General features: G+C 48.1%; 2 long non-coding RNA genes across 6 annotated transcripts in view; both read left to right on the top strand.

Moving 5' to 3' along the window:
• LOC106503733 overlaps positions 1–10,582 on the top strand; it is a 15,407-nt gene extending 4,825 nt beyond the window's left edge. Inside the window, exons 3-10 of one of the 3 annotated variants that reach the window (XR_001297445.2) lie at positions 1–612; positions 1,109–1,282; positions 1,438–3,709; positions 5,932–6,054; positions 6,546–6,866; positions 7,086–7,274; positions 9,120–9,200; positions 9,439–10,582. The exon at positions 1–612 is cut by the window's left edge and continues 1,404 nt beyond it. This is a non-coding gene — a long non-coding RNA (uncharacterized LOC106503733). Of the gene's footprint in view, positions 613–1,108; positions 1,283–1,437; positions 3,710–5,931; positions 6,055–6,545; positions 6,867–7,085; positions 7,275–9,119 lie in introns of all 3 variants that reach the window. The other 2 variants (XR_001297446.2, XR_001917520.1) reach the window with 2 other exon arrangements.
• Positions 18,387–50,757, top strand: JAM3. 3 transcript variants are annotated; one of them, XR_001917508.1, is made up of 9 exons: positions 18,387–18,534; positions 43,889–43,954; positions 44,407–44,520; positions 45,402–45,554; positions 45,884–46,086; positions 46,495–46,594; positions 47,649–47,778; positions 47,862–47,916; positions 48,171–50,755. It is a non-coding gene; the product is annotated as a junctional adhesion molecule 3 (long non-coding RNA). The 3 variants fall into 3 exon arrangements; XR_001917510.1 differs by lacking the exon at positions 47,862–47,916 and having other exon boundaries at positions 47,649–47,720; positions 49,260–50,757; XR_001917509.1 differs by lacking the exon at positions 47,862–47,916 and having other exon boundaries at positions 49,318–50,757.

The raw sequence follows: 70,993 nt of genomic DNA, 5'->3' as shown, positions 1-70,993 counted from the left end.
GGAGGGCCTGGTGGAGTCAGGGGGTGCTGAAGCTTCTAGTTTGTAGGACTGGGCAGGGAAAGACTATTTAGCCTCCAGGAGTCCTAGTTGGGGCGAAAGTCCCTCCAGCAACCTGGACGTCAGCTGTGTCCCTTCCACACCAGTGTCCTGACTCCTCCCCCAGGATAGAGACCCCTTCCCCTCGACACCCCGGTGTCCGAGAAGTGGGCATCTGATTTCTTCCCCTTCTCGCTATAGCCCCTTGAATGGATGGAGACAGAGCCCCTCCGCAGACAGAAGAGGAGGACAGCTCTGGGCCCGGAGGCCACTGCCCTCTGCAGTTTCTCAGGGACCGGAGCCCATGCCTGCTAGAGACAGAGGGCGGACACAGAGCCTGGGTGGGCTTGATCAGCACGCAGACTGAGCCTCCTTTAGCCCATTTCCCTGCCCCTTTGCACAGGCTCTGAAGACAAGTTACAGGACATGAGAAGAAACCCCAGATGGCCTCCCCATCAGCAGGTGAACAGGTGAAGTCCTGACCAGATGCCAGAGCAGTTCAAGATGTCACTTCATCCGGAGGGCAGAGGACAAGCAGGAGACCAACAGAGGCCCAGTTGGTCCAAGGAGCACTGGGTAAGGACCAGACCAGAGCTCCAGCCCATGCACCTGGGGCCTGAAGCAGTTTCCTCATCCGCGCTGCAGATGAAATGACCCCTAAGTGTCCGGGTTAAGGATGTCGGTAGCACTTCTGCCTGGAACGCTGTGTTGAGAAGGATTCTGAGGCTGTAGTTAATTCGTGATGCCCGTGGGGAGAGCCAGAGGTTGCTTGTCAATGTCTTGTTACTTCTCTACCATCCTGATGAAGAACAACAGACAGGGGTCATTTGTCAGGGTTCTTCCAGCTCACAAATCCTACCAGTCTATGATTTCAAAGTTAAAATTTCCAGGCACTGGCTGGAAGCACCGGAAGTCAGAGGAAGAAGAGATGTGAGTGGGTTAGAACCTCAGGGAAGGCTTTGGGGAGGAGGCGGCATTCCACGAGGCCGTGCGGGTGCCGCATGCTTGTTGTGCAGGAGGTGGGAGGACATTTATGGGCAAGAAAATGGGGCTGAGCAGAGGCTGTTCACAGTACAGGGAGGAGGAGGCCAGCATCGCTGGAACATGCTGTCTCTGTCTTGGACAAACGGGATCAGACGTGTGAGGTCGTGGTGGTGGTGCCTGAAAACCAGAACTGACTCCGTGGGAAGCCTCAGAACCAGATGTTCCAGCACCGTTATCCCAGGGGCCTCGCCCACACCCCCAGGTGAGCCCCACCTCTGAAGAAGGGGACACACATCAGGGCCGGGGTGACAGGGAGAGCCAGGGGTTCAGCCAGGCTCAGCTTCTAACGTGCAGATGGGACCTCTGCTCTGTGCACCCTGCCCCGCTCACACCCACCTTGCCCCCCGCTCTTTGCAGGGCAGTGGAGATTCTCTGAGGTCCAGAAGGAGGGCAGGGACAGCTGCATCCCAGGAAGGAAGACTTGCTGGAGGAGACAGACCGCACAACGGCTTTCAGCCAGGGATGCCCGCATGAGCACTGAGGGCCAGGGTCCCGGCTCCTGCCTGCTTCCCCCAAACCCTATCTAGCCTGTTGGATTATGTCCCTGAGCCGCAGAGAAGGCAGGAGGGCCTGGGGACTCTGCATGATGGTGGAACAGATCCTGGCCCTGCTGTTTGGTGGGCACTTCTGTCCTTCCTCCTCCTTCTCCACCTCTCCTATCCCTGCCTCCCCTCCCGGGTCTCCCCAGCTTTTGCTCAACAGGACCCAGAAAGTTCTGTCGTGTGTCTCTCACCACTAGGCACCCAGGCAGAAGAGAGGATGGTGTCTTCTCCTCTGGGGCGTGTCCCTCTCCACCTGGGTCTGCCGGCCTGGCTCAGAGCAGCATAGGAACTCTTGTCCTTCTCACAGCCTGCCTTTCTGATCCCCACCTGGCTCTTTCTCAGCGGGTCCTGCTCATCTCAGGGCCCCTCGAGGTCCTTCCTTCTGGCTTTGCCGCCTGAGCTCAAAGCGGGCTCTGGCCCCCATGAAATTTCCTCGCATGGAGAAAGGGGCCCAAGATAGCAAGGAGGCTCCTGCAAACCCCCAACCAGCTCTCCCCCATCATACTCCCTGCCTCCCCCAGCTTTCCTCCCCAGCTCTCCCCACCCCCAAGTCTCTTGTCCACAGCAAATCCGGCCCCCGCACAGGCCACAGGGCAAGAGTAGCCACTCTCACAGTTGGAACAGTCATCCTCAGCTACCCATCCCCTGTCCCCTGTCCCTTCCTCTCCTGGGGAGTCGCCTCCAAAAAACACCCCTCCTCACTTGCCCACCTTTTCCAGAGCATCCAACCCCCGCACCTGAGGCACAAGAAAGACCACTTTCCTTCAGTAAGGAGCAAAGGACAGCAACCCTGGGCCCTCCCGGGGTCCCCAGCTGCCCCCACAGAAGCCAGGGCAAGGCACTTGACTCCCCCAGCACCCCCAGGGTCCCCGAGCACTGCTTTCTCCCAGGGCACGCGTCCCGCCCCGGGCCAAGCCACCAGCACCCAACCCTCCCCACTCTGTTTACACAATCGCTTCAGGCCTTATCTGGGCCCCTTATCACTGTGTTGTGATAACCAAATAGACTCTGGTGTCAGAGACAGGAAACTCAAATCTGTATCCCTCAGCCTGGAGACTGAGGCGATAAGACAGCAGCCAGGGACCTGGGAGCCGGCTGCGACCTCACCTGGGGCCTGGGCAGACACAGGGTCAGAGGGCACGGGCGGGAGGCCCTTCCTCCCCCCAGCCCCGCCTGATGCAGGACTAACAGGAAGGAAAGGAAGGCCTCCCCATGGGGCCTGTGAAGAGACCTAGAGCCCTTTCCAGTGGGAACAGATGTCCCAGTGCTATTTCCTCAGGGCGCCACTGCCTGGCCAGCAGGTAGGAGGGACTGGAGCCACTGGGGGGAAGGTGGGCAGCATCCATTCCGGCCCATCGGACCCCGTTGTCTGTAGAACAGAGGCCCCGTTACATAAGTGCCAGCTGACTTGGTAGAAGCTATGACTAAGAAAACTTTCCAAAGACAGTTGGTGGCCCTCCACCCCCTCCAAGGGGTGAGAACTCCCCCCACAGAGAGGGGGCAGAGATTAGGGCTCCTCACTAGCTCCCTGGCCCTGACTCATCACACACACAAACACTCCCCAACACTCTTTCCCAAAACGGTTCCCACCCACCCGTCCACCCTCCCACCGGGGCTGGTGACAAAACGAACGCCCCAGAGATCTTGCCAAGTTCTGGGCCAGGCTGAGCCCAGGGAACACGAAATTCCCCGTGGAGTAGGAGGCCAGATGCCCACGGAAGCCAACAACGTCCATTCAAGGGACGGCCACCTCCGAACGCCACCAAGTTGGCTGCGTGGTTTCTCAAGTAGCCGGGGCAACTCTCCTTCCAAGAAGTTCATATTGGCTTGTAAAGGGGTCTTCAAGACCACCCTTCCCCTTCCCCGCCCTCCTTGTTTACAGAGAGTTACCCATCCACGCTGCAGCCCATGGGGTCACAGAAGAGCCGGACACGACTTAGCGACTTAGCAACAACCACCACCCATCCCCAGCTGGATCCATCTGTTCCATCACCAGTTGTCACCAGGCTCCTGCCATGTGCCATGAACAGTCCAGGCAACGGTGACCTGAAGACCAGTCTTTGCTCAAGGAGCTCATAACCACATTGGTGAGACAGGCCAGGAGGCAGCTGCGGGCAAACACTAAGTAGGGAAGTGGGGGCGGAAGGCAGGTTCCAAGAAGCAGCAGACATGGGATGGGACGGGGGTGGGGGTGGGTTCATGGAAACTTACTGGGAGAAATGACATCTAAGCTGACATAGACAAAAGAGGGACATCCTGTTTCATTCACTAAGGGTCTGCTCAGCACATAGTGTGGCCAGAGTAGGGCCAGGCAGGCTTCATGAAGACAAGTCAGCATCATGGCCACCACTGGAGCTGGTCACCTGGCGGGGGACGTAAGCTGAAAGGAGGCATGTGTGAGGCATCACCCAAGGGAAAGGTCAGTGAGGCCCAGGGCGGGTCCAGGAGAGGACGAAAGGAGGGATGTGCAGGTGGGAAGACCAGGAAAAGCTCCAGGGAAGGAGTGGAATTTGGGTTCGTGGTGGGGGTGGATGGAATTTAGAGGTACAGATGAGGGGGGCACACTGCAAGCCAACCTAATGACACCAGCAACGTTTAAGAGCCAGTGATGTCTGGGGGACAAGAATAGACCTGTGTGACTGCCAGTACGGGAGAGGACCTGATGGTGGTGGGCGTGGCTTGAACACAAATCGAGGGGGGCCTTGTAACAGGTGGTTCAGAAATTTAAGGCGAGGCCCAGAGGGGCTAAGGAATTCTTTTGGTGTCACCGAATTAGTACAAAAGCAATTTGAGTTCAACTTCAGCACTCCTTCTGCAGGCCCTAGGCTGGGAGGTGCCCCCTCCCAGGCTTTGGGCCCCTCCCCATGGCCCACTTCCCTCTCCCCTGCCAGAGGGGGGCTCCCCGCTCCTGGCTGGTAGACCCCAGGCTGTCAATGCAGGCTGCCCTGCTCTTAGTCCTGCATTTTTAGATGGGTATGGAAATGCTCTTAAAAAGGGGACAAAAGTTATCTCGAGGCCTGGGTGAAGGACCAGCCCAGCGCAGTCCAGCCTGAAATACCTGGAATTCTCCCAGCTGGCCCAGAGCCTCTTCCTTAACCCATCCAGATTGCGGACCCATGGGTTTCAGGGTTAACCCTGTCTGGTTCTGTGCCGCGTGCACGTGGGTCCCCAGAACTCCCTCTGAACAGTGGGGCCAGAATAAACGCCTGGGTTGGAAGCCCCCACTCTGGAGTTAGGGCTGTGATGGTGAGAGCGGCCACGAGGTGGCGCCATGAGCCTGGCGCCCGGCTGGCCCGCTAGCTGCCGACACCTGCTGTCGGGGCGGCGGCGGGGCGGCTGTCCCAAGGCCGCCACGGCTGGTTGGCCGGGGAGAACCAGACCAGGGCTGCTCTCAGCCCCCTCCTCTCCTTTGTCAGCCATCTAGGACCACGCGACTGGATCTTGCTCAGTGGGAGAACAGTGTGTGGGGTGGTGCGGTGTGCTGGAGGAGGGATATGTGTGTGTCCTTGGAGTTTGAGAGTGGGGGTGGGGCAAGGTCAAAGATGCGTTTTTTTCTTGGCCTGATAAGCTTCTTGGAAACAAACGCCAAACCCTGGATATCTGCTGCTGCCCCAGAATCGGACATTTGAAGGGGCTATCCTGTGAGGGTTTGGATGCGTCTAATAAGCTTCCTTCTCTTGTTTTTTCATCCAGAACCCAGCCTTCCCAAAGTCCACGCTTCACCCACCTCAGTTTGTTTCTGTGGTTAAATATGCATTTCTATAAATGTCATTTTCCAGACCCCCTCTCAACAGCTTTCTGCAAAACACAGCTCAGACACACATCTGTGCACACAGGTCCATCCTCCTGCCAGCCCCGAGTTCCCCCCCCCCCCCCCCCCGCCACACACACACACATCACCGCCCCACGCTTCTCACACAGAGTTCGTGCACATTATCTTACAGGCATCACTCTTCGTGGGACGGCAGATGCGTGCCAGTGTGTGTGCACGTGAATACACACGTGAACACGCGCACTCACACATACACACACCCTGAGACAGCAGACACAGGGTGATGCTGACCCCCACCCAAGGTGAGCTGCACACCCTTTGACCTTGGGTGGGAGATTTGTTTCCATCTCACACAGGCTGGCTCAGAGCTCAGCACAGGGAGCTGGACCTGGACGTGGAGCAGAAACAGGAAGGGCTGTCCCCAGCCCTAAGGAGAGGGAGTCAGAGTTTGGAATCTTCTGTGAGGTCAGGGATGAGGGAGATGCGCCTGTGCCAACAGGAGCCAGGAACGGTTGCCTTTGAACTTTGCCTTCGCAGGTCAGCCAACGGTCAGGGAGTTTGTTGATGCAAGAAGAAAAGTTACACTAACGTGGAGCTGAAGCTGTGGGTGTTCAAAAAAGGGAAGGACCAGCAAGAGGAGGAAAGGACCAAACCACAGAGGTGGGAGCAGCGCCTGCGGACAAGAAGCCCGTCGGAGAACTTGGGAACAAAGACCGTGTTGAAATCTCAGATGAGGAGGGAGGGGATGGAAGCCGAGAGGGGTCGGAGGAGGACCAATCAAGGGCGGGGCGGGGCGGGGGTGGGGGAGAAGGAGGAGGGTTTTGAGAATGTGGGGGCGGGGAGCCAGAGTGCCGCTATGGCGGCTCAGCTGTTACTTACAAGCACAAGCTCTTCTCAATCCTGATTAACAGGAATTAAGTGGCATATGGCTAATCCTCCCGCTTGCTATTAGTGCTCCCAGCCCTGCAGAGGGACCGGCGGCCCTCCTCAGCCAGGCCCCGGCATTCACGCACCAGGGCTTCCAGCCAAGGGGAGGAGAAGAGGAGGCTGGAAACTTTCTCTACCTCCCTGCACAGAATACCCATCCTGTGTACCTGTGCCCTTTGTCTTTCCTTCTTCCAAAATTCATTCCTGTCTCTTGTTTTATATAGATCATCACAGAACACCTCTGAGAGACCGAAGACCCAAGTTATTCTCATGAAAGAACTAGGAAAACAAACCCAGGGAACTGAGAGGATTTAACCCAGGACTGACGACTCGGTGGATGACTCTGGGGTCCTTGTGCCCAGCCCAGTCCAGCCCAGAACAGCCCTGGAAGATAGTGGCTCATCTGCTCCTAGAGGAAGGGAAAGAGGAGGGGGATGGGAAGAGGAAGGTGGGGAGGGGACAAAAGAAAAGAGCTGGAAAGATTTGAACTTCTGACCTTGGCTGGGGCAGAGCCAGGATAACTGAGGACCCCAGCCTCGTCCCAGGTGAGTAGGAATCAGACCCTGGGGTGATGAAGATTTGTGTGGAGGAATGTGCTCCCCGGGATAGTCAGAGGGTGGTGAGCCGTCAGGGAAGGGAGGGAAAGTGTGCCTTTCAGGCAAAGCCCCACCCCTAGCCTTAGCGGCTGCAGCTTCATCCTCCTGCAACAGAAGCCCCTCCCCGCCTGGACGGGCTGACTCCCAGGCACTGGGTTCCCTGAGCAGGTGGAGAGTGGCCTGGGGGCTCCAGGCAGCCACCACTGGAGGGAGGAACCGAAGAGGAGGAGGACAGAGCCGGCACCCCCTACTACTCACAGAAAGCACCTGGCATCAGACTGAAATGTTTCTTCCCCTTCGGGGTTCACAGTCCAGAAGAAAGACAATTGCATACCATTCACACCTATGTAAATAATGGTAAGCTATGATAGACACTATTGAGAGCTTCCCGATGGCTCAGTGGGTAAAGAATCTGCCTGCAATGCAAGAGACACAGGAGACTCAGTTTCAATCCCTGGGTCAGAGAGATTACCTAGAGGAGGAAATAGCAACTCACTCCAGTATTCTTTCCTAAAGAATCCCCTGCCCAGAGATACATGCTTTGGAACACAGGAGTAAGTGGTTAATTCTGCTCAGGGTGGTGGGGAGGGTAAAGGTAGGACTCGCTCCCCTGTTAGAAAGCCTTCCTAACCTCATCTCCTTCCAGATGCGTTAGGAAGCTCTCTGCCTGGCACCCGAGGTTCTTTGCAGGGACCCCTTCACCTGCTCAACTGATCTGGAAGCCATGCACTTCTTTTCTTTTAAGGAGCACCTTGAATGTTCCAACTCCACGCTCTTAATTCCAAAAGTCTAAATTTAAACATTTGCTGTCTTCCCTATGCTCTAAGTTTCTTCTAACCATAGGTTTTAATGTTACTAGTGCCTAGTATTTTAGGTTTATTTTTAAAAACTCATGCGTAGGTTACTATTATTATCATCTGTTTTTAGAGCCAGTGCTTACCTGCAGATTGCCTACCTGCTCACCAGCGTTTTTGCTCCTCTTTGCTTCTTTCACCCCATGGCTTCCTTCCGGATCGTTTTCTCCTTTTCTTTTAGATCATGCTCGAGTATTTCTTTCAACACAGAAACAGCTGATCAGCTGTCACCTGTTTTTACCCTTATTCCTGAGCCCTCGTTTAGCGGGCGATGCAGTCCTGGACTGTTCTCTCATTTCCTCAGCTCTTTGGAACAGTTATTTTCTTTTGTTCCAGCCTCTCTTACTGCTGTTGTTCCCTTGTAGATGTCCTGTCTTTTCAGTGTAACTAACCACTGTTTCTTCTGGTTTGGGGTTCTGATACTTCACCATGTTATGTCTAGAGATGGCCTGTCAGGCTGGGCGACTAAACGGAAGGAGACATTTCTCTCTCCTGGGCACTCAGGCAGGATGCCTCCTCAAACTAAGGATCTGTGTCTTTCATCCATTCTGGGCCTTTCTGAGTCATTGTCTCCTCACTTACTGCATTTTCCTTGTTCTTATTTTATTCCTCTGCAGTTTTTATCCTCTGTTACAAGTCTTAACATCTTTTTCAAATTTTCATGTCTTTACCTCTCTGTGTCTGATCCTGCATAATCTCCTAAGATCTCTCACTTCGTTAATTTTCTTTCAGACAATTTTTTAAAATTATATTTTATTTATTTGGCTGCCCTGGGTCTTCGGTTCGGCATGTGGGATACTTAGCTATGGCGTGTGAACTCTCAGCTGTGGCAAGTGGGACCTAGTTCCCAGATCAAGGATGGAACCCAGGCCTCTTGCATTGAGAGTGCAGAGTCTTAGCCACTGGACCACCAGGGAAGTCCCCAGTCAATTCCGTGGAGTTCTTTTTTTTTTTTTTTTCCTCCTAAAGGTTTCATTCCTACTAATTCTGCAAGTGTATGCGTGCTAAGTCGCTTCAGTCGTGTCTGACTCTTTGCAACCCCATGGACAGTAGCCCCAGGCTCCTCTGTCCAGGCAAGACTACTGGAGTGGGTAGCCATTCCCTCCTTCAGGGGATCTTCCCAACCCAGGGATCGAACCCAGGTTTCTTCGTTCTCCTGCACTGCAGGTGGAGTCTTCACCACTGAGCCACCTCGGAGGCCCCTACTAACTCCCTATGCAGCTCTTTCTTGTCTCCCTCGTCTTTCCAGCGCCCCTGTGTTTCTCTGTGTTTTCTAGCCCTCTTATCTCTGTGCACTTTGTAAGGCAACTTATTTTATTGTCCCTTTTGGATTATTTCATTATCTCAGGGTTCAAGGCTGATTCCTCTGCTGGTCACATGCTGCTTCTGTATGAGGCGGGCCGTCTCCTCCCAGGACTTGGAAATTATGGTTTGCATCTTTGTGGGGTTGTTCCCTTCATGGGGGCCTTTGTGCTCTCAGGACACACCAGGAACAGTTGTGGGTTTGCTTCAACTGACTGCCCATAGGTTGCCCCAGTGTGAGAACAATTTTTACATTAATTTGGGGGCTTGGGGATTCCCACACCCTGAGAGAGAGTGAAAGTTCACACCCCACATCTGGAAATTTGAGTTTTTCACGGGAAACATTTTTTTTTTTCCTTTTCCAGAGCCTACAGCAGACAATGATGGATGGAGATTTTTCCTAGCCATCTCCCCCTGTCAGAGCCAGAATTCCAGGTCCAGGGTCCTGCTTCAGACGGTCCTAGGCCTGTCCCCGTCCTCTTGGGTCATGAGCTACTCCCCTGGCTTCGCAAACCCTCCTCCTGTTCACTGTGCTTTGGCTCCAGTTTGCAGACTTCCTATTTTGGCTTTAAACTCCTTCCTTTTTCTGTCGCTTGAGGATTTCTTTATTTCAAGCTCAATGTACATGTTAATTTTCATGTTATATTTTATTCAGAATCTCCCTGTGTGATGCAGCGGAGCAGTGGAGATCCACACTGGCTCATTCTGTGAGTTGCTAGACGCCTAAGGCACAATTATTTTTCCTTCTGTCTCTCCTATGGGACTACAGACTCCTGGAAGAAAAAAACTGTGCCTGAATTATCTCCGGTCCTTCGCTCAGTTCTGGGGACAAACACAGTATGAGAGTGACGTTTGCTGGACTGGACGGATACTTAAATGATGGAAGGTGATCATCAAAGGTTATGCAGGTCTTTTCACATCTCCAGGAAGAGTTCTTCAATCATTCCAAACACACGGGTATTATTTTATTCTGAAAAATCTTTATAGGTGATTCTGTAGCATATGTTATGATTGTGACATCGATGTGCCTCAACACTCTTAACGTGGCCATCAAGCAAGCAGCATGCCGCAGGCCTTCAGAAGACGCAACACAAGGCCAGCACTGACCCGTGGCCCTCCAGCTGGAGGCCGTGGCATGGAGGTGGTTTGCTGTGATTTCACTCACAGAGAGCACTGTGTGTGTTTGGTGGAGAACGTTCAGCAGGCCTACCTGGGAGAGCAGCTCGGGCTACAGGGACTTGAGGGGAAGAGGCTGCCAAGGCAGCCGAGGCAGGAGACAGAAACACAGAAACAAAATGATGAGAAATCCATAATCACCGCGTGATATTTAACCAAACTTTCCCAGATATGAACAGCTAAATTTAAAAAAAAGTAAAAATATTGATGTGTAAGTGGCACAATAAATAAATTGTGTGAATATTCAAAACCTTAAAAGGGATTCCCAGGCGGCTCAGTGGTCAAGAATCCACCTGCAGTGCAGGAGATGCAGGTTTGATCCCTGGGCCTGGAAGATCCCCTGGAGGAGGAAATAGCAACACACTCCAATATTCTTGCCTGGAGAATCCCATGGACAGAGGAGTGTGGTGGGCTGCAGTCTATGGGGCCACAAAGAGTCAGACACCACATAGGAACTAAACAACAACAACAATCCACAACCTTGCACCCAACTGAGGCAGGAGACAGATGGACCCCTGGAATTTGTCACCTGTGGACAGCTGCTGCTGCTGTTAAGTCACTTCAGTCATGTCCAACTCTGTGCGACCCTATGGACAGCAGCCCACCAGGCTGTTCTGTCCATAGGATTCTCTAGGCAAGAATACTGGAGTGGGTTGCCATTTCCTTCTCCCACCTGTGGACAAAGACTCCAAGATAAAGAAAATGACAGGGCAGGGGGAGCTGAGTCCCCTTTCCCAAACCTCTAAGTAGGTAGGGGTGTGCCCGGGAGGGAGTATGAGGCACAGAGGTGCCCGGCAGCAATGGCGAGGCCCTGGTCTCTCTCCAGTGCCTCCAGGAAGTGAACACTGGGAATACAACTCGAGTGAAGAGAAAACTAGCTCTCACTGGGAGGGTTGGGATAAAAATACCTCCAGTCTGTAAACACAGCAGCAGGACAGGTATCTGGGAAGGAGCGTCCAGGCAACAGGTCCCATCTGCCCTGGTCTTCTCACCCTGGCATGGCCCTAACTCAGATTACACGTCTCCAGTCTCGAAACATAGATTGGGAAAAGTTTCTTGCTTTCCCCAGGACAGTGGAAATATTCTTGAGGCTAAGGGGAGAGAAAGAGAGCTGATCTGTTTTATTTCTTGGCAGGTGTCCTTCTGGGAGGCGATGGGGAGTGTTGTTTATCAGCCCCCCTGGCCCCCGCCATCCCTCTTCTCACCCAAGCCCTGCTTCTCCACTCACCCAGAAAAGGCACTGTGGCTGACACCCTGAGCCCTGACCGGGAGCTGGCATCCATCATCCTTAAGGCCCTCATCCTGGAAGAAGCCAATCCCATGTCAGGTTTCATGTGGGCATGTCACAGTTTGTCCTTGGTGGTGGTGGTGTCAAGGCTCCCTGTGCGCCAGTGAACAAAGAGGCCCTGGGTGATGCTGACCCCAGGCAGAGGGGAGAGGCTTCCTCTCTCACCCACGGCACATGTGATTCCTTTGCTTAAACACACACCCCACGCTGACACACTCTGGCTTCTGACACTCAGGCTCCTTTGGGTGAGACATGAAAGACCTGCCAAATAGCTTGTTACAAAGTTTCTCTCTAGGAAGCCCCTTTAAGCCCAAAGTTGGATATTCATATGACCTTCTTCAAGTGAACCACTGTGGTGGAGAGGAATGTGCAAATAAATCAAGGTGTACAACTTTGCTTTCTAATCCAACACAAGCACCATGTCTGATTTTTAGCCCCCAAAACTGTGTTTGCCTCTAGGAGGGTGTGGAACCAAAAGATACAATCAAGCCAGATAGTGGGAGGAGGAAGAATGTATTACTTTCAGGAAGTAAGGAGAACATGAGGGATCCTTCCCCAAGCAGCTCCTCCCCAAAGAGCAAAATTGGGGAAGTTTTGCACTGAAGGTTACATGCATCTTCATGAAGGGGCTTGAGCAGAGGTGAACTCAGCATAGAATTGGGGCAAAAGTCAGCAGAGTCCAAGCTTGAGTTGATGGCAGCCCCGAGAGTCGGCATCATCACTCTGTCCTTCTCCCTGGTGGGTGCCTGAGTTCCTGCAAAACTCAGAGGCTGTGTGAGATGGTTACGTATTTCCCTTGAAGAGGGACTGGGACTCTGTTTTGTCGCTAAACTGTTGAGTTTTTGTTTGTTTTGCTTTTTGTAGAATTTTTTTAAGATTTTGTTTTTTATGTGGACCATTTTTAAAGTTTTTCTTGAATTTGTTACAATATTGTTTGTATTTTATGGTTTGGTGTTTGGTTGCGAGGCATGTGGGACCTAGTTCTCTAACCAGGGATTGAACCCACTCCTCATGTATTGGAGGGTGAAGTTTTAGCCACTGGACCACTGGGGAAGTCCCCTGCGCTGTTGTTTCTTGACTCCTCCTTTGTTTCTGCATTCTGTCTCTTCCCTTAAGAGCATTGATTACTGAGACCTGTTCAAGGGCACGCGCTGTGGCCAAGATTAGATCACAGAAAGGCTCAAGCCAAACATGGCTGCTTTTATGTCTAGAGGAGAAGGGGGCGACAGAGGATCAGATGGCCGGATGGCATCACCGTCTCAATGAACATGAGTTTGAGCAAACTCTGGAAGATGGTGAAGGACGGGGGAGCCCCGCGTGCTGCCGTTCACGGACTTGCAGAGTTGGACACGACAGTAACTGAACAATAACAACAACAATGCCTGGATTTCTTTCTCCAGGGACCACCTACTATCTGCTTGCATTGTTAGAGGAAATGTCTGCTACTTGCTGACAAAAAAAATGTTGCCTGTCATTTCAATAAACAGAGAGCGTTGCCCACCAGCAAGCCATCAGCCAGTGCAGCCCACCAGCAGTGAGCCCTGAGAGGAGAGAGGAAAACAGTTCTCAGGCCCTAGATATTTAAGATGCATATCAAAGGAATGATTTCAATGAGCCCAGACTCTTGGATCATCCCACAAATAGAAAAGCACCAGTCATTAATTTGAGATGTCCAGTTTGTGTGTGTATATGTGTATGTGTGAGATTAGCGCTCATCTCTTAACATTTGATTACATGTGATTTTTTCAGTAAAAACTTTTATACATCCTGACTCCCCATAGCTCTCTGAAGCAGTCCCTCAGACTATGAGAGGCTGTTTCCCTGGTTGTATCCTCAGTAAATCCAACCTTCCTGGGAAAAAAAAAAAAAACCACCACCACAATTTGCAATTTTTAGGTTGTATGCTGTTTTTTTTCAGTCTATATAGTGTTTGCTGAGATTATGGGGAGGTGTCCTCCTACTCAAATAAAACTAAGGAAAGACATTGAAGAGAAAGAGAAGATGATACTTAAGATAAAATGTGAGAAAACAGAATTGGAAATATTGCAAGAGGGTAGGGCTTGAAGAGAGGGGACCTGGAGCCAGTTACTGTTACTTTTTCAGAATTCAGTCACACTGGAACCGAGCTGGACACTGTGGGGCTCTGGGGCACAAAAGCCTTTCTGTGTCCTCCATTCTCTTGTTTGCAGAAAATAGCTTCAATCAGCTTCCAGGAAGCTTTCCTCATTTCTAGTGGGCAGGTTCAAACAGTTGCTAATAGAAAAGGGAAGAGCTGCAGAGAGGAGGGAGGAGAAGTCAAGGAACAATAGTGCAGCCTTAGGTCAGGTCCTATTTCCTTCTCAAGGGGAAGGTGTTTTACAGCTACTGGAACCCCAGCCAGGTGGGGAAGTTAACTGTATGCTGCCCGCATGCACTCAGATCCCTGACAGGTTGGATCTAGGTGGATGATGTTGACATCTGATTCAGTTTAGTTCAGTCGCTCAGTCGTGTCTGACTCTTTGTGACCCTACGGACTGTAGCATGTCAGGCTTCCCTGTCCATCACCAACTCCTGGAGTTTGCTCAGACTCACGTCCATCAAGTTGGTGATACCATCCAACCATCTCACCCTCTGTCATCCCCTTCTCCTGCCTTCAATCTTTCCAGGCTTTACGGTCTTTTCTAATGAGTCATTTCTTTGCATCAAGTGGTCAAAGAATTGGAGCTTCAGCTTCAGCATCAGTCCTTCCAATGCATATTCAGGGTTGATTTTCTTTAGGATTGACTGGTTTGATTTCCCTCCAGTCCAAAAGATTCTCAAGGGTCTTCTCCAGCACCACAATTCAAAAGCATCAATTCTTTGGCACTCAGCCTTTATGGTCCAACTCTCTTATCTGTCCATACATGAGCACCTAGTATGCTCAAAATCTTTTCTCACATGATCTTCAAAGTGACCATTTGAGGTGGATATTGTTATCCCTATTTTATAGACAAGGAATCCATGACTTAGAGAAGCAACTTTCCCAAGTTTACAAAATCCAAGGTTTTGAATCATTGTCCATCAGATGTCAGAGCCCATGTTCCTCCCTTGGACATGCTGCTTCCAGCATCTCTTCAGTCTGTTTGAAGGTGAATCTGATTTTTAACATAAGTTCACAGTGAGACCAATCCAACTGTAACATTGAAGTTTGGAACAGAGAAAGGTTTATTGCAGGGACACACAAGGAAACAAGGGGTTCATGCTCTAAAAAACCCTATGCTCCTCAATCATTTTCCAGGAAGAGTTTTTAAAGGCAAAGTTCAGAGTGAGCGCTGCAGTGTGTATGACTTCCTTCTGTTTGGTTGGTGGGGAGATAACAGGGTGATGCCCAGGAACCTTGTGCTCAGCCTGAAATTACCATCCTCTACCTGGGCAAGGACCCTGGTTCTTGCTGAAGGACTCAAAGGTATGTTGTGCACTACCCGTAAGGAGGAACCAGGACCCTGCTTTATCGAGGTACTATTGTTTCTTGACTCCTCCTCCTCTGTTTCTGCATCCTTTCTCTTTCCTAGTTAGAAACTTTGAACATGCCCTTTGGAATTCAGGGAAGGTCTAGAAGGCCTTTTTCCTGCTTTGGATGAAGAATTTCTCTGCCATATCAGTAAACAAAGGACGTTTCAGCCATCAAGCCTTTAGCCCATGCAGCCTCTCCCACTCTGAGGGGATTCAGAAGGGAGAAAAACAGGATACTGGCCCTAGATAGTTAAAAGACATATCAAAGGAATGATTTCAGTAAGTCGGGACTCTTCCCATATGTAGAAAAGCCCAAAATTCATTAACTTGAGGTATCTGGCTTTTCTTTAATTAACAGTAATCTCATGATGTTCTGACTATCTAGTCTTTGTTATAGAAATGGCCTGCCAAAAATATCTGCCCTGGCTCCTCCCTGCCCTCTTTGAAAAGATCCCTCAGAGTCATCAGAGGCTGCCTCCCAGGCTTAAGTCCTGAGCAAGTCCACCAAATGAAACCTAACTCTGAACTTTAAAGTTGTGCTTTTTTTTTTTCCGAGTCAACACGACTGACAAGAAACCGGGGACATGGAAAGGCTTTGGTACCTGAGGAAACCCCATAGCATCCTGCTTGGTCTCAAGTCTTGAAGGAAAATTCCACTCCCCATTTACTACTTGATTTGCACTTTGTGTTGGTTTGAAAAGTATTGCAAAGGCTGTTGTTCAAATTTAGCACGAGTATATTTCATTCACTGAGTTCTTTTTTTAAAAAGTTATTTATTTGTTTTTATTTTGGGCTGTGTTAGGCCTTTGCTGCAGAGAAGGCAATGGCACCCCACTCCAGCACTCTTGCCTGGAGAATCCCATGGACGGAGGAGCCTGGTGGGCTGCAGTCCATGGGGTCGCTAAGAGTCGGACACGACTGAGTGACTTCACTTTCACTTTTCACTTTCATGCATTGGAGAAGGAAATGGCAACCCACTCCAGTGTTCTTGCCTGGAGAATCCCAGGGATGGCGGAGCCTGGTGGGCTGCCGTCTATGGGATCGCAGAGTCGGACACAACTGAAGCGACACAGCAGCAGCAGCAGCAGGCCTTTGCTGCTGTGTGAAGGCTTTCTCTGGTTGCATTGCACAGGCTTCTCATTGCAGTGACTTCTCTTGTTGCAGAGCACAGGCTATAGGGTGCATAGATTCAGTAGTTGTGGTACATGGGTCTAGTTGCCTCATGGCATGTGGGGTATTCCTGGACCAGTGATCAAACCTGTGTTCAGGTATATTGTCAGGTAGATTCTTAACCACTGGACCACCAGAGAAGCCCCTCCCTGAGCTCTTTTAAGACCTGTGTCTCTCCTTAGTAAGCCACCATTAGAAACAAGCATAGTCAGTTGGATAATGTGGTGATAGAAGCATGGACTCCACAGCCCTATTCACTGAATGCTCCAGAGCTCTGACACCCTTCTGCACAGGGTCAGAACTCTCCCAAGAACAGTGAAGTCATCAGAGGAGATCATTTGACAGCCAAGAGCACCCTACCATGTCACTAGTTAGTCTCCATTTCAGGATTCTGTCTCAGCCACTGGTCCCGACATGCAGACTCCATCTGTAGAGGAAAATCAATGTTTTACAATGAGGACCTGCATTCACTCTCATAGGAATCTCTGCTCCATGTAGAATATTCATTGAGCCTTTCTCTGTGATCTTGTTCTGAGTTTCAAAAGATTTCCCTAAGACTGTTTAACAGACAGAACAATCTCACAGTGCAAACATAGGAAATTCAGCAGTAGAGAAGAAGCATTGATTCTGAAAACTGCTGTTTTCACAATCAGATATTTTGTCATAGTTCCTAGGTCACCAAAATGGCAAATATGCCTGAGTGTATAATTAGGACTAAAGAGAATGGTAGAACAGAGAAAGAGCAGAAGGAAAAAAAGTCAGGGGCCTAAGTAGAATTTTACTCTTTTAAATTTCTCTGTTGAGTTTATTTATGGGACAGAGGCTGCCACTATAAAATAATTTTTACATATTTTTACTTGTGATTTTAGAACACGGTGATCTGGAGCAGAAAGAAGATTTAGGAAAGGAAAGACAATAGAATCATAACAGGTGATTGAGTTATTTTTAAATTTTTATTCTGTCTTTATGGGATTTGAAGGAATATAATTAATTCACATTTAACAAAAGTGTGAACAAAGACTTATAAAGAAAATCACATAGTAATGGCAGTTGAAGCATATTCTTGACAACAACTTCAATCTATTTCATGTTTCTTGACATCCATAATTTAGTATATATGTAAATTATATATGTATGTGCATACTTATAGACACATTGTTCTACTTTGTAAAAACTAAAATATTAATACTTTAAAAACTAGGATGACTGTGTGAAAAGTGACGTTCCTAAGTTAAACATTTAAAAAATATTAGTTGTTGGAAACTCTGCATTATTTTACTAATAACCATACTAAGAATTTTGTTTTGAGTTTGTTGTTTCCTGGAGCACTAGAGATGTACTATGTTGGATGTAAAATAAGTTATTTCAATCATTTCCCACAGTATTAAATGACACTCAACATCTCCTACATCCTTGGGTCCAATTTCCAGTACCTGTAATCCTTCTCTTCATCTTGTGTGCTTGTCCTTATAAAATTCTTCTCTGTTTTTTCTCCCTAACCTTACCATTTCTCAGTATTCAGAAATAAGAGCAAAGAATTATCTTGCTTTTCTGCACAATAAACTGTCATGCTTATTGAACTAGCAGATCAATAAATATACTGCCATGCTTTTGATATAACAAACTTTTATTTTAGAAATACATCACTTTTATGTACTATATAATGCATGTCTTCCTTGTGTTTTATATAGATTTCAGCACTTTCCCCTCTCATCACATTTAGATTCAGGCCCCAAGGGGCTCAGATGGCAAAGAATCTGCTTGCATGAAGGAGACCAGGGTTCGATCCCTGTGTAAGAAAGATCCCCTGGAGAGGGGAATGGCTACTCACTCCAACATTTTTGCCTGGAGAAGTCCGGGGACAGAGGAGGAAAGGTCACAAAGAGTGGACACGACTGAGCGACTAACACTTTAACTTTTCTTTCCAAAAAAGGCACAGGCAAAAGTACTTCTAGGACAACTGGTCTCCAATCTTATTTGTGAAATAAGAAGAACTTCATTTCTCAAATTTTAATGGAGCATTCCTTTCCGGATCTGTAGTGACGGATTCATTTTATAAATGTGAGAATTAACCCCGCCCACTCTTGAACGCGCTCCGTCACCTCCTCGCACCAAATTCTTTGAAAGAGACCCCAGGGGCCCGGTCTAGAGCATCCCTGCCTCCATAGCAACCAGACTCGGGCTTCCCATGCACCATGGCGACGGCTCGCCGCCGTGGTCGCTATGGTGACCGGGGCGGGCGCAGGACCGCGGGCAGGGCGCGTGCGCGGGGAGCGGGCCCGCGGCCCCTCAGCTGCGCTCGACATGGCGCTGAGGCGAAGGCCCTCGTTGGTCCTGCTGCTGTTGCTTGTGCGGGGTGAGTCCGCGGCGCTCCGCCAGACGCTGCCCGAGGGAACCAGGCGCGGGGAGCGGGTCTGGTGGCGCGGGGGCCTGAGGCTCAGGGCTTCGGGGGGCGTCAGGGAGGGGTTGAGGGGTTGAGGGGGTCCGGCTCAGGTCCGGGGTCAGGGATACGGGGGTCCCGGCATTCAGGCTGAGCGGGGAGCGGTCCTGGAGATGCCGGCTCCCAGGGATGCGGGTCCCGGCCTGGGGGTGCGGGTCTGGGGTTGGGATAGGCGCTACGGGTCGGGGGAAGCGGTCGGGAGGTGTGGAGGTCGGGAGTATAGGGGAGTCCCGGGGGCCGGGGGCCCCGGAGTCGGGAGTCCAAGGGATCTGATCTGGGGGTTTGGGTGTAGGGCGTCCCGGGGTGCGGGGTCCGGGGTCCGGGTCGGGTCCCGTGGCCTCGAGCTCCGTCCCTCTGCGAACAAAGCCGACTGGTCCCCGGCCCGCTTTGTCCCGCCGACCCCGAGCCCTGCAGCCCGCCCAGGAGTGGCGCGGGGGCCGCCCGAGCCGGGCGTTGGTCTGTCTCCCGACCCCCGCCCCGGCTGGAGGCCCTGGGCAGCGCAACGGCGGGACCACACGGCTGGGGGCCGTGGGCGTGCGCTGGGCGCTCGAGACCGCGGTCCCAACGGAGTCCTCGACGCAGTGTCCGGAAAGCACACTGAGGAGCAGGGAACGGACACTCAGACCCGGTCCCGGGCGCCGCGCCGGCTTGCCTGGGGCATCCGCAGGACTTCCCAGTTCTCCGAGTCACTTTCTTGTCTGCTTACTTCATCCCGTGGTGTTTTCAGAGTGTACACAGCGAGGCCCCAAGTGATTGTTCGGGGGTGGAGTGGGCGCACCAGGAAAACAAAGGCTGCTGTGTTGAAGGCTCAGTGAGGGGAGTGGTCCTCAGGGATGGTGAGAACAGTGAGGGTCCCGGCAGAAGCCAGGGAGCAGGACTCTCTGGTGAGGGCTGAGTTCAGGGAATACGTGTCCCTATACTGCGCCTGAAAGCCGTTTCCTTAAGCGTGTATTTGGGAGAGATAAATGATCAAAGGCTAGCCAGGGGACAAGGGTGTCAGGAATGTCCCCTCCCCGCTTTGTTGGTCACACGGACACTGTCCTATTCACAGACTGGAACAACTCGCCATTGTTGAAAAGATCTGTTCACATGAAAGTTTGCAGTTTTTACTGCAGAAACGTTTGGCAGTTTAGTTCAGGAATGAGTTTCAAGTTGGTGGTTTGTTAGTAAAACTAGTGGATGCTAAGGCCTTCACATCAGCTTCGTTTTGTTTTTTTTTTTTTAATTTTAATTAAACAATGTGTTTTTTTCTGGCCAAGCCATGCCTCATGGGAGAGTCTTAGTCCCCAGACCAGGGATGGAACCTGTACCCTCTGCATTGGGAGTGAGGACTCTTTAACCACTGGACCACCAGGGAAATCCCAGTAAACTTATTTTTACTAACTTCTCATTTTGGTTTCCTGGAAATGCTACTTTTGTGATTTCCTTGATGTTAAAGATTGGAATTGACCTGTGGAGCATAGGAGGACTAATCAGATTTTGCATAGTGGGATTAATGACAAAGAGTAGAAGTGGTAGGATGTATTAATATGCTCTGAAGGGATATGGCTGTCATTTTAATAGGGAGCTCTTTTCTATTATTTTGTTTATGCTGTAACTATACAGTAATACCTTGAAAATTATTCATTCACAGGGTGTCACAACTGCATCTCTTTTATTTTTATGATTACTCTTCTTAGTTGCTATTATTTTTGAGTGATCTCATTTAAAAAAATCTGGTTCCTGATATAATACATTTTTTATTACCCTTTGCCAAGCTCTGTTATAAAAATTTAATAGATAACAACTCTAAGAGGTTGTTCGTATCATTTTGAGTACAGAGAGATTTAGTAACTTGCTCAGAGTGACACCCTTCGCGTGTCAGTTTGGAAATCGTCAACCATTTGTGTTAAACCTTTTTGTTGTTATTGTTGTTGTTACTTAAATTGTTCCATTTGACAGTGGAGTTCTTATTATGGATCATTTTAACCAAATTTTTAAATGTTCAATGCTGTGTGGTTTGTAGATAAAGTATTCTTTTGTTGAGTTGGTGACTGGTGCAATTCCTCTTTGCAAATGTTATGCCACACGTCTTTTTTGAGTGATTATGTGGTGTTTGCCGTTGGGTTTCCAAATCTTCTAATGTCTTAGAGAGATGCTTCATTAGAGGTAAGGAGTTACAGTTTGTATTCCTGGGGTAAGACAGTTTGTTAAAGTTTAGCAAAATCTGAAAAACATGATTTCAGGGAATCTTTGAAATAAGTTCTAAATTTTCCGTTTGCATTTGCTTGGACTTCTGAAACATTTGAAAATGACCTCTTCTTTCCTGTTGTCTTCAGTCTCTTGAATTAATTATATCTGGTGTAATTGTTATCAGACATGTGTGTGCATGTGTGTGTGCAGAAAAACAAGGACCACCTGCCCTGAAGCAGGCGCTGCTTCAGACCAGCTGCTCATTCCCAGAGGGCCTGTTGAAGGCATTTGTTCTGAGTGCTTCAGTCTGGGGAAACTGAGTGGGAAGCTATTAGAGATACTTAACCATAAGTAATTGCAGTGTTACCTCTAGACAGATCACACATGCCACCCCAAGCTCTGGGAAACTTTCTCTTAAGCAGCCTCACAGGGTAGGCTTAAATCATTTCTTCTGAAAGAAACCTGATGTGTCTTAACACCCACTTTTTGAGATGGCCATATAATGTGACTGTAGAGGCTGTGGATTTAGTACAATCCAGCCAGCAGCTGTTAGAGATGTAACATTAGCAAATTCCTTCCCCACAAATTCTCTGCATTTTTTTCACAAGCACAAGTGTGGTAAAACAAAGAGAAGTTTGTGTGTGGATGAAGTCAGGAGGTATGGAGTCTGCTGAATGATACCCTCGTCGTGAAGTTGGACCCTTCTCAAGACGTGTTTGTGATCAGGTGGTGAATGTGATGCTGACAGGGCCGAGTGCAGATTTCACGTCTCTCGTATCTACTTTCTGGATCCTCACAATATATACAAATAGCTTCAGTGGATTCTAAAGCATTCCTGAAAGAAAGTTTTGGTGGTAAGCACATTCTTTTACACCCAGTTTGGCAAGAACAGTATCCACTGTGATTCTCTATATGGAGTTCTGAAGCCTTAATTTACTGCATCTTTCCAATATGTCCTGATACACAGAAAGCCTTCTGAGAACTAACCCTTGTTTCTGATGTCTAGGAATACTGTTGTACTTTGTGTTGGTGTGTTTGTCTTTAAGGAGTATTACTATGTGTTGCAGGGCTTCCCTGGTGGCTCAGGGGGTAAAGAATCCCTCAATCTGGAAGATCCCCTGGAGAAGGAAATGACAACCCACTCCAGTATTCTTGCTGGGGAAATCCCATGGACAGAGGACTCCAGCAGGCTACAATCCAAGGGGTTGCAAAAGGGTTGGACACAGTTTAGGGACAAAACAAGAACTATGTGTTATGTATTATATTCCTATGAGTAGTTAATATGAACAGCTGAGGTTTCAAAGCTAGTTATGTAGAAACATAATACTTGTTAATAGATTGGTAGCAGTTTAGTCGCTAAGTCATGTCCAACTCTTGCGACCCCATGGACTGTAGCCTGCGAGGCTCCACTCTCCATGGGATTCTCCAGGCAAGAATACTGGAGTGGATTGCCATTTCCTTCTTTAGGGGATCTTCCCAACCCAGGAATTGAACCCAGGTCTCCTGCATAGCAGGCAGATTCTTTACAGACTGAGCTACGAGGAAGTCCATTCTTTTTCTTAGACCATCTTTCATTTTCCGAGTATCCCAAGGCTTCTGTGATTCAGCGTTCTTTCTGCAGAATATTGCCCACATCAGGATCTGCCATGTGCATATTGTCTGCTTTGCCCAGCTTCACTCAGCTCACAGTGATCCTTCCTGTTTCTAAACAGCATAGCTTGTAGTCTGTACTAGTACAACAGACATTGACTGTGTATCTGTAATATGTCCTTTGTGCTAGGGGTGCAGACAGGAATAAAGCTCCTCAAGCCAGGATGACTGCCCACCGAATTACACTGCACTTTTGTTGTTGGGTGTAAATGCATTTTATCTTCTCAATGTTATTAAAAATTCATTGGGAACAGAGGCTGAATTGAATTTCTTTTGTATCTTTCCAGGGATGGCTATAGTAAGTATTGTCTTTGTCACTTAAAAGTCAGTTAACATTTCTTAAACACTTCCAATGCATCCAGGCTTTTTTTAATGTATCTTATCTCCAGTGACCGCAGAGACTTTTGGAGATTCTTGATTTTTACTACTGTAGTTTTTGTGGAAGAATGAGGATGGTATTTCTCAACTTGGTTTACTTTAAACATCTTCTCTCACCCACTCTATGCGGTTATATGAGGTTAAGAAGGAAAACATGGGGAAATGCTTGTGTAGTCATTTAAGTGACACAGTCATATATCTTAGGATTCCAACAACACAAAACATCTTGGGGGGGGGGATGTTTGGAGGAACTGAAAAGATAATCAAAACTGAAAGGTAATCAAAATGTTGATGGGGGTTCTGTTTTGCAGTGGCAGGTCTTATGGCTGATTGTTTTCTACTTTTCCCTTATTTACCTGGCTGATTATTTTATAAGGAATTTTTTTATATATAATGGAAAAAATTTCATTTGGGGGGTCCTCCAATAACATAGTGGACTTTTAAGTTTGACAGTTGGTAAGGATTTTCTTTTAAAATGGGAAAACAGTTTAATGTGTTAGCCTGTGACTGTGGCTCCTTCTGGCTCTGGAGTTCATGCCAGCTGCAGAGCGAGGAGGAGGGGCAGCCTTGGAGCTTGGTTTGATCAGGCCTCCTTTGTGGTGTCCAGCTGTGGTGTCCTCAGCAACTTGGTGGGAAGACAGAGAGCGCTGATGAGAATACCTGCCTCTCCCTGCTTTTGAACAAACAAGTGAAATCATCCAAGTAGCCACTTTGGTCTGCCTGTTCGGCACAAGCCCATGTTTAAAGGATCCCCTCCTCTGTGCCAGCCGGGCAGCTCCTGGGGGGCCAGTTTTCTTTGTCTTGGGTGATAGGAATACCAGGTCAAGTTGACTTCCTTGGGAAACTGACTCCGAAAGATGTTTCCTGGAGTCAGCCGAGAGCTGAAGCTCCCTTATCACATCTTCCCGCCTGCCACGACTTCCTCCTTGGATGTCTTTCTCTAAGGGAAACTTTTGGCGTCTTTTAGAATGAAGTGCAGCTGTCTGGAGGATTACAAATAATGCCGCACAATCTAAGACAACTGCCTTTTCTTCCTTTTTTTAAGATTTGGTCCCTTGATTCTCCTCTGGAGCATCTCTACGAGGGTGCTAGAGCTTAATCAGCCAATCCATAATTATTTCACAATCTCGCATTTTCACATCAGCAAAACAGGGACATCTAACATAAGTTTTTGCCCAGACCAGGAGCAGTACATGGTTTAGATGGTTAACAAACAGAGCAGCCCTTTGGAAGTGAGAGCTCTTAACTCTGGGCTGACCTGGTAGAGGGACATTTCAAGAAGCAGCACCTTTTGGGGTAATTTGGTTGACTTAGTGCAGATTTGGGGGAGTGGAGGTGTTAGGGGCCAGGAAAGTGGAGAAAATGCCACGAGCAGAGAGGCGTTGGAAATGCATGTGTTGTATTCTGGGACCAGTGAGTTATCGTAATGATAACTAAGGACAGCTGCCAGTTATTAGAAGGCTGCGCCAGGCACTGCTGACGGCGCCACCTCACGGGAATCTTAGTCCATCTCAGCGGTCAGTCCCTATAGGCCTCACTTTGCGGTGCTGAACCTGACACTTGCGCAGGTTGGTCACCTGGCCTCGGTCACAGCTGGTAAGTCAAGGAGTCAGATCGCCAATGGAAGAGAGTGTCGCAGAGTAACTAGACTGTGAGACTGAAAAATGCTTTCAATGCCGGGCTGAAAAATGTGGACCTTGTCATGTAGGTTCTAGAAATTCATATGGCAGTTTGGAGCAGGAAGTGATCTGATCGAATATTTTTAGGTGTGTTGGCCTGATACTGCATTCAAGAAGGCTGGAGAGGGAGAGTTAGTTAGGAAGCTTCCAGAGTAGTTCATGCCCGTTCCCCTTAGGGGAAGTCTCTTGAATTCAGTCTTGTTCATATCTGAAAGTGTATTTTTACCTTTGTTCCTGAGATATAGATTTATCGGGTGCATAAATTTAGGTTGACAGCTGCTTTGACTTGGAGCCTGGGCTCCCCGATGCTGATGCTGTCTGGCTTCCTTTGCTCCTGTTGTGAAGCTGCTCCACCTGCTTTAGGGGTCTCGTCTTTTCTTTGGCATCCTGCAGTGTTACTACATGTCTCTGAGAGGCATTTCTTTTTAATTATTCTCCTTGTTAATTTGTTATAAGTTGTGTATCTCTGAGTTTATATCTTTCTGGAGCATTCTCAGGGAGGGTCAGTTCAAACACTGCCTAGCTTCTATTTTCTTAATTCCTTCCTTTTAGAACTCTGATTGGATATAGTCAGTCTTTCATCTTCCAAGTCTGTTAACCTTCCTGTCATAATTTCATGTTCTTCTTTCTTGTTGCTGTTCTGGGTTATTTATTAAATTTTGTTTTACAACTGTTTCTCTTGCCAACCACGTCTGTAATCTGTTTAACCAGTGTATGAAGTGTTGTTTTTTTTTTTTTTAAACCCATTATATTCATTTCAAAAAATTTGCCTGGTTCTTTCTATAATCTAGTTTATTTTGCTTGCTCATTTTTTCATTTCTTTTTTATTTTTAAACATTTCACACAAAGCTGTTTTATATTCTACATGTGAGACTTCAAATATCTGAAGTTCTCTGGAGTCTAAACCTAATGCTGTTGTTTCTGGTGACCGTTACTGTAGCAGCTTGTTTCTCTTTCCTTGTAAACGTAGACTGACGTCTGGTTGATCGCAATCTGTGCAGCTCTGGGATGCGTTTTGTGAGAGAATGCGCTCTTGCTGGGTGGCGGCAGTCTGGGAGGGCTTTCAGGCTCCCTGGCATTGTTTGGAAACTTCAGGTTCAGCTCTGCCTTCCTGTTGGCCCAGCTGCGCAGTCTCCATGATGACCCTCAGGGTCACGGCCCACCCATCCTATTACTTCCTGGGTTCAGCCTACAGCTATTTTACTTGTTTCCCATGAGCCCAGAGGTACAGTAAAAACTACAGTTTGTCTGCATGAGGTCTCACTGGAGTGTAGTTAAACCACTGCTGTAAACAGGAACCCTGGCCTCCTCCTGAAAAATTTAAGTCTCACACATCCTCAAACTTTTATATTATGAAACTAATGCTTCTGTTTTCATTTTTCAAGTATAAGATGAAGTTAAAATACTGGCTTTTTTAGCAGGGGGAGCACATATGCCCCCACGGAGGTCCTGATAGGTTTAGGGGAAGGGGTTGAAGGAGCCTTGCTGAGCATCAGTGCTGCCAGGATGGGGCTGTACTGTCCTGTAGACACACACGCAGCCTACTGCACAGCTGTCATCCCCCTCCACGGGTGGGTTTGTGTGAAGAGCAGTGAGCATCAATGATTCGAGACCCAGCAACTTGAAATTTAGAGAATTACTGCTGTTCCACACTGGACAAGTGTTTGGTGGAGGAGCTCTCCCCTCTCCACAGGGAAGGAGCTTCCCAGATTCTTGCTGGATGAGGCGAGAGGGGTAGCCCACCCCAGGCTATGCTGTGCACTGCCTCCCAGATCCTTTTCTGGGTGGAAGAGGGAGCCCATGTGGGAGTCAGGCATTCTGGACCCGCTTCCCAGCTTTGCATGTGATTCATTTGGGGACCTTGGGGAAATATTAATTATATTGGTTTTAATCCAAGTCACTTGAAAGTAATTTAGGCAGCATTCCTCTTCCCCTCCCACCAACACATTCACATTTCTGTTCACGGATTCGTTGAATTAGTTTAATTACAAGGGTAAGTGAAAGTTTTGAAAGCCTAATTCATAGAAATGTCTTCCTCTTCTGAAAGTTTAGAAGCTTTTAGAGCCAGGAAACTAATGCAGGATTCAAAAGACACCAGTTTGATCGCTGGGTCAGGAAGGTTCCCTGGAGGAAGGCATGGCAACCCACTCTGGTATTCTTACCTGGAGAATCCCATGGACAGAGGAGTCTGGCAGGCTACAGTCATGGTGTTGCAAAGAGTCGACATGACTGAAGTGACTTGGCACACACACACAACCTTGGTTTCAAGCCCTCTTCTACTCCAAGAGGTTAGGACAGTTCGACTCTCAGAACCTCAGGTGTTCTGTTTTTTTTTTTTAATCTGCTGTGACTGTACTTACTAGATCTAGTGTTTTGAGAGTTCCTATGTTTGTTTGCCAGGAAGGAAACAGTGGACCACTGTTTGGTTGGGCTGGTGATTACTGTTTGATATCTCGCATCAGATTGTGGAGTTTTCGCTCTGACCAAATTCGGTCTCACTTTCAAGTCCACTGCTGGTGGAATCCCTTTGCCATGAATCCCTGATGCAGCGGTTGAGTAAGAACAAGTGTTCGTGTCTTTAATTTACCGGGTGCTGTTTTAGAGTCGTTTATGTTGCAGGGTCGTGAACACTGTAGGAGGTGATGGAACTCATGGCCCTTCCCTGCACATCGTACTTTCATGTATATATATGGACATTTTATATGCTGTCTTGGAGGGTGGGTTACAACCCCCAGAAGGTCACCTCAGGTGGAGCGGCCTGCTCAAGGGCACAGGGCCTGTCTTCTGAGTTGATGCCGACTGTATGCAGGGTTTGGGACCAGCATACATCCAGGAGGGTTATTTTATTATTCTGCTGTTTCTTCTTCCCCTTAACTCTGTTCCAGCCCAAATTTTCTGTTAGGCTGTGTTACAGATGGTGACTGTTGGTGTGAAACATCTGGTCATAATCTCCGTACGTTGCCAGTTTGCCTCACTCTGTGGTTAGGTCAGAGGGAAGACTTGATTTAGATGGCTGTAATGGCAACCCACTCCAGTACTCTTGCCTAGAAAATCCCATGGGCGGAGGAGCCTGGTAGGCTGCAGTCCATGAGGTCGCGAAGAGTTGGACACGACTGAGCGACTTCACTTTCACTTTTCACTTTCATGCATTGGAGAAGAATAAGGGCAACCCACTCCAGTGTTCTTGCCTGGAGAATCCCAGGGACGGGGGAGCCTGGTGGGCTGCCGTCTATGGGGTCGCACAGAGTCGGACACGACTGAAGCAACTTAGCAGCAGCAGCAGCAGGGACATTTCAGTCTGTGGTTTCTGCAGTGCTTCATCATGTTAGCAGAGCTCCAGGAGGTGTGCAGGATGAGGCCGTAGGAAAAAGAGTAAAACCCTCGCTGTACCTGCCCTTCCATTTCCCTCAGTGTCCTTGTCTGTCTGTCTCTGCCGTAAGCAATGGGGATGAGGGAAGAGGCCTAAAGGACCTCTCATGATGTTGGGTGAGGGATCTGGCCTTCACAGAAGCCAGAACACACACCTTCCTGGCGGCCGTGTGGCTAACCCCCTACCCCTACCCTCACAGCACCCTCAGGCTGGTCGCTTTCCCCAGGAGGACTGTGTTTGTATGTGTGATGTTCTCCCTTCAGCTCATAGATTTTGCTTTCTGTGCTGTTCTCATCAGGAACACTTTCTACGTGCAGAGTAATGCAGAGTAAATAAAACCTGTTAGGATTTGGTGCTTCTGTCCTCATGAGCAGCTCAGTTTTGACACTGCTTCTCATGAACCCTTGAGGAAGATGCTTTACTGGCACTTGGAGGCTTTGTCTTGGGGTGCCCTGTCCTGATTCTCCTGCCTGCCCCACCTCTGTGGGGGCTGGGCTCTGTAGCCCTGGGCTCCAGTGGGGAACACCGCCTTTGTGGGAACTCACGGGGTTTGGGCTTGGGGTGATGAAGTCGAGGCACTTGGGTCTCCACACCTGCCCTTTCCATAGAGGAGTTGGGAGTCTAGAGAAACGTAGCATTTTCCTTTTCTTTTATAAGATTATGGTTATGTCATAAAGAGAAAAATTGATCATTACAGTGTATTGACTTAATTCAGTTTTATCAGGGAATCATACAATCTGGAACATGATCTTGGGCTCTGTAAGGCATTTCATCACCGGCTTCTGAGTCACCTTATATGCTGTGTTTCTGCTTTATCATCACGGCCCATCCACCCCAATGCAGGTCACCCTCTTCCTGTTCAGTCCTGTTCATTTCCTAGTATCCAGCTCAGCATACTTCTCCATAAAGCCTTTCTTAGCTCCCTAGCCTGAAGCAATCTCTTCCTTTCTGAATTCACGTTCAGCAGGAAGAACATAAGCTAGAATGAAGTTTGAATCTCAGCTCTACTGTACGACCTGTCCAAGTCAACATCCTTATCCATAAAAGAGTAGAAAAACATATAACTTTGTAGGATTGTTTTGCAGCCCAATGACTATGTGTACTGAAGGCAGAGGAACCAGAGATCAAATTGCCAACATCTGCTGGATTATGGAAAAAGCAAGAGAGTTCCAGAAAAACGTCTATTTCTGCTTTATTGACTATGCCAAAGCCTTTGACTGTGGATCACAATAAACTGTGGAAAATTCTTCAGGAGATGGGAATACCAGACCACCTGACCTGCCTCTTGAGAAACCTATAATGCAGGTCAGGAAGCAACAGTTAGAACTGGACATGGAACAACAGACTGGTTCCAAATAGGAAAAGGAGTACGTCAAGGCTGTATATTGTTACTCTGCTTATTTAACTTTTATGCAGAGTACATCATCAGAAACTCTGGGCTGGATGAAGCACAAGCTGGAATCAAGATTGCTGGGAGAAATATCAGTCACCTCAGATATGCAGATGACACCACCCTTATGGCAGAAAGTGAAGAGGAACTAAAAAGCCTCTTGATGAAAGTGAAAGAGGAGAGTGAAAAAGTTGGCTTAAAGCTCAACATTCAGAAAACTAAGATCATGGCATCTGGTCCCATCACTTCATGGGAAATAGATGGGGAAACAGTGGAAACAGTGTCAGACTGTTTTTTTGGGCTCCAAAATCACTGTAGATGGTGATTGTAGCTATGAAATTAAAAGACGCTTACTCCTTGGAAGGAAAATTATGACCAACCTAGATAGCCTATTAAAAAGCAGAGACATTACTTTGCCAACAAAGGTCCATCTAGTCAAGGCTATGGTTTTTCCTGTAGTCATGTATGTATGTGAAAATTGGACTGTGAAGAAAGCTGAGCGCCGAAGAATTGATGCTTTTGAACTGTGGTGTTGGAGAAGACTCTTGAGAATCCCTTGGACTGCAAGGAGATCCAACCAGTCCATCCTAAAGGAGATCAGTCCTGGGTGTTCATTGGAAGGAATGATGCTAAAGCTGAAACTCCAGTACTTTGGCCACCTCATGCGAAGAGTTGACTCATTGGAAAAGACCCTAATGCTGGGAGGGATTGGGGGCAGGAGGAGAAGGGGACGACAGAGGATGAGATGGTTGGATGGCATCATCAACTCAATGAATGTGAGTTTGAGTGAACTCCAGGAGACGGTGATGGACAGGGAGGCCTGGCGTGCTGCGAGTCATGGGGTCGCAGAGAGTCGGATACGACTGAGCGACTGAACTAAACTGAACTGACTATGTATACTGCTCCTATCAAAGTGTCTGCATAAGTGGTAACAAAAATTACACCAATTAATATAATAAAATTACAATTACTAGTGTAATTGCATAAGTGCTTAGCAGAGGTCAGGCAGATGCTAAGCTCTCAGCATTCGGTTGTAGAGATTTACTGTCAGTGCTGTTGCTGCTGCTGATGACACTATTACTATGTTGTTGTTTAGTTGCTAAGACCTGTCCTACTCTTTGTGACTCCTTGGACTATAGCCCGCCAAGTTCCTCTGTCCATGGAATTTCCCCGGCAAGAATCCTGGAGGAGGTAGCCATTCCTTTCTCCAGGGGATCTTCCCGACTGAGGGATGAACCCCCACCTTCTGCATTGGCAAGCAGGTTCTTTAACACTGAGCAACCGGGGAAGCCCATAACTGTGTTACTGCAGTGCGTTTGATCCTCAGTTATTCAGAGGCAAATTGAAAGTGAACTTCATCAGGCTTAGGCTTTTGGACTCCACTATTACAAAGAGGCCCCTTTCACACCCTGAGTTTCATCCTAGCAGTATCCTCAGATTTGCAGAGCTTAGCCGCCTTAGCAACAATCAGGTAAGAGTGTCCTCTTCTTCCCTCTGCTGTTCTCCTTACGTTGGGTGGCCTTGCACTGGCGCAGCACAGGGAGATGAGCGTCTGTCCTTAGTTTTCGTTTGGGAAAGAGGCAGGGGTTTCACTGGCCATTTTAGAAAGGGGCTGACAGAGATTTCTGTTCAAACATATAATAGCCCGGACAGATGAGAAACCATGGCCTCATTCGTGTGTTTCTTTCCTCCCTTTCTAATATTATTTATTTACATGGCTGTGCTGGGTCTTCATTCTGGCTTGGAGGATCTTTGTTACAACCTCTTTTAGCTGTGGCCTGTGAGCTCTCAGTTGTAGCATGTGGGATCTAGTTCCCTGATCAGGGATGGAACCTGGGACCCCTGCATTGGGAGTGTGGAGTTCTAGCCACTGGACCATCAGGGAAATCCTTGTGTGTTTCTTAACTGTGATTTTAAAATAATTTTGAGTCAGAAGACCTGGTTTCCACTTTGGTCTCTGATATGTTCAAGTTTTGAAGCTACACCTGTCTGCTAGTATATCTTAGTGCCTGAACAACAGCAGCAGTGTATCTGAGCCCTCTATCTGTGGGGAAGAGATAATATCCACTTTTCAGGGTTTTTACCAGAGTTCAGCCGAGACTGTGTGTGTAAGTGGTCTGTACATTATAAGATGCTGTGCAGATGTAAACAGTACCGTTCTTGGCTTTGTTCCCTGTGAGTCCTAGAGTTTCATTAATCTTCTGGTTCTTTAGCCTACAGTCCTAATTTAGAGGAACTTTCTCATATTGAAGCATCCTTGATGGCTTATTTTGATGAGACAGCAAGTTTTCACATTTACTTTTTCTATATAGGAAAGACATTTCATCTAAAGTACAGATTGGTGTCCTGATTTTTTCTTAAAAAAAAAAAAAAGCAGAAGTCTAGTTTTAAGTTTCAAGAGTAAAGAAGAAGAAATTATCTGACTTTCTTGTATTTAAAAAGTGGTTCCACGATGTTTGTAGAGATTAGACCTCTTTTGCCTGGGGACATTCATATGCCTGCGCTAGCAAACTTTGAATAATAAAAAGTTTCAGTGGAAATTCCAGCATATCTTTAAGTGAAGAAGCTGCCAATATAAATCTGTGTGTTTACATTAAAAATAAGCATCTTTTTAGATGAATAAGTATGAAGAATGGATGAGTTCAGGAGAATGTCATGTGAGTAAACAGGGCTTTGTGTCCCCAGGAATCCCACATCCTGAGACGGGGAGCTGGGGTGACCATGGGAGCGCTAGCTAGGGGCAGGTCCCGGGAAAGTAGGGAGAAAATGAAGAATAGCCCTTGGGGATTCAGCAAGTCACAAGCCTGGGCGAGAGCACATGTCCGGGGCGACGGCTGACCCTCTCCCCCAGTGGCCTCTCTGTCGGGGGAGGGAGAGTCAGCACAGTCCTGCCTCCTGGGGCGCCCAGCACTCGGCAGGTAGGAGTGCTCCTGGGGACATTGGCGTGCATGTCTGTGAGATGGCGCATAGCTTGTGTATCTGTGTGAACAGGTGTACTTCATGTCATGTATATACACCGCATTCTTGTTTAGATTGTGGTTGTAGTTTGACTTGGAACCTGCACATCATTTCTAATCCAGAGTGTACAGCTCGTTTTAAATTGCTCTCCGCTGTTAAATTTTGCCACATGAAATGGGCCCTGTCATGTACAAGCTATTCTTCTGTTTCTGGAGACCTATTGTCCTCTTGGGTTCTGAAATCACAGCCGTGTGATAAGGAGGTTTGGGAGAGGACAGGCTGGGCCCCCGTTGCCCTGTGGCTTGGCTCAAGGAGCACACTGGACCTGCGTTACAACAGAGGGAAATCGGGTGTGTGGGTGTCCAGGTGTCCGGGTAGTTTGTGGGGCTGCTGCTGCTGCTAAGTCGCTTCAGTCGTGCCTGACTCTGTGCGACCCCATAGATGGCAGCCCATCAGGCTCTTCTGTCCATGGGATTCTCCAGGCAAGAATACTGGAGTGGGTTGCCATTTCCTTCTCCAATGCATGCATGCATGCTAAGTCGATTCAGTTATGTCCGACTCTGTGTGACCCCATGGATAGCAGCTCACCAGGCCCCTCCATCCACGGGATTCTCCAGGCAAGAATACTGGAGTGGGTTGCCATTTCCTTCTCTGAATTTGTGGGTCTATAGAAGCAAAAAATGACATCCTTCTCCATTGAGATGAATTATCTCAAAAGAACACAGAGATTCCTGCTTTATTGTTTATCTAGAATGAGAACAACACTTTTTTCCCAAGCTCCAGTTTGCTTTATTTTTTCATTTTACAAATTATTTTTGACAAAAATAAAATGTATTTAAAGAGCGTGTATATATGCCATGTAATTACTTTTAAAAAATTAATATAGTTGGTTTATAATGTTAGTTTCACGTGTACAGCACAGTCATTCAGTTATATATTTCTATTCTTTTTCAGATTCTTTTCCCTTGTAGCTTATTTTAAAATATTGAATATAATTCCGTGTGCTATACAGTAGGACATCGTGGTTTATTTTGTATACAGTTTGCTTTTAATTTGTGATTTTTTTAAAAATATATTTTATTGAAGTATAATTGACTTACAATGTTTCAGATGCACAGCAGGGTGATTCAGTTATACAAATACACATATATTATTTTTGAAATTATTTTCCATCATAGGTTATTTGAAGATATTGACTGTAGTTCCCTATGCCATACAGTAAACCTTTGTTGCTTATTGAATATGTTTTTTTTAATTAGAAACCTAGCATTCTATTCATACTAAGTCAAACAAGCAGAATCAAAATATAATTTTTTTAGTTATGCAAAAATTCATAGGTTTTCTAAAATATGTATATGTATTTATATACATATATATACACAAAAGCTTTTATACTACACTTGATAAAAGTTGAGAAAGAACATCAAAAAAATGAAGAGATGGAGAAATTGGAGAACATAAACTAAATGAAATAGCACTGAATATGAAATAGAAAAAGTGAAACAAGCTAGATAAAAGTAAAAGATCGTCATATAGTCTAGTTGTTTTTAAACATGACTGCTCATTAGAAATCTGGAGCTCTGGAGAAAAAAAGCAATACCTGAGCATTTGTATTCTTCAAAAAATTTTAAGGTAATTCTCATATGCATCTGGATTTTTAAAAGTGATCACAGACCCCAGAGCTGGGTCGCCTCAGGCCAAACAACTACAAGGGATGGAGTGCAAACCCACACATCAGTGGATAATTGGATTAAAGCTTTATTGAGTAAGGCCCTGCCCACCAGAGCAAGACTCAGTTATTCCCATGCCAGTCCCTCCCATCAAGAAGGTTACACAAGCCTCTTAGCCTCATCCATCAGAGGGCAGACAGAAGAAGCACAGTCTCACAGCAGCTAAAACAACAACCATATTACAGAAAGTTAATCACAATGAAAAAGCAGAAAGTTAATGTCCCAGATGAAGGGACAAGATACAGCCCCAGAAAAACAACTAAATTAAGTGGAGATAGGCAACCTTCCAGGAAAAGAATTCAGAATAATGACAGTGAAGATGATCCAGGATCTCAGGAAAAGAATGGAGGCAAAGATTGAGAAGGTGTAAGAAATGTTTACCAAAGACCTAGAAGAACTAAAGAACAAACTGAGATGAATAATATGCTAGAAGGAATCAATAGTGGAATAACTGAGGCAGAAGAACAGATAAATGACCTGGAGGACAAAATGGTGTAAATCGCTGCTGCAGAACAGAATGTAGAAAAAAGAATGAAAAGAAATAAAAACAGCCTAAGAGACCTCTGGAACAACATTGAATATACCAACATTCACATTATAACGGTCCCAGAAGGAGAAGAGAGAATGGACCTGAGAAAATATTTGAAGAGATAATAGCTGAAAACTTCTCAAACATGGGAAAGGAAATAAATCATCAGCTAAGTCTAGGAAGCACCAAGAGTCCCAAGAAGGATAAACCCAAGGAGGAACACACTGAGACACATGGTAATCAAACTGACAAAAATTTAAAAAGATAAAATATTTAAAAAGCAAGAAAAAAATGACAACATACAAGGGAACTCCTATCAGGCTATCAGCTGATTTCTCAACAGAAACTCTACAAGCCAGAAGGGAATGGCGAGATATAGTTAAAGTGATGAAAGGGAAGAACCTACAACCAAGAATACTCTACCCAGCAAGACTCTCCTTCAGATTTGATGGAGAAGTCAGAAGCTTTCCAGACAAGCAAAAGTTAAGAGAATCCGGCACCACCAAACCAACTTTACAACAAGTGCTAAAGTAACTTCTCTAAGCAGGAAACACAAGAGAAGGAGAAGACCTACAGAAAATAAACCCCAAACAAATAAGAAAACGGTAATGGGATCATACATTTCGATTATTACCTTAAATGTAAATAGACTAAATGCACCAACCGAAAGACATAGACTGGCTGGGTAGATGAAAACATGTACATTTATACACTTCCCACTTACCAGATCACTCTGCTTGAGCCCCTTCCCCCGATTGTATGTAATTATCTTATATTGTTAATCATATTCCCATTATGGCTTGCAGTTGTAATTATCTTTTATTTTTTGTCTGGCTATTGATTGTGAAAACTGATAAACATCTTTTATTTATTGTGATTATATAACTGTTACTCACTTAATACCATTGTATCTTGATTGGTCAACAGAAAAATAATAGAACTCTATATCAACAAAAGTGAAAGTCATTCAGTTGTGTCCAGCTCTTTGCACCCCATGAATTATACAGTCCTTGGAATTCTCCAGGCCAGAATACTGGAGTGAGTAGCCTTTCCCTTCTCCAGGGGATCTTCCCAACCCAAGTATCGAACCCAGGTCTCCCACATTGCAGGCGGATCTTTACCAGCTGAGGCACAAGGGAAGCCCAAGAATACTGGAGTGGGTAGCCTATCCCTTCTCCAGAGGATCTTCCTGACCCAGGAATTAAACCGGAGTCTCCTACACTGCTGGCAGATTCTTCACCAGCTGAGCTATCAGGGAAGCCCTAAACTAGGATGTAATAGAAAAACCTGTAATCACTTTTTAAAATTAAAAGAAAAAGAGTAGCAGTTGGATATTTCGTAGACTGTTCCTCAGAGTTTTCTGATGTCTTCTAATGATTAGACTTGTGTCATAGATTTTAAGGGGGTGGCTGGGCAAATGCCACAGAGGAACAGCGCCCTTCTGATTGTATCACCCTGACATGTCATTGATAATGCTGCCTGGGTCTCTGGGTTTAGGAGATGGCTTCTGGGTTCCTACCCTGTGAAGTTACTCTTTCTCCTTAACACCATTCGAGGTTCAGTCAGCCTACCTCAAGGAGAGGGGTGTTAGACTTCCCCTCCTACAGGGCAGAATATCAAATAATCTGTGTTCATATGTAAAACCACCACAATAGCTATTAAATATTTGGGGGATCAGATATTCTGAAACTGTCCCCATGTTCTGTTTCTCCTTAAAGTTTTCCCACTAATTTTGGCACCCATCAATGGATCTTGCCTGAAGCAACTATTACTCTGTTATTCTAAAGATGGTTTTCTGTTTCCCTCATTCATTCTACATTATTAATTGGGATTCTTCCATAAATAAAGTGCTCTCTGTCCCATCCATTTGCGTATTCATTAGCATATGCATATCATATGGACTCGTGGATATTTATTTTATTCTTCGTGTTATAACACAGTCTGTCGTTTATTTTTTGTGCTCAGATCTTCCAGCTTTAGTCTTTGGAAGCTCTTTCAATTTGGCTCCTCGTCCTTTGATATTTTTGTTTGTTTGTTTTCACACTTCCTCACTTTCTGGCACTACAAGATGTTCCCGGCTTATCTTGTAATATTTTCCCCACCCCAGCCTCAGAATTATCCGTTTGTCCAAGGAGTTCTAGTTCCCTTCACCGGGGAATGGTATTTAGAAATCAGGATCTGAGTACTGAGTGTGTTCTTTGTTGTGGAGGTGTCAGGACTTGGGCTCTTGGTAGACGGGGCCAGGAAGTGTGTGTGTTTATAGTGAACCATGTATGCACACACGTTTGTATTTGTTTCTGTACTTGTGTATATGAAATAAACATTAGTTTGTATTAGTGCCTCTGACTGATCTAGCACTACAGAGCTATTTCTGGCTTCCCCCTTGCATATTCATAACTTCTTTTTTTTTTTTTTTTCCTGACAGTGAGGAATTTGGCTCTCATTATTGATGGTGGCCCTAATAGTTTTTATTTGTTCAACCCAGTTATATGTGTAAAGTATTTTCAGAGTTGCTCACCTATACTGCTGTGACGTAACTTTATCAACTAGAGTGCAGTGTTTGTGCAGCGTTCTCTTAGCCTTGTTATATCCAGTCATAACATATTTTCCAAAGTTATTTTTGTCAATTCCTTTCTTCCCCTCCCCCTTAAGTGAGGTTATTTTACTCGTAATACAGTTAGTTTCATTTGCCAGAGTCTGCATTCCATCCTGGTTCCCAGGACATCTTGTATGATAGATATATATATATATGTTTATGCATATATGTTTTTGTCGGCATTGGGTCTGAGTCGCAGCACGCCGGGTCTTCACTGTGTCACACAGCTCTTTCATTGCAGCGCATGGACTCTCCATACGCAGTACACGGGGCACGGGGCTCATGATCAAACCCGTGTCCCAGGCGTTGCAAGGTGGATTCTTGACCACTGGAGCAACCAGGGAAGTCCCTGTACTGTTCAGTGTTCATGAAGTATAAAGCTCACTCTTCGTGGTATCCGGTTCTGCAGGGTTTGGTGAACACTTGGCCACGGATGCACCATCACAGCACCACACCCTGTTATGTCTATCAGGCAGCCCCTTACCTCTTTTTTTTTAAAGTGAAGTTATTTATTAGAATAAATGATTTCATGGGTGCTTATAGTGTATTTTTTTCTTTTTTTCTACTAAAATAAAACATGTAATGCTAAAGCGTTTCTTCAGAGTGGCTTTTGACATGAAATACTCTGCAGGTCAGCCAGGGCTGGAGTCCTTGTTTTGTTAGGTTGAAATTGTTAGCAAAACAAGTGAAGACGACCATGGGTTTACTCGATTTTTGTCCCAGAATGATAGTGTCTTTGATGTGGCTTCCCAGGGAAGAATTTCTTCTCTAGACAGGCATGTCTGATTTTCCTGTCCCTAGTGGAGCAGGTGAAGCCCAGTTAAAAAAATCAGACCGAGGCCACCCCTGAAGATGTTTCAGCAGTCTCTCTTGCTGACTGTTGGTCTGTATTCCATTTCCTCTTCTATCTACTTTTTTTTTTTTTTCAGTTTTGCACTTTTTCCCTTTTTCTATGTTTATTTTTATGCACATTTATATAGTAAAGTTTATGTATTTTGTCCTGACTGTGCCTCTGTCTCTAAACTCTAGATTTTTCTCTCATGCTTCCCTGTTTCTGTCTCCTTACAACTAGCTTTAATGTAAAATTTAAAATATTTATTTTTTTTTTGCATTGGCTGTATTTATTGAATGTATAATCTGGTCTGAACTTAAAATATAAGTAGATTGAATGTTTCACTCTTTGTTAAGATAAGAAAAAGCAAATTAAATTGCTTCACAATAATTTGTTTATTATGTGTATGACTCAGACATCATCAGTAGAAAATGGTTTTCATACACTCGTGTTACAGAATAGAATGTGTTCTTCCACCTGAGGTCCAGCAGCATTAAAACCGGTGTGCACAGACCCCTCCCGCTCCCCACCCCAGCACCTCCGCCTCCACCCTGGCTGTGCCCGCCTTCCTCTACCCTTCTAGGCCGACCCCCCAGGCTGTGGTTTACTGGGTGGTTTGATGCTGAGGGACATACAGGACCCAGCCATTCCTCCTCCCCTTCACCAGGTTGCCCCCCTCAGCTTCCTTTCGTGATGGGACTCCTCCCACTGTGACCCTGGAAGAGCTCCCTGGACTGTGTGAACCCCTCTGCCTGAGAAGGGAGGGTGAGGGGAGGACTCCCTCCAGGGCATTAGCTCTTCAGACACTGTCCAGGTTACTGCTTGATGGACTTTTCATCTGCTGTGACCTGGCCTGGTTAGTGGGAGCTGTGGTCAGGAATCCTCTGTGGCTTTGGCCTGGAGATGAGTTAAAGGAAACGGCAATCTGAATTGGCGTCAGCAGCGCCTTGCTGACGTCTTGCTGCTTAGCGGAGCCCAGGAGCAGGATGTGATAGTGCTGAGGCTCTGTCCAGAGTCACGGAGGTATACATGCTGTTCCTAATAAATCTGGGATTCAAGACAAGATGCTCTGTGGCCAGGGTGTGAGTCAGGGCCCCCCAGAGAAATGCAGCAAACAGGGTGTGTGTGAGTGGCTAGAACAGAACGCATTTCCTTTACGTATGTATGTTCTATACACATACAGAGATTTACTGTTAAGAACTGGCTCATGTGGTTATGGAGGCTGGTGAGTTGAAACTCTGCAGGGAAGGCCTGCAGGCTGGAGACCAGGAGGGTTGAGGGTGCCCTCCTGCCTGGGAGACTAGCATTTTTGATTTGTTGGTGCCTTCTGACTGATTGGATGAGCGCTGCCCACCCCACACCCACATTACAGAGGACAGTGCAGTTAAAGTCCACAATTTAATACTAATCACAGGTGGCACTATTGGTAAAGAACCCGCCTCCCAGTGCAGGAGACTTAAGGAATACAGGTTCTATCCCTGGGTCGGGAAGATCCCCTGGAGAAGGGAATGGCAACCCACTCCATCCAGTATTCTTGCTTGGAGAATCTCATGGACAGAGGAACCTCGGGGGCTGTAGTTCATAGGGTCGCAAAGAGTCAGACACAACTGGAGCAACTTAGCACACACACACACAAACACAAACACTCTCAAGTTGACACTTGGACCATCACAGTCGGATTTATTTGGAACTCCATGATGCTTGGTTGGTTCTTTTCATACTTGATTTGTAAGGGTCTCTTTGGATAACCATTTAGTTGAGCCAGAGTAACAACAGACCAGCTTTAACCAGAGCTTCAGCTGCCTGTGTTCTCATCAGAACCCTCTGTAGTGTGTCTGGAAAATATCACTGACATGGACCTTCTCCTCCTGCTCCTAAATTCCTGTAAAACTTGCTTAAGGAACTGAAGCAATGTTGAAAACGTGCTGTGATGGGAGGCCTTCTTCCCGGGACAGGCCCTGCTCAGCAGGCACACAGGCGTGGTCTCGAAGGGCGGATGTGCAGCCTTCTCACTGGAGGGCCTGCACTGCTGTTTATATTTAGCCCGGAGTCCTGGGACCTGCGAGGCGGCTCGCAGTGGAGCCGCTGTGCGCCCGCGCGGCCCCAGGCCCGCTCGCTGGACTGGACGGAATGTCAGCAGCTAAATATAACTCTTTACAGACACACGCAGGCAGGCGAGTCCCGAGTGAGCCAAGCATCCGGCTTTAGTGGAAACATTTTCTAACAGAGTCGCTTTCCCCTCTCGGTTTACAGTAATGAATGTAAACTCAGATCAGTGTGATTTTTCATTGAGAGCTGTCTGCAGTTAAGATGGTTGCAGGCACTCAGAAGGCAAAAGGAAGGCCCCTGCCTGGCCTGGCCCAGGAGCCAGCAGGCCTGTCTTGCTCTTCAGATCAGTTTTGTTTCCACGGGAGGAGAAGACAGGCAGTTTGCACTTCGACACCTGATGTGTATGGATGTGGGTTGGGTGGTGCCTTTGGGGTTTCATTTTCCCTCTGTTTCAGACTGCATCAGGACACAGGCACCGGTGTGGGCTCCGGGGCAAGTGTCCAGAGCAGGGCACGCTCTGTGGAGTTGGCTGCCTGCGGCCGAGATGGCCTTGCCTCAGCAGCTGCTTCCAGCTCACAGTCTGCTTTTCTACGACTGTTTTTTATTGTTATCAGTTCTTTCGGCCTGGGGATCCAGAAGCACTTGGTAGCCAGTGATTCTTGAGAAAGCAAAGGGGGAGCAAGCCGAGTCCTCACACCCAGCAACATTCCTGTGCTTCTGGGGACTGGGCTCTGCACTTGGGGTGGCCCTGACTTGACATGAGGGGTTTGGAGAAACATAGACCCGGACCCTTCCCAGCCTGCTGAGTTAGAATTCGGGGTATGTGCTCTTGGGCCAAGGAGGTGGAGTGGGAAGTGGGCTTTTAAATGGGGCCCTGAAGTAATCCCCCCGCAGCTTGCCTGGCGTCAGACCCCCAGGCCTGGGGGTCTCACAAAACAAAGTAGAAATATGTACTTGCTGCTCAGAGTTGTGGCATTGTTCCAGACCAGGAGAGCGATGCAGGCGTCTGGGTGGTGGGGGACGGGGACAGGAGGCTGCAGGACCCAGCAAGGCCTCCTCCCCGCCTGCCCACTCCTCTGCTCCCCAGATTCGGTGTCCCGGCTTCCCAGAATGAAGAGGGAGCGCTGGAGATGGGACACCATTGCCATGCCTTCCAGAGGCTTCCTCAAGGCTGTTTCCCTGGCCTCTTGGCTAAGAAAGGTCCTGTAGAACAGAGGAATGTGAGCAGGACTTCAGGGTCTGACTCAGGCTTCCTTCAGCCCCAGATCTTCTTCTCACCTGCTGTTGCTGCTCTCTCTATAAATAAGGGACTGTTTGTGGAGTGAAGTAGGGACTGTGCATTGAAACTCCTGGCTTCTGGTTTTGGTTCTGTGCTTATAGATGTGAACCAGCTGGGCTCATGGTCATCCCGCCCCCGACGGAACTTGGGAGGGGGCAGTGCGTTCAGAAGGTGCTGGAGCCAACCCACAGGGTAAAACCCCAGCAGCACCCGGGCCTTCCCGCCCCTCTGCTTGGCTCTTTCCTCAGCAGGCTGGGCGTCAGTCCTGTTCTGAGAAAACCCCCAGCAGTTCAGTTCTCCTTCTCAGCAGGAGAATGGTCGAGCCACAAGCAGCCCCGACCCCACTTGCTGCTGGTGCGTGTCCAGGCCTTGCTCCTCCCCCTGCTGACCCTGACATGCATTCTCCATCTGGCAGCCTCGCCGCCGCCCACCCTGGTCTCTTAGGAAGAGCACCCGTTTCCCTTGCAGACCACTGTCTGGAGGGGTGGGGTCCTTGTCCTTCCAGAGCTCAGTCTCCTAACCAGATGACACTGGGACTTAGACTCTGACCTGGCCCTCTGGCTCCTACTCTGCATCTGCTGAGCTGGCGCCCCAGCCAAGGAGCAAAGACTGGTGTCCAAGCAGTGACTCGTGCAGTGAAACGCCTCCGTGCCCGCCCCACCATCTCTCTGGCTTATTGAATGGATGGTTGTGACCTGGAGCTCAGAGTACAGGTCTTCACGTATTCTGACCTGTGTTGTCAGCTGAGGCCCAGGGTTAATAGGAAGGCCTTCTCTGGGGATGGCAGGTTTTCCTAGAGGCCAAGTAGCCAAAGGACTCTTCATAGGTGGTCAGTGTACCTACTTAATCTTTTCACCCAAGAAAATCGGCTAAAACATTTTGAGACCATGATAACTGATTACAACATTGTTTAAACTCATGGAGAGTCAGGAGCTAGTTTTGAAAGGCATCACCATGCAAATAGCATATTTTGATTTTATCCATTAGCTAAACTTCATGAAAACTAAACTTCATGAAAATCACCATGTTGTTGCTTTTCTTATTTCACTCAAGATTGGAGAAAGCCTTTGATGTTGGGAACCACAGGTTAGATAAACAGCAGATCCAGCAAAGTGAACCCTTGCCTGGCTGGTAACTGTACCCAGAATGTCTATGCCATCCTACTGGGAAGGTACCAGGCCAGAGGGAGGAATGACAGGAAGGCCCATGTGGATCTGGGAGACGACAGAAAGATTAACAGTGACTCCAAGCAAGATAAAATTTTTTTTTTTAATTTTTATTGTGGTAACATTGATTTATAACATTATATAAGCTTCACGTGTACAACATTCTACTTCTGTTTCCACTGCAGCTGCTCACCACCACAAGTTTAGTTTCCATCTGTCACTGTACCGCTCACCCCTACACCCGTCCCCACCCCCTCTGCAACCATTCCTCTCTCTCCTTGATCTGTTATCCTTTGGTTTGTTCATTTATTTTCTCATTTCCTTTGCTTGCTTTCCTATTTCACTGGTGACTGAACTCACACGGTACTTGTCTTTCTCCATCTGACGTTTCACTTGGAATAACAACTCAAGTTTCATCCATGTTGTTGCAAATGGCAAGATTTCATCCTTTGTATAGCTGTGTAATATTCCATCCCACTCGGATTTATACATACACATTACCCCCACCCCCACCCCACCACACACACCCTTTATCTGTTTTTCCACTGATGGCCAGTTAGTTTGCTTCCGTATCTTGGCTACTGTAGATAACGCTGCAGTGAACTTTGGTGTGCATATATCTTTTATAGTTAATGTTTTGTTTTTCTTCTGATAAATATCCAGGAGTGGAGGAATTGCTCGGTCATATCTAATATTGAGTAGAACCATTTTTGCATCCCTGGATAAATCCCACTTGTTCGTGGTGTATGATCTCTTCAGTGTATTGTTATATTCAGTTTGCTAATATTTTACTGAGGTTTTTTGTTTCTATGTTCCTCAGAGATAGTGGCCTGTAATATTCTTTTTGTGTGTCACCTTTGTCTGGTTTTGGTATGGGGGTGATACTGGCCTTGAAAAATCAGTTGGGAAATCTTCCCTCCTCTTCCGTTTTGGCGTAGTTTGAGAAGGACAGGTATCAAATCATTGAATATTTGTTAGTATTTACCAGGGAAGCTGTCTGGTCCTGGACTTTTGTGTTAGAGGAGGCTTTGGTTACCATTTCAATCTCCTTACTAGTGATAGGTCTATTTGGATTTTCTTTCTTCATGATTCAGTCTTAGAAAGTTGTATGAATTTAAGAATTTGTCCATTTCCTCGAGGTTGTCCAGTTTGTCAGTGTGTAGCTCTTCCTGGTATTCTCTTGCAGTCCCTTACAAATAGATACTTAGAAGGAAAGTCCTGAAAGCTCTGGCGTCTTTATTCTGGGGCGAAGAAAGAGAGCGCACTCTGGAAATTCTCCTCTTTTCTCTGGGTTCCTTCTGGTGAAGGTCAGACTGAGAGAAAGCCGTCACCCTGCCGTATCTTAAGAGACTTGGTTTTGGAATAGGACATCTTCCGTCCCCTGTGGCTAGTGACTGCAGCCTCCATGAAGGAAAAATCTGGCCTCAGGTGCCGGCTCTCTGCCGTTTCAGAGCCGCATCGTCTCTGACTTGACTTTTCTTTCTCCTCTCAGGCTGCTTGATCGGGGCTGTGAATCTCAAATCCAGCAACCGAACCCCAGTAGTTCAGGAATTTGAAAGTAAGTACAAGGGAGGCTTGAGACAAAGGGGCATTACTCGGCGGTCTGGCGGCCGACGCAGGACAGGCACACAGACGTGCGTGCCTGAGAGGCCCATCGGCACCCCCAGTGTGCACGCGTGTCAGCGCAGCACGGCTTTGGTGGCTCTCGGCAACTCGGCGGGCTCCCTGCTGGCCACCACCTGGTCCCTGCCGTGTCTGCATTTACATGGCCAAGAGCATTCTGACGTAGAAGCAAAGGATGAGGGGGACGTGCGCTCTCTTTGCTAATCATCTTCATTATTTTTCTGGCTAAAATTAAATTCTCTCAGTCTGGCACTAGCTAGATTTTTAATCTACACGACAGACCTAAATAGACATAGCTTATAGGGTCTGGGTATACAGGTGAACCTGAAATTGTTCCACGTTCACAGAGAGTTCTCTCTCTCTCTTTTTTAACCCCTTTCTCATTAGGTGTGGAACTATCCTGTATCATTACGGATTCACAGACGAATGACCCCAGGATTGAATGGAAGAAGATCCAGGATGAACAAACCACCTATGTGTTTTTCGACAACAAGATTCAGGGTATGGTCCTGTGGTCTTCCTCCTTGTACAGAAGGCCCAGGCGCGCACTTGCGGCCAAGGCTTGGCTCTGCGTGGGCCTACATCTGTAGCCAGCATTGGTTTTCTGTCTGTTTTCCTACGGAGAATTCAAGCGTGCAGAAGTAGTGAGGATAGGGGTGGAGCCTCCCTAGAGCTGCCTCTCTGCTTCAGTAAATATCACCTCCTCAGGAGGACCTTAGTTCCCATGCAGGCATCTCTTCGAGGTACCTAGTGAACGTTCTCTGAGGCCACCACCCTCTCATGAGCCATGACTTACAAGTTCAGTGATGTCAGCAGCAGGGGGACAGCAGTGATCACTGCATATACCCGGATGCCGATAGCACCTCGCAGGAAAGCAAGGCAGGGGTGCAGAGTTGTGTCTGACTCTCTGCAGGGGGTGCTGGGCCAGGAGCACGTGGGGCACAATGACATGGAAGCATAGGGAGCTTCATAACACACTCTGCATACAAGTTAAATAAGCAGGGTGACAATATACAGCCTTGACGTAGTCCTTTCCCAATTTGGAACAATATAACTGTGTGTGTTAGGGGTTGTGCAGGGCTTGTGCTTTTGGCGTCATATCTGAGAGATCACTGTCTGGTCCAAGGTCGTGTTGTTCACATCTCTTTCTTCCTGAGAGTTTGAGCTGTAGCTCATGCAGTAAGGTGTGTGTTGTGTATGGTGTGGGCTGCGAGGTTGGGGTCTAGGTCGCTCTTGCACGGGGGTACCCTGTGGTCACAGCACTGTCTGTGGAACGCTCCTTGTCTTTTAGTGCCGGGTGACTAGTTTTCTCCTTTAACGGGGAAGCCTTGGAGGGAGTCAGACATCTGTAGGGAGTCCCTCAGTGCCTCTCCTCTCCACAGGAGACCTGACCGACCGTGCAGAGCTGCTGGGGAAGACGTCTCTGAAGATCTGGAACGTGACGAGGACAGACTCGGCCCTTTACCGCTGCGAGGTGGTTGCCCGGAACGACCGCAAGGAGATCGACGAGATCGTCATCGAGTTGACCGTGCAAGGTGGGGTGCACACGGGGCGAAGGCCCCTTGCCCTCCACTCGACATTTGCTGGTGGAAAAGACCAGCTTCCTTTCCTTCCAGAGCCACGTCCCTGTGGGTGTGGCAGGACACATAGGGGCTGGGCAGGGAGGGCTTTTGAGAGCTCCAGGGCGAGGGCGGGGAGGGAAGTGGAGCTTCTGCCTCGCCCCTCACAAGCCAGAGGCACTGGAAAGGCTGGGGGTGGTCTTCGCAGGGGCTGGGATTCCTGCTGTGGAGCAGCTTTCTCGGTGGGCTCAGGTAAAAGCAGGCCTTGCTGCTGGTTCTCATCCCCGCCCACTCTCCTCCCACAGTGAAGCCGGTGGCCCCAGTGTGCAGGGTGCCAAGGGCCGTGCCTGTGGGCAAGGCAGCCACCCTGTCCTGCCAGGAGGGCGAGGGCTTCCCGCGGCCGTACTACAGCTGGTACCGCAACGACGTGCCACTGCCCACAGACTCCAGGGCCAACCTGCGCTTCCGAAACTCCTCTTTCGTCTTAAACCCTGAGACGGGCACTCTGGTAAGAGCTCCGGGAAGAGGTGAGGTATGGGCGTCTGTGCCGTGGGCAGAGCTCCTGTGAGCGGACAGGAGACCAGAGCTACAGACCCTAACATCAGGAGCCACCCCCACCCCCACCCCCGCCCTGTATAGACAGGAAAGCCTGTAAGCGCGTGCAGGAGGGCAGGCAGAGCTGAGGGAATAGTGGCCAAGGGGAGTGCAGGGCAGCCTGCCCAGCGCCATCTGGAGCAGAGTCGGGAGGCAGTGGGCCTCGCTCACTGGCCACACGATGACGTTGCGACACTGCTGGTGTGTGCGGGCTGCTCGTGGTGTCGTGGGCAAGACTGAGCCACATTGTCGTGTTTGGGGACAGCCCCTGGTGGGAAGGTGGGATGGCGCTGGGTCTCCCTTCACTCCCGACCCCCGGCAGGTGTTCAGCGCCGTCCACAAGGAGGACTCGGGCCAGTACTACTGCATTGCATCCAACGACGCGGGCTCGGCCCGCTGCGAGGAGCAGGACATGGAAGTGTGTGAGTGTCTGCTGAGCCTCGACCCGGGGGCTGGCGGGCCGGTCATGCTCACTGGTGCCCTCAGCTCAGTGCCAGCTGCTCTCTGTGGGGTGCACGGGCTCCCTGGAGTCTGCCGGGTCTGGTGGGAGGACCCTCTGAAGGACTGACCCACGGGTTCTCTGCTCAACCCACAGCTTTCACTGAAGTATCCTGAACTCCATTTCTTTGGTAACTGATAGAATCATGGAAACGTAAGGTTGTGTAAGGTCTCTAGGTATTTACCCAGTCTGACCTTTTTGCAGTAAGCGGAAACTAGGGCTCACCACAGTAATTTATGCTGTTGGGGTGATTCTTCCTCTGGGCTGTCAGGGCTCAGTGGAGGGGGGCAGGGTCCAGGGCCCACCCCACCTGTGGAACCGGTCTGCTGCCAGATTTGGGGAGCTGATTGTGGGCAGGAAGAAGATTCCTGGGCTGTGTCCCAGAGGTCCTGACCTGAGAAAGGGAGCTTGGAAACTGACGTTATGAAGTCAGAATTCAAGTGCATCTTTAAGTAACCATGTGCTCACGTCCAAGAACCCTGTGCCAGACAAGGGAGAACTGCAGCAGCCCCAGCCTGGACAGCACTGGTCGATAAACCCCTGCGTGGCTTCCACTGTGCTTTTATCTGCACACAGTGCAGCCTCAGGCCCCACACTGAAGCTCGAGAGTGCAGCTGAGGGTCTCCTTGAGGGACGGCTGGCAGCTGCAAGGCCACGTTCTTACCTCCTAGTTGCCCTTTTAATGACCACTTGAAACTAAATAATCTTCAACAAAGAGAAGCCCTAGAAATTTAGGGGTTTTTCTTCCTTAGGACTCTGGCTCCTAGTTCTGTCTCTGTAGGGGAGCCGTTTCTCAGTAAGAAAGCTCTAGGATGTGCCCCAGAGGCTTGTTACTCCCCATAGCGCAGGCCATGCTCCGTGGCTGCAGCAGCTATGGTGCAGCAGGTGGGTGTCACAGACTGTGGGCAGAGCTACTCCAGACCGGGGGCAGTGTTGGGAGGTGGGGGCAGCATCTTCTCACCCCTCGCCTTCTCCAGATGACCTCAACATCGGCGGCATCATCGGGGGGGTCCTAGTCGTGCTGACCGTCCTGGCCCTCATCACAGGGGGTATCTGCTGTGCCTATAGACGTGGCTACTTCATCAGCCACAGCCGGAACGGGGAAAGGTGAGCCTGTCCTGCGTGAACAGCGTGCCCTGAGCATTGCTATGGCCTGTCAGGCGTCACCCAGCTCCTCTGCTCTGTTTCAGCTACAAGAACCCAGGGAAGCCAGATGGAGTTAACTACATCAGGACAGATGAGGAGGTAAGGAAGCCTGGAGACGGTGACTCCAGCAGGGAAGATGGCATCCCCCCGAAAACTGGGCGGGTCCCTGGGAGAGAGATTTGACTTATGTCCAGTACACGAGCCCCTGAGCATGCCCCCAGGCGGTGTGCTCGTGGGGCATTTGGTCCACAGGCCCTGTGGCCATTCCCATCCAAGAGAGCATTGAGGGAAGTGGTGTCAGGCTCCTTTCCCACCTGCTGGCCACCCTCTAACCTGCTGTGTTGGCCTTTCAGGGCGACTTCAGACACAAGTCCTCGTTCGTGATCTAGATGGTGGCACGGCTGTGTGTACACGCAGACACCTCCATGGGGAACCCTGCCAGGAGCAGCCCTGCAAGGGGCGCCGGATGGGGCTAGACACGCACACAAAAGCTTTTGTTTTGGCCAAAGTTGACCGCTACTCCTTTCTTACTTTTTAACAAGCTACACGAATAAAAGAGTTTTCCTGGAGATGAGCAAGTCACCAGAAGGCGAGGAAGTGGCCGGGTTCACGAAGCCAACCCCGTGGGGTCTGCTGGCCTTGAGGTGGGCCGCCTGGGCTCAGGAGGCACGGTGACCTGTCCCATGGTGGGGCCACGCCAGCATGAGCATCCAAGGCTGGCAGCCAGGGTCATGACCTGAGCCTTGGCTGCAGTGACGGGGCTTCACGGTGGCCCCGGGGCCACTTCATCCCCAGGCTTTGCCATGATAGTCCTGGTGTCCATCCGGGGGATTCTGTTTGGGTCAGCATTTTATAACAGCAGCCCAAATCAGGACAGTAAACAGCTTGTTAGAAGGAGGGATCTTCTTAGCTGTGGGAACCCTGCTCATCTACAGAGGGTCCCAGCATTGGAGAGCCTTCATCTTGTGCTGAATCTGAAATGGTACTGACATGATGTTCTGCTTTTCTATGGGTGTTTATTTTATAAAATTTTACAGTCTAAATTTTTGCTAAAGATGTATTTTGATTATTGAAAATTTCTATTTAAATTGTAAATAAGTTGTCATATGCTGTTAAATACTGTATCTTTTTTTTTTTTAAGTTCAACTTAAACTAGGAGCCCAAACTGCTCCTGTTCAATTGGAAACACCACTGGTGGCTTAGGAAACCTTTGAGAAAACTCCAGCTGAGTAACCTCATGGTCTATTTGTGTCTGTGCAGAAGAGACGCAGGGCTCCTGGATGACCTTCCCTGGGCCTACCCCCACCCCTATCCCAGGCCCTACGACACAGGTGCACCAGCCGCATGCCTATTCGGAGCAGTATTGGCTCCTGAGTCTCCAGGCCAGCCCTCCTGCCCTCATCCACCTGATGCCGCGACCGTCCTGGCCCTCATCACAGGGGGTATCTGCTGTGCCTATAGACGTGGCTACTTCATCAGCCACAGCCGGAACGGGGAAAGGTGGGCAGAACAGCTGTGACAGTGCCGTTCACCTGCCATGTAGGTCCACCCAGGATAGCGCCAAGGGGGCTGGAAGAGTGGGGTCCTCCATGTGGCCCCCCAGCCTGGCTTCCCCGGGCCCAAGTTCTGTGGCTGTGCGTGGCTCAGTAAACCCAGCAGCCCTGCTGTCAGGCCTTTAAATTCCTTCTACTTACTCATGCAGGCGTCCCTTGTGCCTCAGCTGGTAAGAATCTGCTTGCAGTGTGGGAGACCTGGGTTCAGTCCCTGGGTTGGGAAGATCCCCTGGAGAAGGGAAATGCTACCCACTCCAGTATTCTGGCCTGGTAAATCCCACGGACTGTATAGTCCATGGGGTCGCAAAAAGCTGGACACGACTGAGCGACTTTCACACACACACACAACTTACTCATGCAGTTCAAGGGACGGTCCAGGGCCAAAGGCAGTTTTGAAATCAGACCTGTCAACCACATTTACGTTTGTTTCAAGACAGTGACCCCCACTGTCCCTCTGCCATGAAGACAGCGCAGGTTCCATCTCACCTCCCAGCAGGCTGTTGTTCAGGGTCGTGAAGCCAGCCTCTGATGATGGCAGGAAGGGTAGCCAGGCGACGGCCCAACTGACAGTGGGCAAAGCATGAGCCTGGATCCAAGACAGTTTCCTGGTGGTGATGAAGTCTTTGTCCACCCGGCCTGCTGCCTGCTTCAAGGGGCGTCAGGAACACCATCCAGAGGCCTTTGCTCCCTGTGAACAGGCGTTCCTAGCCTCAGACACACACTGCATTCACTCCTGACGTGAAGCTCTTTGGAGCAGGAGCTTCGCAGAAGGTTGCGCCCGCTCATCTGTCACCGGATGGTTTTCACGTAGAAGAACATAGTCATCGTGGGGTTAAATGTTTAGTGTCATAATTTTTTATACTTTGGGTTTTTTAATTGAACACTCAAGACTGTGTTGACCTTTCTTTTCTAAGTGGTGTGGACACTCTGCCATGAGAACTGGCAGCAGCAGAAGGCAGCCCCTCATCTTGCGGGGGTAGCATCTTCTCTGAGTTTGTGACTTGAAAGCACAGACCTGAGAGGATCCTTCCTTCTCAACTCCTCTCATTGGAGAGGGAGGCACCCTCTGTCCTGAGGGCAGCTCTGGTGACTGGGTGGCCTTCTTGGACCCTAAAACCTCCACCCTGCTGCCCCATGCCCTGGCTCTGACAGAGGAGAGGGGTATGAATGTGGGTCTGGAAGGTTGCTGCCCATCACTGCAGACATGCAGACAGAAAAGGAGCCTCGGGAGATTTTAAGGTGTAAACATGGAGCCTGGAGGCCATACCTGCCGCTGTGGCCTTGGCGTGGCTGCAGCTGCGCCCGGTGCCACAGACTTGTGCTACTAACACACCTGTACGTTGGTGTTTGTTAAACCTCATTTATAAAAGCTTCTAAAAAAAAAAAAGGCAGCAGCTCGGCTTCTTCATTTCCCTTCTTCCTGCGTCGGGTCAGGCACGCCCTGGGTTCGAAGTGCTGGATGGAGGTGAGGGCGTTCCCTAGGGGCCACCCTCTCAGCCCACTGTGCATACATGCGGAGTGTGCTGGGCAGATGTGCACACATGTCCACTCACACACGGGAAGCTGGGGGTCAGGACAGCATCCATTCTCGCATGCTACTGCCACTCCACGTGCGGCACACCCACACAGAAACCCTGTGCTTTTGCTCCCGCAGAACTGGCATGAAACCTGAGCCAGCCCAGTTTCTACTCATTCCTGGACAGAGCACACACCCACCAGTGTTTTAAGGAGACGTGGTGCAGAGGGACCTAAGGCCCCCTCCACCACAGGGACAGCCTCAGTGGGTTAGACGTAAATCAGTGCTCCTGTTGCTCTGGTGAAAACACACGGGTTTTCTCTAAGCAGGGACTGCAGTCTATGCTAAGACATCTGCTGTGGGGGAGATGAAGACCTGAAACAAAGCTTGGGTCCCTTTTCCCTAAGGGAAAATATTTTGTATTATTCTCAGACATTCTGTCTGTTAAATGACTATTGATAAAAGCCCTGTGCTAAAAGTACTGGGAGGCTGTACTCATGCTTAACCTTTATGCATCTGAAGAATCTTTATTATAAAGTTTGAAATTTACAAATAACAAAATATTATAGTCAGGATTTTGACATCAGACATAGGAAGCTATGTACTGACTATAAGGAACTGCTCACAGTGGCAGCTCCCGGGGAGAGGCAGTCAGTTGGGCTTCTAACAAGCCTGGCAGCACGATCTCTGGACTGGGTCAGAAGGGACTGGCCTGTGAGGGGAAGCATCGGCCCAGGTGAGACCATGTAGCTGATTTCCGAGCTGAATGTGATGGGCTTTGGTGAGGGGAATGGTTGGCAGAGGCCTTCAGGGAGAGAAGCTGGGGCGGGTGGAGCATGAGCAGGTGTGTGTCCAGCTGTGGATCCCACAGCAGTGCCAGAGCCTGGCCTCCCTCCTCCAGCTCCCCTGCAAGACTGGAAGGCTCCCCTGAGCACCAGCGCTCACAGCCTCAGCAACTTTTTACATAGCACTGACATTATATTAGGCATTATAAGTAACCTAGAGATGAGTTAAAGTACTTGAGAGGTGGTGTGGGTTATATGCAAACACTAGGCCACTTTATATGAGGGACTTAAGCACCCATGGATTTTGCTCTTGAGGGGTGTCCTGGAACCAATGCCCTGGTTCACCAAGGCATTGGTTCATCACCAAGGGATGATTGTACATGTTCAGTGGAATATCCTTCAGCCTTAAAAGTGGAATGATGATGCTTGTTACATGGATGTACCTTGGAAACCGCACCCGCTCCCCGCCCCCCGCCCCCCCGCAAGAAATGTCAGACATAGAAGAACGAACACTGTAGGGTCCCATTTAGGTCCCTCGAGTAGGCAAATCCAGAGACAGTGGCCTGGAGGTTGCCTGGGGCCGGGTTCTGGAGAAGTAGAAGCTGCCGTTTGCTGGGGACAAATTTGTCTGAGACAATGAACAAGTTGTGGACATGGATGGTGGTGTTGACGGCACACGTGAATGGATTGCCACTGGGGTTATACATGTAAATGCAATTAAAATGGCAAATTTTATGCTGTATATGTTGTACCAGGATAAGCAATATTTTTAAATAGTGATGATGGTGAGGATGTGGGAAAAATGAAAAACAGTGGGAATACAAACGCAGGGCCCTCGTGTCATATTCAGTTGTAGGAATCTCCTGAGATAAAAATGCTACATTTGGTAAAGGGGAAATCTTGACGTCACCCTGACTGACTTTCTGTCTTCGCTAACCTTCAGTTAGGTAGCAGAGCAGACTCCCTGATGCTCATGGTTCGAGAGTCCGAAAGCCAGACCTCAGACAGGATTGCTGAGTGACATGCACTGTGGTTTATCCGTGACCACACAAGCATTGCCTTCATACCCTGTGGTCACGAATGCAGTTACACCAGTTGATGTTTTACCTGACATATTCACTGAAAGAATTCAGGAGGCCTTAAATAAAAATCGTTAAGTAAGTTTAGTTATTAGGTATATGATTCCTGGTGTGTGGGCTTCCCTGGTGGCTCAAACGGTAAAGAATCTGTCTGCTATGCTGGTGTAAATATCAACACTTTTAAAACTGTTACATCACTTTCTTGCATCCCCAGTAGACTCCAAATGCCATACTGATTTGAGGATCATCATTTTAGAAATAGAGACGTGTTCTCCAATTTATTGTTGGAATAATTGTAGATTCACAGGAAGTTGCACAGGTAATACAGAGTGGTCCATGGTACCCCCACTAAGTCTAAAAAAAAAACTTTAGAAAGAAAACTTTCCTACAATGAATTTTTGGTCCAGCCCAACTCTGGAAAACAGCTAGTTTCTCCTCATGCCACAACATACAACAAGATTTTATGCTCTTGGCCATTTGGCCCAGAGCAAAGGAAACTGATGTTCATACAAAAGTCTGCACACAAATGGATATAACAGTTTTATTCATCATAGCCCCTTGCCATGGGTGAGCATTTAAAGTGTGGGTGGATGGCCATGTACCCTCTGAGAACTTAACAGACTCAGTCTGGTTTTCTTTTCCAGCTCTAGGAGCTGAACATCCCAGGGGCCCTGTGGCACTTGCCTCATGTGGGAGATGTTGCATTCCCTTGCAGGGAAGTACCTGTGTGGGTTGGAAATCCTTTGAGGGCCTGGAAATATTAGGAATGGGACCTCAGGTGGGACCCGCCCCCCCCCCCTGCCCAGGAGGGAACAGCTCTGGGAACCACCAGGGCCTACTTTGTTCCCCTGGTCTGGGGCTTTCGATGCCATCCAACTTCCCTGGGGTGTGTGTCCTGGTCTGGAGGGACTGGCTTCTGACTTCCTCTCCTCTCTCGATGTATTACTGCTGGTCCCTGGTCAGGAGAATGGTTTGCAGAAGATTAGCAAAGGCCTTCAAGTAGAGAAGCTGAGCAACGGTGGGTGTATGTCCAGCTGCAGGTCCACCAGGCCCAGGGCGGTGCCAGAGCCTGGCCTCCCTCCTCGAGCTCCCCTGTAGGACCCAACGGCTGCCCTGACTGCCTTCCAAACACCAGCGCTCACAGCCTCAGCTCCTCCCCAGCCACCTGTTGTGCCCGAGGGCCCCCTCTCACAGCTCAGAGCCCCCGAATCCCACCCTCTCTCTGCTATCCCTCCCCCGACCCCTGAAGATGCTGCCCTGCCTGCTGCCTGCTCCTTTCACTGCCACTCACCCTCCCATTGTGGTCTTACTTGGGCTTTTCATCCCAGCAGCTGTGTAAGCTACTCTGAGAACCTTTGTCTCTGGGAAGGAGACAGGCACCTCCGTCAGGGGAGTTGCAGGGTTTAAATGAGATCACTTGGGTTAAGTCCTCACTCGGTGCTCGGTCAGCACAAGGTGAGTGCTGAGGACACAGAGCCACGACTGCCATGTGCAGGTGGGGCTCCCTCATCACCAAAGGCATCTGTGTCCAAATCCACTTGTGCTCAGAGGGCTCGCCCCTCCACCTGGGCTCCACCTGAGAGCGGGTGCCAGTGCCCCTGGATGCCCCCACCTCGTCCCACTACCTCTGTCACCATGCCCACCAGACGGCCAGGCTCCATGCGCCCCCTGAACTGTGACCGATGGGGTCTAGGGAGAAAACGGCGTAGTCTGCTTAGAAACCAACGCAACAGTAACAGCACTGAGCTCACCAGTGAAGGGTGAGCAGTTAGCATTTATCTAGCAGTTAGTGTAACAGCAGGACCCTACAGGGCCTTCCCAGAACGCACCCCTGCTCCATACCCTCCGCCTGTCTTTCATCCATAGAAAACTTTAGTCAAAGGATAAATGTAATGAGGTGAGAAAATGCAGAAAGTCAACCAAAACAAAATCACAGTTTAACCATTAAACAATGTCAAGGACTTTAGCTCCTCCTCAGGTGCTGCAGATAATACCCTGAGCCATGTCCTTTGAGCTGTTTTTCAGAGACTGAAACCCCCACCAAGTGGAAGAAGTTAACTGCATACTGCTCACAAGCACCTGGGTGGGTTGGAACCAGGTTGAGGATATTGGTTCCTGATTACTTCACCAGTCAGAAGAAAGTCTGCAACCTGGTTCCACACGCCTCTTGACCCCCTTCCATCACCTGGTCTTTAAAATGTCCCCTGAAAGCCTTCGGGGAATATTTGGTGGAAAGCAGTGAAAAAGTTGGCTAAAAGTTCAACATTCAGAAAACTAAGATCATGGCATCTGGTCCTATCACTTCATGGCAAACAGATGGGGAAACAATGGAAACAGTGACAGACTTTATTTTCAGTTCTGTTCAGTCTCTCAGTCGTGTCCGACTCTTTGCAACCCTGTGAACTGCAGCATGCCAGGCCTCCCTGTCCATCACCAACTCCTGGAGTTTACCCAAACTAATGTCCATCGAGTCAGTGATGCCATCCAGCCATCTCATTCTCTGTTGTCCTCTTTTCCTCCTGCCCCCAATCCCTCCCAGCATCAGAGTCTTTTCCAATGAGTCAACACTCTTCGCATGAGGTGGCCAAAGTACTGGAGCTTCAGCTTCAGCATCAGTCCTTCCAATGAACACCGAGGACTAATCTCCTTTAGGATGGACTGGTTGGATCTCCTTGCAGTCCAAGGGACTCTCAAGAGTCTTCTCCAACACCACAGTTCAAAGGCATCAATTCTTTGGCGCTCAGCTTTCTTCACAGTCCAACTGTCACATCCATACATGACCACTGGAAAAACCATAGCCTTGACTAGACGGACTTTTGTTGGCAAAGTAATGTCTCTGCTTTTTAATATGCTGTCTAGGTTGGTCATAACTTTTCTTCCAGGGAACAAGTGTCTTTTAATTTCATGGCTGCAATCACCATCTGCTGTGATTTTGGAGCCCCCCCAAATAAAGTCAGCCACTGTTTTCACTGTTTCCCCATCTATTTGCCATGAAGTGATGGGTCCAGATGCTATGATCTTAGTTTTCTGAATGTTGAGCTTTAAGCCAACTTTTTCACTCTTCTCTTTCACTTTCATCAAGAGTGATGAAAGTTCCTCTTCACTTTCTGCCATAAGGGTGGTGTCATCTGCATATCGGAGGTTATTGATATTTCTCCTGACAATCTTGATTCCAGCTTGTGGTTCCTCCAGCCCAGTGTTTCTCATGATGTACTGTGCACATAATTTTATTTTGGGGGGCTCCAAAATCACTGCAGATGGTGACTGCAGCCATGAAATTAAAAGACACTTGTTCCCTGGAAGAAAAGTTATGACCAACCTAGACAGCATATTAAAAAGCAGAGACATTACTTTGCCAACACAGGGCCATCTAGTCAAAGCTATGGCTTTTCCAGTAGTCATGTATGAATGTAAGAGCTGGACTATAAAGAAAGCTGAGCGCCAAAGAATTGATACTTTTGAACTGTGGTGTTGGAGAAGACTTGAGAGTCCCTTGGACTGCAAGGAGATCCAACCAGTCCATCCTAAAGGAAATCAGTCCAGAATATTCATTGGAAGGACTGATGCTGAAGCTGAAACTCCAATACTTTGGCCACCTGATGTGAAGAACTGACTCATTTGAAAAAACCCTGATGCTGGGAAAGATTGAGGGCAGGAGGAGAAGGGGACAACAGAGGATGAGACGGTTGGATGGCATCACTGACTCCATGGACATGAGTTTGAGTAAGCTCTGGGAGTTGGCGATGGACAGGGAGGCCTGGTGTGCTGCAGTCCATCGGGTAACGAGCCAGAAACGACTGAGCGACTGAACTGAACTAAAAGCCTTTGGGGAACATTTGGCAGAAAACAACTAAAATCTGTAAAGCAATTATCCTTCAATTAAAAAAAAAATCAGAAAAACAAAAGGCTTTGGGGCCTCTGAGTCCTTTAAGCACAAGCTGCCTGAACTTCCGGCCAGGTCCTACAATAAATGCTGAACTTTTCTTCCAACAACCTGGCATCAATAGGTTGGCTTTTTTTAAAATTAGAGAATAATTGCTTTACAGTGTTGTATTGGTTTCTGCAATACAGCAACATGAATCAACCACAAGTATACCTACGTCCCATCCCTCTTGAACCCCTATCCCACCCCTCTAGGTTGTCACAGAGTACCGAGTTGAGCTCCCAATGTGGCTTTATTGATTCCCCCACCCCCCCACCCCTACCCCAGCAGACCCAAGTTTGGTTTGGTAACAGCTGGTGCAGGTACTAAATTAATCTTCACAAATGCCAGGGAAGGACAGTTTAGAACCCCCATTTGACCTAAGCAACTGAGGCTTTACAAGGTTAACCAACTGGCCCATGATACTTAGACTCTCGGTGGTGAACTGAGACACCGGTCCCACATGTGACTGCAGAGCTCAGCTTTTGGAAAAGACCACCACTCTTCGGAAGCCGAGGGGAACCACTGAAGGTTCAAAGACCTGGTGGGTTGCCGGCCTTGTCAAAGTGGTCCTGGAAGGGGCGTGCGGCCAGAAGGGCCGGCACCAGAAGGGGCAGGAGGCACCCCCAGTGCTGAGGCCAGCCCCGGAGAGGACGCGGGTGGGAACACAGCTGTGGGAGAGTGGTCACCAGCAGCTGCAGGGGCTGGGGGCACCCACTGCCCTTCATTGACAATGGGCACTCAGGGACAGGGGAGATTATAAAAAATGTAGGTCCCCGTGTCTTTCTCTAGAGCAGTTTCACATCAGATTGTGCCGGGGGTGAGTCCTGTGTGCCTCCAGATGCGGGAGCAGGAGACTCGAGACTTGGGAGGAAGCAGAGGAGGCCCAGGGTTGCTGGAGACCTCCACCTCCGACACCTGCCCTGACACCTGCCCTGAGGTCATGTGTCCGTAGTGGAGGGGTGGGGGGAGACAGAGGTGGGGACTTGAGGGCCTGAGCTTAGTGGGGGCTGCATAGATGAGGGAGGGAGGGAGGCGGGCCAGGGAGCAGAGAGTGCGGCAGAGGATAGAGCCGCGAGTCTCCAGGAAGGCCTACCATCCAGCTTAGTGAGAGGCCGCACTGACTTATGTCAAGGGACCTGTGGGGTGCTGGGGAGGCCTCACCGCAGGGCTGGCCAGCGGTCAGGTGAGGCTCATCACCCTTCAGGGCTGTGTCTCTGCCTCTTTCTCACGCGTCCCGGGCCTCTAGGCTCAGCCGGACACCGTCCTGGTTCAGACTGGGGGCCTCTCCTTCCTCGGTTGCTTTACTTCTGAGGCCGGCTCTTCCTCAAGGCCTCTCTGCTGCAGCACTGGATTGCTGCCTCTGGTTGAACACTCTGCGTGTGTTCTAGTTTTCTGTTGATTTGCTGTCTCCCCGGGGGTCGGCAGGGGGCTCTGCGTCCCCTGAGACTCCATCTCTTTGCCCTAGATCTCTGAGTCTTGAGCTGGGCTAAATCCACTTAAACATTCTGTGAGGCCTTTCTAAGTCAGCAAAACTGCCTTTAAGGTATTCGTTTTGGATTCCAGGTACAGCTGTTTCCTTCTACTGATGAGATTAACCTCAGAATGCTCTGAGTCCTGTGTGGGCAGTGATGCTGGTTCAAGTGTGGGCATCGGGATTTGCCCTGTGGGGCAGCCTGGTGGGGACTTGGGCCTGCGCAGCCCCGATTCCCTTGCCCACCGGCCCCCATGTGGGCGGCACCCTCTCCCGGAACCAGGAGGCCTGTCAAGTCCAGGGGCCGTACCTCTTGGACATAAACACAGATATAGATGTGAACCAGCTGGGCGCATGGTCACCCCACCCCCGATGGGATCTGGGATGGGGCAGTGTGTTCAGAAGGTGCTGGAGCCAACCCACAGGGTGAAACCCCGGCAGCACCCAGGCCTTCCCGCCCCTCTGCTTGGCTCTTTCCTCAGCAGGCTGGGCATCAGTCCTGTTCTGAGAAAAACCCCAGCAGTTCAGTTCTCCTCAGCAGGTGATGGTTGAGCCACAAGCAGCCCCGACCCCACGCTTGCTGCTGGTGCGTGTCCAGGCCTTGCGCCTCCCCTTGCTGACCCTGCCATGCATTCTCCAACTGGCAGCCTTACCGCCGCCCACCCTGGTCTCTTAGGAAGAGTACCCTTTTCCCTTACAGACCACTGTCTAGAGGGGTGGGGTCCTTGTCCTTTTGGAGCTCGGTCTCCTAGCCAGATGAGACTGGGACTTAGACACTGACCTGGCCCTCTGGCTCCTACTCTGTGTCTGCTGAGCTGGCACCCCAGCCAAGGTGCAAAGGAGGGTGTCCAAGGGGTGACTCGTGCAGTGAAATGCCTCCATGCTTGCCCCACTGCCACCTCTCTGTCGGCTTCCGGCTAAGGCTGGGCTCTCGGGCCCCACAGATCCCTGTGTGTAGGATTCTGTCCTCTGTGTCTGAGTGCAGACCTCCTGGCTGGGGGCCTGTCTGAACTCTCCAGGTGGGATCCCAAGCTGGCCCCCTCCCTCACAGTAGCACCTTGACTCCCTGACTCAGCACCCAGATTCAGCAAGGGCACTGCCGCGTGGTCTGAGACATGCAGTGGAGATGGCTCAGTCAGCCTTGGTCAGTTCTCCCTATGGGAAGACCTGTGCCAGACACCACTGCTCGTGGCCGGGCGTGTCCATGTATCACCTGTCTGAGTTTTGGCTTTGTCTCTTCCTCCCCAAGTCCTGCTGCTTATACTTTGTCAGCCTTACAGAGAAGAGGTGGGTGCCCGTGGTGCTCTAGTAACGTGCTGTGGTCGGCACCATGGAGCCTGCCCCTGACACGTCATGGAATAGCCTTGCCTTTAGGGGACCATTTTGGTGTCCTTTAGCATCAGGGAAGGAGAAGGGGATGGCACCCCACTCCAGTACTGTTGCCTGGAAAATCCCATGGATGGAGGAGCCTGGTGGGCTGCAGTCCATGGGGTCGCTAGGAGTCGGACACGACTGAGCGACTTCACTTTCACTTTCATGCATTGGAGAAGGAAATGGCACCCCACTCCAGTGTTCTTGCCTGGAGAATCCCAGGGACGGGGGAGCCTGGTGGGCTGCCGTCTATGGGGTCGCACAGAGTCGGACACGACTGAAGTGACTTAGCAGCAGCAGCAGCAGCAGCAGGGAAATGAGTGGTTAGATTGTAGAGGAAGAATTCTGAGACTTTTCCATCATCTGCCACATTTCCTGTCACACCTGCACCACATATAACACCAGCCACATTTTAAATATTCTTTGACGGAGTCGTGGTGACAAGAAGAAACTGTAGAAATACAGTGAGGTGGAAAGAGTGCTGGACTCGGAGTCTCAGGACAAGCTTCATCCTCTGCGAAGGCCAGTCCCTCGCTGCTGCTCCATAGCCTGGAGACACCACTCACCATCACCGTCTTGGAGGGTGAACTGAGGAAGGGGTCAGAGTCATCCTCACCTCTGTCCCCAGCCCTGGCCTGTGCCACCTCTGATGGACTTGGTTTCAAGAATAAGAAAGAATGCCATTGTAATAAGCCAATTCAAAGCACGATGCCTCTGGAGATATGAATTAAATATTTTTCGAGCAATTAGGCCCCGTGGAGAATGGAATGACCGCTGCTGCTCCTAGAATAATGTGAAGAAGGTCACAGAGGACAAGAACAGGAAGGTAGGCCCGTGATGCTGGCCTGTGCCCTCGGCTCCTAACCTGGCCCTCCCGCCTTGGTGTGTGGGCGGCGTGGTTGGTAGGTTAGTATGAGCTTCCTCCAGGCAGAAAGCACATACTGACTCTCACAGTGAGCCAAGTGGTGGTGTTCTTTGCTTGTAAAAATAAAATCAGAGCCTTTTGGGTGTTATTTACAGGAAAAGAAAGAAGAAAGGGGAAAAAAAAGATTTCCCTCCTGGGTTTTAGCTTTGGCTCAGCACCAAGCTGATATATTTTTGTAATTATTATCAGCTGGAGAACAGACCACTTTGAGGTCAGGTTTTCTCCTTCACGTAGTTGGAAATGCCATTCTGTAGGGTTTCCTAAATCCTTTGTCATCTCTGCTCACTTTCAGAGACAGGCCACCCAGGAGTGGACTCCGTGTGTGCATCTTCAGAACTGATCTGACCTCCAGCTGGGTGTAAACACCACTGAGACAGAAGACCAACAGCCTTTGCCAGCTGAGTGTGAGCATATGTTGATGCTCAAAAGTTGAGAATTTCTGCATTTGGTGTAAAGTCAGGAATCATCACTTTGATGTTTTTTTTTTTTTTTTTTGCTGCCTCTCAGACCTCTCCTTTTCAGTTCCTCTTGCTCCCCTTCTTCCCTTCCTTTTCCTTTTTTAGCCTGCCTCACATCCTCCTTTCTCAGACATTGAATTTCCTTAGGATTCTCATTCATACTATTCCATTCATGGTATCCAGGGTTAATATAATTTCCGATCTCAGAGTTAGAGCCATTAAATTGGAAACTTAATGTTCTTGGGCCACTAAAAGGATGTTTGTCCCTATAAAGAAAATATAATGATAACGATGATAATAAATGACTCCTCTTCTACGTGTTTATTTATCATCAATTATCGGTGAAATGGGCTTTCCAGGTGGCTCAGAAGTAAAAATCTGCCTGCCAGCAGGAGAGTCAGATTCAATCCCTGGGTCGAGAAGATCCCTTGGAGAAGGAAATGGCCCCCCACTCCAGTATTCTTGTCCGGGAAATCCCATGGACAGAGGAGCCTGGTGGGCACAGTCCATGGGGTTGCAAAAGAGTTAGACATGATTTAGTGACTAAACAGTAATAACAATTGGTGAAATATTCCGACAATATTTTACAGTTGGAAAAAGTGAGGGCTACAAAATCACACAGAGACTCAGCAGGAATATTAAAAATAGTGCCCAGATTTCTTGTTAGTGCATAGCTTTAGCATATGGAAGAGATTTGAAAATGAAACTTTTAAGCCCAAGACTGATCAGTCCTCTGTCCTGGACAGATCACATAGTTCTTCTGGGTTGAAAACACTTGTCAGTCCCACTTACTGGAAAATCCCATGGACAGAGGAGCCTGGTAGGCTTCAGTCCATGGGGTGGCTGAGTCAGACACAACTGAGCGACTTCACTTTCACTTTTCACTTTCATGCATTGGAGAAGGCAATGGCACCCCACTCCAGTGTTCTTGTCAGCATCAGGCTAAGTGACTTTAACAACAGAAATGTTTTTCTCACAGTTGTGGAGGGTAGCTGTTCAAGACCAAGATGTTGGGCAGAGTTGATTTCTTCTGAGGCTTCTCCGTGGCTTGCATATGACCACCTTCTTACTGTGTCTTTGCATGATATTTCCTCTGCACACACATCATCCCTTGTGTTCTTAAGAACACCAGTCAGATTGGCCTCATTTTAACTTACCTCTTTACAGACCCTATCTCCCCATATTGTCACATTTTGAAGTGCTGAGGGTGAGGGCTTCAAGATAAGAATTTGGGTTGCAGGGGGACATAGTTCAGCCCATAACAGATCCTAAAGGAATCACGTTGCACCCAAAAGCTGTATTTTTAGGATGTGGCTTGCCTACCAATAGCGTAGGAGCATTCCCTTTTCTCCAGGCACTGTTACCCTGGTATGACATCTCAAACCTCAGAAACTCTTACCTGTTGATATGACTATGTCTCATTTTAGCTCAGTTTGAATAGAGGAACAAAAAATCAGAGGGCCTATTTTTTCAGGTTTCTTCAGGGAGAAAAATGAAACTGTTAGAAGATGAAGTATACACAGCTTACAGACTCTTTGAATCACTAACTGTTTCCAGGAATTTTCTAATTTTTTTTTCAAATGTGACTTTCTATTGATAAGAAATAACATAAATAGAAGAAACTAATTTGAAATGATGGCTTGCTTCTACCTAGAAAATCTGAATACCAAGGAACCAATGGGAACCACAAAGATCAGGGTGGCAAGCTTTTAAGAATATTTTAGGTTTGCAAATGATAGCTAGTATACCTGTAAACTCAACAATATATTTTAATTCTGATAAAGAATATCCAGAAGGCTTCCAGTGTGGTTGCCTCCTGCTGGAAGCCTGGAATGTTGGCATCAGGCCACTTCCTGTCTTTACAGGACACTGGGCTGCACTGTAAGACGTTCCTGGCTCTCCCCTGGATCCTGACCATCACATGGTCAGAGGAATTGGTGACATTTTTCTTTTGCCTGTTGCAATGACACGGATTCTTTCAGTTCCCTGGTGTAGGTGAAGTGTGGAGCCCAGTGACGATTCCTTCTTCAAGAAATGTACATCCTATTTCCCACATGAAGGTGAACCCCCTGCAACAATGAGTGATTCTGCCTGTGTGTGACTTGTGCCTCCTGGGAGAGCAGCTTTAAGCTAGTTAAAACCTGACCAAGTTCAGTCTACATGGTGGGTTTACACCCCTAAGTCCTGTCTACACTGACGATGTGTAGATGAGACCATGGGCTTTCTACAATGAGAACATGTACACCTGCCCCTGTTTGTGCGCTAGGACTGGAGACCTGGGTAGGACCTGGCCTGCCTCTGTCCTGGGAAACTCCGCGCCTGCGTCTGAATGTCAGCGCTCAGATGTCTGGGGTCTGGAGCTGAGGTGGCTGCTCTGGGCAGCATGCTCTTCTCCGAGGGGGCTCTGTGGCCCTCCCGGGGTCGGGGCTGTGGTGGGCTCTGAGTCTCTCCCCCTGCTAGGTTCCCCCTCCTTGGGGCTCATGGAGACTCCTCAGATGGGCCACCTGGTAGTTATTCCAATTTTCCAGCACCTTCACATTTAGTAGGGAGGCAGGTTCACCTGATGAATTGATTGCAGGGCACATGGATCGGGCAAGAGGTCAACGGGCAGCAGGTGAGGTTGCTGCTGTGATCTTCATCAGACTGACTATTTCTACTCAACAGAAATCAGACCTGCCCCTTGTCTTCCTGCCTTGCATATGTTGTGTTTTCTCAGCATTTCAGTGGGAAAAGAAAGGACCAAGCTTGCCAGAAGTAAGTAGTGTGTTCAACATTATCATGACAGCTGTAAAAGCAGTTAATATCACACAGAACCAAAGGGAAAAGAGGAGGACTTCTCTGGAAAAGTGTGGGGAGAGGGGACCGACCCTGCACTTCTTTCTACCATCCCAGAAGGTTACTGCAACCCACTCATTTCTATCTTAAGGACCCAACCAGCAGAAACTGGTGTCCTATCCAAGGGTCATGCCACCCTAGGTGCAGGGCCTGGGGAGGAGGTGTCACCTTGGAGACTGTGGACACGTGTCCCCAGGTGCCAGGTCTGGGGATTGTGTGGGTCTCATCCCAGCTGCATGGGTCAGGAACCTGAAGACCCCACGTCTGCTCTCTACCTGCAGTGTGTCTTATCCCCTCTGAGATTCCCAGCGTCTGAATTGAGGCTGTTGCCCTGATTGACCTGTGGTCCTTTTTCTTCTCGTCATCCTATCGCATTCATTTGAGGTCAGGCACTTTTGAGTGAGTTGCTGCTCTGTGTTCTGCTGAGTGAAAACATAGTATATCACGTATCTAATTCATAGCGTCGCCACGGTCTGGTTTCCTCTAGACTGAGTTCATGTAATTTAATTTGTAATTTATTGTTGTTTTATATTGGAATAGAGTTGATTTCCAATTCCAATGTTTTGTCTGTTTTAGGTGTACATGAACTTGATCCAGGTATACACAGAAGTATATCTATTCTTCTGTTTTTTTCCTTATATAGGATGCTACAGTTTTTTCTTTTTTTCCCATGGAGCTCCCTGTTCTATTCAGTAGGTCCTTTTTCATGATCAATTTGATATATATTAGTGTGCATTTTTCATCCTGAAATCATAATTTATTCCTCCCGCTAACTTTCTTTTGATAATCATAATTTGGTTTTCTCAGGCTGTGAGCCTGTTTTTGTTTTGTAAATTAGTTCATTAGTATGACTTTATAGATTCCACCAGTATGTGATATTTGTCTTTTCCTCTCAGACTTACTTCACTTAGTATGAAAATGTGTCAGTCCATCAATGGTGCTGCCAGTATCATTATTTCGTTTTGGTTTATGGCTGAGTATTATTCCAGTGTAAGGCTTCCCTTGTGGCTTATCAGTAAGAATCGGCCTACAATGAAGGAGACATGGGTTCTATCCCTGGGTCAGGAAGATCCTGGAGGAGGGCACGGCAGCCCACTTCAGTATTCTTGCCTGGAGAATCCCGTGGACCGAGGAGCCTGGTGGGCAGCAATCCGTAGGGCTGCAAAGAGTCGGACACAACTGAAGTCACTGCACACGCACGCACAGTATTTGAGTGTACAGACGTACCACTTAGTCTTCATTTTTCTGTCAATGGACTTTTTGGTGGATTCTATGTCTTGGCTATTGTAAATAGTGCTGCCCTAAAAATCGAGGTGCACATGTCATTCTGAATGGTGATTTTCTCTGTATCCAAGCCCAGGAACGGGATTGCGGGGTCATACGCTATCTCTATGCTTAGCGTTTCAAGGAGCCTCCGTGCTCTTTTCCACAGTGGCTTCACCTTTTGCATTCCCACCAAGATTGCAGGGGGATTCCCTTTTCTGTGCGTCCTCTGCAGTATTTATTCTCTGTAGGTCTTTTTGATGATGGTCATTGTGACAAGTGTGAGGTATACCTTATTGTAGTTTTGACTGATGTTGATTTAATAATTATTGATGTGGAGTGTCTTTCCACGTTTCCATGTGCTTTTATTCTTTTTCACCTTGTGAGTGCAATTTACTTCTTGAAACTTGGCCCTGTTTGGAATTCTTTTGCGATGATTTACTCGAGGACATCTCTTGAGGGCAGGTGTCATTTAAAGCCCTGTTGGACTAGTGACTATTAGGAGTCCTTCAGCTCCTGTTTGATGGCCTCCCTGCTGGCTCAGTGGTAAAGAAACTGCCTGCATTGCAAGAGACTTGCAGGAGATGTGGGTTTGATCCTTGGGTTGGGAAGATCACCCAGAGACGGAAATGGCAACTCACTCCAATATTCCTGCCTGGGAAATTCCATGGACAGAGGAGCCTGGTGGGGCTACAGCGCATGGGATGCCAAGAGTCAGACACAACTGAGTGGCTGAACAACAGCAGCACCTGTTTTGAGGTGTACATGTTGATCAGAACCAGCTAATTCCTCTCTGCCCTCTGCTGTATTTCTTTTTGGGTAACCGTAAGTTTCTTTTCTAAGTCTGTGAATCTGTTTCTGTTTATAATGAAGTTCATTCGTATCCATTTTTAGATTCCAGCAGAAGTGGCATCATATGACACCTGTCATTCCCTGTCTCACTTCACTTACTATGATCACCTCTAGTTTCTTCCCTGTAACTAGAAATGGCATTATTTCATCCCTCTTTATGTCTGAGTAATATTGATTGTGTGTATATATCCCATCTTATGTATCCATTCATCCACCCATGAATACTTAAGTTGCTCCCACTTCTTGGCTATTGTACCCAATGGTGCCATGATCTTTGGGTGCAGGTGTTGTTTATAAATTTTGGTTTTCTCTGGATCTACCCCAGGTATGAAATTGCTGTGTCAGGTGGTACTTCTACTTTTTTTTTCAAACTTCCATAATGTTCTCCCCAGTAGGTGCACCGGTTTACAGTCCCACCAACAGTGTAGGAGGGTTCAGTTCTCTCCACACCCTCTTTAGAATTTATACTTGTAGGTTTTCTGAGATGGTCATTCTGATCATTGTAAGGTGATACCTCATTGGATATCTGATTTGCCTTTCTCTAAGAAGTAGTGATGCTGAGCATCTTTTCATGTGCTTTATGGCCGTCTCTATGACTTCTTTGGGAAAATGTGCATTTAGATATTTGGACAATTTTTTATTAGGTGTTTTTTTGTTTTGCTTTGTTTTGCTGTGGAGCTGTAGGAGTGTTTTGTATGTGTTGGAGATAAATTCCCTATGAGTGTCTTTGGTTGCAAAAATACTTTCCATTCTGAGGGTTGTCTTTTTCTTTCAGTGATGGTTTCCTTTGCTGTGCAAATGCTTTTAATATTTGTTAGATCCCATTTGTTTACGTTTGTTTTACTTTTCATGAATCTAAGAGGTGGATCACAAATGCTGGATTTTATGTCAAAGCGTGTTCTGCTTTTTTCCTCAAGAGTTTCATAGTGGCTGTCCTTTCATTTAGATCTTTAATCTATTTGGAGTTTCTTTTTGAGTATGGTGTTAGAAAGTATTCTAACTCCACTCATTTTCATTGCTAAGAAACCTGCCCGATGTCCTCCATAGTGGCTATTCTCAGTTTCCATTTACAGCATCAGTATAGGAAGGGTCCTTTTCTCTACACCCTCTCCAGCACTTGTTGTTTGTGCAGTTTCTGCCTATGGCCATTCTGACGGTGTGAGATGACACCTCACTCAAGTTTTGATTTATGTTTCTCTCACATTTAGTGATGTTGATATCTTTACATGGTGATGTTTTTATAAACAATGTGAATTAACATACTTATTCAAATTGGCTTTTTGAACACCTGCCCTGTTTCGAATATTTTTCTGAAGACCTCCCCTAGGACAGTTCTTGAGGGCAGGTGTGTTTTATTTACAGCTCACAGCGCGGCATGCCATGATGCCCAGCCCTGCTTACTGGGGGAGCCAGAGCCTCGGGGAAAGTCCTGTTCCTGGATTGTCGGAGGGGAAAGTGCCAGGAGAAACACCCAAGGCCTGTGACCCATTCATTCTTCCTTCCCCCATCCCCTGGACAAATCCCAGTTGCTTTAACACCCACTCTGTGGAGGGTGGTTTCATCCATAGGTGGGGCGACCCCAAGGAAGGAGGCTGGAGGTGGGAACCCCAACACCAGGAGACATGGAGCCCGCGAGGCTTTTCAAAGCTCTTCCAGCCCAGAGGCCCCACATCTTTCAGGTGCAGTAGGCGTAGTTTCACTGCAGGAGGACCTCCTGGATCTGGAGGTTGTGGGCCCCTGCAAAGGGGAGCAGGCACGCCAGGCAGGTCTATGGGCTCATTGGCTGGCACATCCTCCCCAGCTCCGTCAGCCCCATGACAGTCCATCCCTGGGAACCAAGCCTGCCCAGGCTTCAGGGATGTGCCAGCAGCCCAGGGCACCAGGGCCTGAGGGGAATGGAGTTGGCATTCGCTTTTCATAATTTGTATTTGTGAATAGGTGACTTATAATGTCATAGGGTGTGTTTTCTACAGCGACATGATGCCCTTTGCATAGATGTGGACGTGTCCTTTTTTGGGTTCCCTTCCCATATAGTTTATTATGCAGTGTTGATTAGGGGTCCTTGTTGATTATTTTTGTATGTTCATCTCTACCTGCTCATTTCTCACTGCCCATCACCTTTCCCCTTCAGCAACCATGAGGTCGCTTTGCTGTGTTGTGAGGCTGTTTCTGTTTGGAAAGAAGTTCCTGTGTATCCATTTTTAGAATTCACCTCTAAGTCATATCATATGACACCTGTCTTTCTTTGTCTCACTTCACTTATTATGACCCTCTCTACTTCCTTCCTTGTTGCTGACGGGGCATGATGTTACCCTCTTAGTGGCTGAGTGATACTGTTCTGTGTGCCCAGTCTTATTTGCCCATTCATGTGTCCTTACCCACTTAGGCTGCTTCCATGCCCTGGCTGCTGTTCACAGTGCTGCCATGAACACTGGGATGCGCCTGTCTTTTCAAAGTATGGTTTTCTCTGGATCTATGCCCAAAAATGGGATTGCTGGGTCCTTTGGTACTTCTCTACTTTGTTTTTAATGAATCTTTGCTCTGTTCTCCTTCGTGGATTTACTAACTTTCATTCCCACCAATAGGGAGGAGGGTTGTTTTTTCTCCATACTCTCTCCAGCAGTTATCGCCGTAGATTTTTTTGACGCTGACCATTCTGACCTGCGTGAGTTGATACCACATTGTATTTCTGATTCGCCGTTCTCTAATACTCACAGATGCTGAGCATCTTTTTGTGTGCTTTATGGCCATCTCTATGTCTTCTTTGGATAAATGTCCATTGAAATCTTGTGGATTGTTTCTTGATATCGAGGTGCATAAGCTATTTGTATGTATGTCTTGGAGATGAATTCCTCATTGGTGTCCTTGTTTGCAAATATAGTTCCATTCTGAGGGTTGTCTTTTTGTTGTGTTTATGGTTTCCTCTGCTGTGCCAGCGGAGAAGGCAATGGCACCCCACTCCAGCACTCTTGCCTGGAAAATCCCATGGACGGAGGAGCCTGGTGGGGTGCAGTCCATGGGGTCACTACGAGTTGGACACGAATGAGCGACTTCACTTTCACTTTTCACTTTCATGCATTGGAGAAGGCAAATGACAACCCACTCCAATGTTCTTGCCTGGAGAATCCCAGGGACGGGGGAGCCTGGTGGGCTGCCATCTATGGGGTTGCACAGAGTTGGACACGACTGAAACGACTTAGCAGCAGTAGCAGCTGCTGTGCCAGCACTTTTAAGGGGAATTAGTTCCCATTTATTTTTGTTTTGTTTTTCATGATTCCAAAAGGTGGGTCCAAAAAGAACTTGCTGCATTTTATGTCAAAGCACGTTATATACTCTTTTCCTCAAGAGTTTCATTGTATATATACTTTTATTTAGATCTTTAATTTAATTGGAGTTTAATTTTATATATGCTGTTAGGGAATATTCTAATTTAATTCCTATTATCATTTCTTAATTTCTAATTTCATTAGACATATTTCATTCATTTCTAATTTCAGTCCTATTATCATTTTAAAAACCTGCACACCATTCTCCATAGTGGCTATTACTAATTTACCTTTTTTAGCAACTGTGTAGGAGTGTTCCCTTTTTTCTATACTTTCTCCAGCATTTATTGTTTGTACATTGTTTGTACAATGGTGATTATGAACCATGCGAGGAAATACCTCATTGCAGTTTTGACTTGCACTTTCTTTAATATTTAAAAAGTTGACATCTTTTCATGTGATTTTTTAAAATGGGTGTGAGTTAAACTTACCACCTGAAATTGGCCACTTGAACACCTTGCCTTGTTTTGAATTCTTTTTCGATGACAACCCCTAGGACATATCTCAAGGGCAGGTGTTTTTTACCGACAACACTACCTTAACCTGCTTCCTGAGAAATCTGTATGCAGATCAAGAAGCAACAGTTAGAACTGGACATGGAACAACAGACTGGTTCAAATTGGGAAAGGAGTACGTCAAGGCTGCATATTGTCACCCTGCTTATTTAACTTATACGCAGTGTACATCATGCGAAATGCCAGGCTAGATGAAGCACAAGCTGGAATCAAGATTATTGGAAGGAACATTAATAACCTTAGATACACAGATGACACCACCCTTATGGCAGAAAGTGAAGAACTAAAGACCTCCTAATGACAGTGAAAGAGGAGAGTGAAAAAGTTGGATTAAAGGTCAGAAAACTAACATCATGGCATCCGGTCCCATCACTTCACAGCAAATAGATGGGGAAACAATGGAAACAGTGAGAGACTTTATTTTCTTGGGCTCCAAAATCACTGCAGATGGTGACTGCTGCCATGAAATTAAAAGACGCTTGCTCCTTGGAAGAAAAGCTATGACCAACCTAGAGAGCATATTCAAAAGCAGAGACATTACTTTACCAACAAAGGTCCATCTAGTCACAGCTATGGTTTTTCCAGTACTCATGTATGGATGTGGGAGTTGGACCATAAAGAATGCTGAGCACCGAAGAATTGATGCTTTTGAAATGTGGTGTTGGAGAAGACTCTTGAGAGTCCCTTAGACTGCAAGGAGATCCAACCAGTCCATCCTAAAGGAAATCAGCCCTGAATATTCATTGGAAGGACTGATGCTGAAGCTGACTCCAATACTTTGGCCACCTGATGTGAAGAACCGACTCATTGGAAAAGACCTTGATGCTAGGAAAGATTGAAGGTGGGAGGAAAAGGGAACAACAGAGGATGAGATGGCTGGATGGCATCACCGACTCGATGGACATGAGTCTGGGTGAACTCCAGGAGTTGGTGATGGACAGGGAGTTCTGGTGTGCTGCAATTCATGGGGTCGTAAAGAGTCGGACACGACTGAGCAACTGAACTGAACTGAACTGCTTTTCATGGTGTTGTTACAGAAAAAGGCCACAAGGGAGCAGCACTTTTTCAAGCTTCAGTCTTATTTTCCTATAATTTCCTGTAGTTGTATGTTGGCATATAGTTGATTTCTGACATGGTGTTTGTTTCAGTTGTAGAGATAAGTGATTCAGTTATACATAGATGTTTGTTTATTCTCTTGTGGGTTCTTATTCCCATATAGGTGATTACAGTGTGTGCATAAACTTCCCTATGCCATTCAGTAGTTACTTTTGATCATCTATTTGATATATATTAATGTGTATC

This window comes from Capra hircus, chromosome 29, assembly GCF_001704415.2.
Source record: "Capra hircus breed San Clemente chromosome 29, ASM170441v1, whole genome shotgun sequence".
NCBI lineage: Eukaryota > Metazoa > Chordata > Mammalia > Artiodactyla > Bovidae > Capra > Capra hircus.
This window is presented reverse-complemented; position numbering and strand designations above follow the sequence as displayed.